Below are 59,434 nucleotides of genomic sequence, written 5' to 3' on the forward strand. Positions count from 1 at the left end.
CACTCATTAACATATCGTTTGGAACATGGGAAGAGATAGATGTGAAATGAATTGGAAAGGAGGGGTTTCAAGAAGATGTGTGAGTGGGTCAGTTCTCTCGTTGAATTAGGTTTTTCAAGTTTTGATGATCCATGTAAAGTTGAAAAATAAAAAGAAAGAAAAGAAATATAAGGAGTGATTGATACGATTCATCTTTAATCAATATATGAGTGGGCCAGTTAGACGACTGGGAGGAAGAGACATAAAATAAAAAAGAGGTGACAGATAATAAGTATTGTGTGTAAAGGAATGTAGGTAGTGGAAGAAATTTTGTCATGAAAAGAAAACATGGCAAGTTCTCTAGAATGTATAAAAGAGTCTGGTAAGGGGATTGCTTAGGGGTGCAAATGGATCGGTATTTGGTCGAATTTGGATCATCTTGTTTGGTTTTTCGGATTTGATTAAAATCGGATCGGATTTGGATTATTCCCTATCCAATCCAATATATATTATATATTTATAAATATAAATATATATATATATAATACGTATATGTGTTATTTATTTATTTATAAATATATTTTTATAAATTTGTTATATTAACATTTTATGATAAACTTGTTTTATATGAAAATGGTTTATTTGGTTAAATTTCATAATTATTTGATTTTTTAATTAAATATATAATATGCATTTGATTTAACGGGCACGCATGATGAAATTAATATTTATTGATACTGGTCCATTTACCATTATAAAATAAGCTGCATCTTTTTTGTTGCTTCATTTTATTATTTTTTAGCATGCATGTATGAATAGAATGCATGTATGACATTTAGTGGCGCTTGTAAATGCCACTAAATCCTAAATGAATAGAATGATTAAGACTTTTAGTGGCAATTATAAATGCCATTATACCGGTTGCTATTTAGTGGCACTACGAATTGCCACTAAATGTGCCAATAAATGTCATTACTAAATTTAAAAATGGCATTTGAAACTGTCACTAAAGCATGAATAAAACGCCACTAAAAATAGTTTTTATGGGTGTTTATATAAGTGCCACTAAAATTTGGATAAACGCCACTGAAAATAAGTTTTATTGATATTTATTTAAGTGTCACTAAAAATTGGATAAACGTCACTAAAACTTTTACCGACTCAGATATCGGTGGTGTAATTTGTAAACGCCGCAATAGCCTTTAGTGGCGTTTTTACCTATCTTTAGCCGCATTTTCAAATGCCTCTAAAAATCATTTTTCTTGTAGTGATTATTTATTTTTTATAAAAAACATATATATATATATATATATATATATATATATATATATACATATGATGAAAATAATTAAAAATGCTTGTATTTTTTGTTTTTACTTTATTTAAATTAGTATATTTTAAAATTTTTTAATAATTTATTAATTTTTAAAGAAAATAAATTAGATTGGATCAGATCCGAAGATCCAACTTACTGATAAGATTTGAATTCAAATTGAATCCTATCAAATCCGATTGAATTTTTTGATCGGATCAGATCCGACATGAAACAATATTAAATTGGATTCGAATATACCCTGATTCGGATCCGATCCAATTCGTTTGCACCCCTAATATTATGGTTGTAGTGGAGAGTTTGGATCAAATTATGTAACCACCAGGGTATTGCAAGGGGATTTATGGGTATAGGGGACGGGCTATCCCCAGTTGTATGAGTTTTTCTTGCCTCCTTTCAGGAAGTAGGTACTCTTTTTTTTCAAATTTCCAGAACACAAGGCGGCGTGCTTTAACCATGAAAAAGTAGTAGCTACTTCCTCGAAAGAGTGAACCATTTTCCCACTGTAGAGCCCCGTGAAGCAAAAGGAAAGGAAGAAAGTTGAGAATAGAAAACTAATACCAATGAGGCATCGTTAATAGGCCCACATATAGCCACATGACATGATAGAAGAGAGATATATGTTGTGTTTGGTTTGATTGATGTTTCTATATGAAATGTTTTGCAGATTCATTACTAAAAAAACAACCGAAGGGAAAACCCAACATACGAAAAAAAAAAAAAACCAGGAGAACGATCTGTTTCGAGTACAAGATGAAGCCACTCAGGATCTGTAACAAACAACACAGCCGAGAGCTTCAGATCTCTTTGGGCTGTAACGTGAGCAGCTCTGTTAGCTTCTCTTCTAACCCAAAGAAAAGACACAAACACATTCCTGCATAAGAAAGCAATATCTATAACCCAAAAGTAAATCTTCTTTGTGCAGCCCGAGGCTTCCAAAGATTGAACTAATTGCTCACAATCACTTTCCAGAACAAAGGATTCAATTTTTAAATTCTTCGCCAATCTTATCGCTTCCAGGTCAAATGGTCCAATCATTCGAATTGAACGAATGGCCTGTTCTGATAAAAGATAATTAAAAAAATAATAAAAAATGATAAAAAATTGTTGGATGGTTTGAATGGTTCGAATAACTGATTTACTAATCAAATCAATGATTTTTGGCCAAAAAAATGGTTCTTGGGTAAAACGGCTGATTCCCAGCTTTTCCGGTCTAGTGTTGAAAACATATTTATTGTCTTGATCAATCCAAAGTATCAAGTACGAACAACAATGGTACCAAATACAATCTTAATTTTTATAATACTCAATTTAGAAGGTAATCCATTGCTCCATTCAATTCACCCCACTCCCACATGTAGTTACTAAATTTATGCATAATATCATATTATATGCATAACTACATTTAAGAAAATGTTATAAATTGTGCATTTTCAAAAATAAGAGATCAAAATTTGGGAAATTTTACAATCGTATACTTATTTACAAATAAAACATGCTTAGTTTTTCACTTCATTTTTTAATGAGAATATATCAATTAATGTTATATATTGTTGATACTTGCCTTGATTTCCATATTGGCCATCAAAATTAAATTAGAGTATTTTAATTGCATATATTATATATGGTCGATACTCACAAATTGTAAGTTGTTCAAATATTATAATCCTTAGGCTTTATCTCTCGCTTTGTACTAAAAAAAATTACAATCATTGAATCCAATCAACAAGTCAAATCATTTAAAGAAATACACTAACAAAAATTTTAAAATCTGAATGTCTTATTGTGTTTTTTTAAGTTTCAAGCTTTTATCTTTAGCGCTGTTTGGCATTGATGCCGTTTTCTGACATCAGGAAACGGTGCTATGTAGGCATCACATAAGAAAAAGCGGTGCTTCAAACAACGCCCTTTGAGATGGGCTTCAGCCAGTGCAATGTCCATTCAAACGGTCTTTATAATCTTGCATTGGGAATATCTCCATACTTGCGTGCTTTATTTTTTGAGGAGATATTCCCAATGCAAGGCTGCAAAAGGGTGTTTGAACGGTGTGAGCATGGACTTGCATTGATTGAATCCGAACTCATGCCCTCTTGTTTGGTACTATTTTTCTAGAAAAAAATGTTGCTCCAGACTACACCTTGGAAATTGGTAAATTGTGGTATTGAGTAATGCCAGATTTAATGTTTTCTAAGAAAACGATGCATTGCTGCCAGCGGTGCAATGATGTGGCATCATCTTGGACATTGGAAAATATAGATCAATGTTGAAAGCATTGCTACTACCACTGGTACCTAACAAAACCAATGTTGTTTTCTCATAAAACATCTATGTGGAAACACTGATTCTAAACAAAAAAATAAGCACCGTTTTCTGAGAAAATGGTACTTACAACTCCACGTGCCCAACACCATTTTATGAGAAAATGGTGTGATGTTCCCAACACCGATGCCAAACACCTATTTTATTTGCACACGACCTTACACTTGTTAAACACAAATGTGTTTGTATACATGTTATTTGTTTGTTGGTTTCACACCCTAGCATTCTGTCATTCTCTTAGGCTGTGTTTGGTTTGAAGAAAAAGGTAAGGAAACCCATATAAGGTTAGTAGAGGTTTGTCTAGCGTTCCTTTAATCTCCCTACCTTTTCCTTCAAACCAAACATAGATTACACGTATTTATTATGGGTTTGACACAATGTTTTCAAAACCGGACTATTTATTATGGGTCTGACATAATGTTTTCAAAACCAGACTGGACTAGACGGGTCAGATTGGAAAAAACAGAAACCGGTCCGTTTTACCCCAAAACCCCTTTTGGCCAAAAACCATTTATTTGGTCAACAAATTGTTAACCCAGGTGGTCGGATTGTCAACCCAAACGATGGTTTTTGGTCATTTTTGTTTTTTATTTTTTTATATTTTGTTAGAGTGGACCGGATGGTCAAACTGTTCGATTCAATAATTGGTCCCCCAAAATGGTTCCCGGTCTGGTTTGATTTTAAAAACCTTGGTCTAATAATGGTCAATGGGCATTGGTGTACCTTAGAAGGCTAAACCAAACTAACAAAGCCCATTTCTGATGACTCCCCAACTAAAAAGATAGGTAAACATATATACCACTAAGCCATTCCACCACGAGTCCGGCTTCGGTCAAGGCAAAGCCCGTTCCGCCATTCCAATAAACTTTACAGCCTTACATTGGAAATATCTCCGTTATAGGTGTAAATCATTGTGTCATGCCGCTCGTGGCCCGCGGGCTAGCATGACCTGACCCATAATGAGCCGCGTTTTGCCCGTCCGAAGAACTAGCCATTGGAGAGCTCCCCCCCCCTCCAACGGCTAGTTCTTTTTTGGGGGGATTACAGAAATACCCCCAACAACTATAAACAACTATATATGGGGGTATTTATGTATTTTGGCTTTGGGGGGAGATAAAATGACAATAATGCCCCCAACAACCATATAACGGATAGTTTAGGGGGTATTTAGGTAAAGTGATAAATGACTTTATAATGACCAAAATACCCCTATCAACAACTAAAAACAACTAGCTTTTAGGGTATTTTTGGGAATTAAATTATTTTCAATTCTTATAAATAACCTTATTACCATTCTCATTACACCAATTATCATACTCTCTTAGTTTCTTAGTCTCATACATCATACTTTCACATATACTCTCATATTCTCTCTACTCTCAAATTTTCAACTTGATTCAAGTTTCAACAAGAAGAAGGCTTGTTCAAATATCTCAAGTCTTCAATTTGGGAGACTTCGAGGCTTCAACCGTTGAAATCAAGTTGAAATTCCAAACCGACAATCCATGTAAGAGCAATTAAATTAATTTTTAGCTTTTTATAATTAAAAAAGGGGTTTTTATAGTTCAGTCCACCCCTAGGGTGGAGCTCGGATGTATAGGGGTGGACTGAATCGTGCCCGTGGATTGCTGCCAAATTCACGGGCATGATGCGGTTTATTGGGGGGAGGGGGTACTAGTAGACTAGGAGGGGGCTGCAATTCAGATTGCTAAGGTGGATTGCAGTCCACTTATCCCTTTAAAAAATGGTCGGCTCCTCCTCTCGCTCTCGACACCAATTCCCCAACGCAGTTAATGTTGATGTTCAATTGCAATATGATAGTGTTAGCGCCAATATGGATGTTGTTGCTAATATTACTGACGTTCCCACCCCTAATATTGCTACTAGAGGTAGGGGAAGAAAAAGGAGAACACTAGGTTGATTAGCCCGGTTTGGACAATATTTAAAATATAGGAGGTTGAGGGGAAGGGAAAGAGATTTGTTTGTAAAAAATGTAAGAGTGACTTTAGCTATAATAGTAGTGGTACTGGCCTCTTGGGCAGACATTTGAATCGCCATTTGATGAAAGAAGAGAAGGGAAAAAAATCACAAGCACAAATAGGAAGTGAGATTTTTGATACTTTTAAATATTCTCAAGACAAAATGAGGCAAAAATTAGCAAAATATATTATGCATGCTGAACATCAATTTTTATTAGCTGAAGATACTAAACTTGAAAAATTTTATGTGGATTTGTAAATCCACAATTTAAAAAAGTTTCCAAAAAAACTATTAGAACATATGCTTTAAAAAAATTTATTCATATAAACAAAACTTAATTTCTATGTTATCAAATCTTAATTTAAAATTTCAATTAATTATGATATTTGGACATTTAGATTTAAAATAAGTTATATTTGTGTTACTAGTCATTTTATTGATGAAAAATGATTTTTACATAAAATAATTTTAAGTTTTACTAGGCTTGAATGGCTACATACTGGCCCAATTATTGCTTCAAGTATTTTAAATACTTTATGTATTTATGAATTTGAAAATAAACTTTTTTCTATTAGTTTTGATAATGCTAGTAATAAAGATTCTGTAATATATATTTTAAAATTCTAATTAAAACCATTTTTAGATGGTAAATTAGTTCATATTAGATGTGCATGTCACATTTTAAATTTATGTATTCAAGATACTTTAAATATTATTTATCATCATATTTCTAAAATTAGAAATTGTATAATATATATTAAAAGTTTTGGAGGAAGAAAACAAGAACTTAAATATTTATGTCAAAACTATGGTTTAAAATATAAACATTTTGTATTAGATGTTAAACATAGACGAAATTCTACCTATTCAATATTAGAAAGTTGTATTGCATACAAACAAATTCTTAGTGATTTTTATAATGCAAAAAATGCCACACGATCCTATACTTGAGGAAGATTGGGAAATGACAATTTGTATACTTTTTTTTTCAAATTTTTTATGATGTAAGTAATGAATTTTCGGGTGTTTATTACTCAACTAGTTGTCTTTTAGTTAATCAATTTTTTATAATTAGTGTATGTTTTGCAAAATATAGGAAAAATCCACAATTTCAAAGTATTATTGAAATAATGGAAAATAAATTTAAAAAATATTGGGAGAAAATTTCTACCCTTTATTACTTAGTTGTAATATTAGATCCTAGGATTAGGAAAGATGGTTTAGAAATTTAAATTGAATCATATTATGAAATTATGAACATTGAAGTTGGAAACAAAACGAAGAAATTAATAATTTATTATTTGAAATGTATAGTTTATATGAATCTCAAGTGAGTGGACATAAGAAATCTTGTATAGGTGCAAGTCCAATTCTGAAACAACTAATTATATTCCCAGTAGGTGGAGACAAAATTCGGTCTCTACTACATAAGAGACAAAAATCTACTACCAATTCATCATCAAATTCATTTACTGAACTTGATTTTTTATTTACAAGCAAGTGTTTCTACTTTAATTGGTTCCTGCCGCCATAGCACATGATCTACTAACCCCTCTAGTGTCTATAGTTTCATCGGAGTCTTGCTTTAGTACAGGTACTAGAGTGCTAGACGACGAGAGAAATTGTATGAACGATGAAAGTATGGAGATGTCCATGTGCCTTAAAGATTGGTTGGATGCTGAAGATTGATTACAAGACAGAGGAGGGCATGGCATTACACATGATGTTTCACCTGAAGCAGACGATGGCAATCAAGGAGGTGATTAGATGAAGATGCATGTGGATGTGGAAATTGAAGAAAAACGATGAGGTCAATATTTTTATTCTTTTGTATAGTCAATATTTCATTATTTTAATTATTGTAACTTTTTTCAATTTTTAAAATTATTGTATTTTTTCAATTTTATTTATATTAGTTCTTATTTTTTTCAAAAATGTAATTTTTATTTTCAATTTATAATTGCATTATATTTTTTATATTTTATTCCATTTTCTATATTTCACTCAATCATTGTCCTTTGTCCATTGTATTATTCAAATTCAAGAAATAAAATTCCTATTTTTTCCAATTTGTTGTCAATTTTGTATTTTGTTAAGTATTTTTTTTTAAATTTTTCCAATTTGTTCCCAAAGCTCAAAAGAATTATTGAATTAAGGAAAATGAAGTATTTTAGCAAAAAAAAAAAAAATCAGTTTGACTTGGTTTGGCCTAGGTCGAAGGCCTGACCCGTAGCCTAGCCTAACACGAGTCAGGTCCATTACACAACCTGCAGCCCGCCCAACCCAAGCCATGGCATGGACCGGCTCGGCACGGGCCCCCACGAGCTCGGGTCAACCCCTCAAAGTATTGTAGGGGAAGGAAACACGACCCGATTCACCCCGTGGGCCAACACGACCCGATACAACCCGATTTACACATCTAATTCTCAGAACTTGTGGCTCAATTTGGAAGGAGTATAAATGCAAATATGTAGAATGCAAAACTATGTATTTTGTATTATTTTGTATGCATTTGTATTGTACATATTTATATTTGTACTCCTTCCAAATCGAGAAAGTACAAATAATATAAATACATACAAAATAATATAAAATACAAGGTTTTATACTCTATAAATTTGTATTTATACTCCTTCCAAAATGTATGCGATTTATTTTATGGGAGATATTCCCAATATAAGGTTGGGAGGGGGTGCTGGAACGGTGCCGGTATCGACTTGCCCTGACAGAAGCCGAACTCTTCCACCACACAAAATCGCAAATGTCTCGGTCGGGGACCGCATCAGAATAAGCTATTACCAAGTCGAAAGGATTCAGCCATTAATCAGGGGTCAGGGCCCTTCTTATCGGAAGACTCCATTGGCCAAGGGCCCTTCAAGTACGTATCCTGTGCTCCCCCACCCCTATTCCCCAATGTACGTGCACATTCTGAGGCCACAGGGTCAGATACGGCCGTCCCTCGTCATCTCCCCGCCAAAACATTACACGAATCGACACTTTCAGCCTTCGCCATTGAAAAGTAAGTATCGTATCTATTAAATCAAAGTTCGGCCAGAGTCCGGACAGCGAAATGAAACCTGACAAAGGAGGCGACCCCAGACACACATGTTGGATCGGTAAGCGATATTGACCCTCCCAGCCCCAGGTCTACTACCTCGAGCACCCTAGCGTTCTGTCAATCTCTTTAATAAATGCATTGAATTTAAGATGAAAAGCATCAGTTCAGTGCAGTCCGGATCTCCTCTACTTAGGCTTTGATTTGTCGAACCGTAAGAGATCCTGACTGGGACTAGGTTTAACGAGAGTGACCTCTCACATGAGTTTCCGCGTTTGAAGGTTGATTAGAGAATCCCACTAAACCAAACTTTGAATGGGAACGACTCTCCCTCCCTCTGACGCCACTCCAATGGTCCAATCAATCAGAATGGATAAGAAGGGGCTCTCACTCTCAGTGTCTCTCACATTTAAGTGAGACAAATATTTGCTGGAAAAAGAAAAGAAAAAAACAACGGAGAAGTAGGACAGGCAGTTATACGTGTCCATACTCCATACTCATGTTGCACTCCAAAATTGTTTCGCCCTAATCCAGTTCCACGGTCTGATTGAATAGATTTGGACTTCCACTTGGGTGTCGTTTGGGAGGGCTGAGTTAAGGATTTACTTTGAAAGAGGCTGACGGGGACAGCCCTTCAAATTATTGACCGACTGTCCATCTGGAGTCTGGACTCTGAATTTTTCACCAAAAATACCTTATGGGCTGTCTGTTTGGCCGTTAAGAGTCCACCTTTGGAAAACCAGAAGCCACTGCGCTCCAGCCCTCCCAAACGGGCTCTAATGCTTTATTGGGCGGGCTATGGAATGGATTGATTCGAACCATTCCTTGTTCTAAAAATATTTGATGTTTTGTTTCGTTGGAAGTAGCCAATTCTTCAAATGTTACAACCATGAACTACCCAAACAATTTAGGCCACGTCACCGATTCTCCCACACTCTATAAATTTGAAGTTTGGCAAAATGGCTAAATAAATCTTATTGGCCAATCGTAGCCTAGCCAGTAGCAACAACTGGGTCATAGCCAGAGTTGCAGCCCACATCCTAACTGAGCCCATAAAAGACGACAAGCTTACGGCATACAAAAGCCAAACAGACGGAACTCCCAAAAGACAAAACAAGCTTTAATTTCCAATTTTCTCGACGTTGGTAATTAACCAGTTGGATAGTCAGATAGAGCCATAGAGGAAACACCCTGTTCTTACACATATACTAAAATCGGAAAGTTACATATAACTGATGGGCAAAAACGGAAAATCACATGAATACAAACAAAACACTAGTTCCTGTCAACACAAAACGGATAATTAGGCCCAGGCCCATTATGGAGGAAAGCTTGAAAGAAAACGGATATGATTACAAGGAGAGACGAACATACGTGGTCCTAACGTATTTGCAGTTTGTACTTGGCCTCTTTATGTCTGCACTCACTGTCCATGTGAGGGTAAAAGGTCAACAAATTTGAAATTCCACCAGCCTTTGGAAAACTCGAAGAACACAGATGTAGTTTCATGAGCTTGGGCTTGGGCTTTCATTTCTTTATATATCTTTACACAAATGAAATGAATAGGATTCCGTCTCGGTTTGTCTTTGGTATCCAAATTCAACATGGGAGGCTGAGAGAGTTGAGAGTTAAATGAATGTTGCTGTCATATGAGGTTGTGGTGTGGTGGTGCTGGATTTTGTGGACCTTGATGGGTAGGCCTTTGGGGAAGTCGACGAATGGGTAGGCCAGTGCATGATCTGATTCGGCTAACTCCCACTGGTAATTCAGGACCAGGTGATGCATGAACACGGCCATCTCCAGCTTGGCAAGTTCGGACCCGGCGCACAGTCGTGGTCCACCCCCAAATGGCATAAAGTTGATGCTCATCGTCGCATTCGAATTAGCACCCACGCTGCTACTATTGCTGCTGTTGCTGCTACTACTACTGCTACTAATGTTCTGCACCAACAAGGAAAGATAAGTAAGCAATGAAATCGAATATAATCTAGCTATTGGGGATTTGGGGTTCGCTTGGCCTCAGCTTGAGTAATGTCCATTTCAGGCCTAAACCAGTTCGAATTCGAAACGTTGTAATTGGGCCCCAGTGGGTAGGCCGGTTGGTCGGGCTAAGAATGGTCACCAAGAGATGCTACATAGTACATACCAGTAAGCACTGGTTATTTAAGATTTTAATAAGCCCAAAGGCCCACTAACCGAGTGAGATAGAGAGGAGAAAGGGAAAGTTATAAAAGAGAAAACGGATGGTGATTTCCACTTTAGATGGTGGGCCTCACATGCTCACCTTACATAGATTTGTCGTTTCCTTTTTGCTTTCTTTTCTCTCAACTTTCCCTCGTTTTCTTGGGAAAATCGGGTCTATAGTATTTAATTTCTAGGTATGTATTGCACGCATGCACGTGCATGTGACAGCCCCACATGAGCTCTAATCATCTCAAAATCTCCATGGCCCCACAGTATAGGGGCAGTCGGAAAATTAATTATTAATTAAAAAGAAAAAAGAAAAAGAAAAAGAAAAAGAAAAAAAAGAGGAGTTGTGTGATACAAGTTAATCACTTCCCAATGGGCCCTACATCCTTACAGCACATGTAACACAAAAGCGAGTAATGAGATCCAGTTCTGCTGTGGTGGACCACAGTTTTTGAATGGCTGACTTCATCCCCGACCCGACCCCCATGCCAAACGTCTATTATTTGGCTTGATTTCTACTTTTCTAGAAGATCTCCCTATCCTAAATGTGGTCCATGCACTGAACGGTCCAGATACGTTGGTTAATGGGCCACACGTTCCATCCATTCTGTACAGCAGATAAGCAACACCACATAACTGATATGGGAACATCTGATTTTCTACAAAATCGTTTTTGCTCTTGGTATGTCCTATAAACCATCTCACACCACACACCCACTGCGATGCGCGGGACCCACCTCTACTTATGCGTGGCTTAAGAAGATTTGTAAGGCAAACAAGAAGAAGAATTGCTGCACCGCTCTATCCCAAACACAGTCTATTTTTCTAAAACCGAGCTAAATGATCTTATTTCACCGGTTCAACCAATGGGTCAATCTGAGTAAGGTCAATCGCAGCTGATTTGGCCCTGTCTGCCCAAGTCAACGGTTCATCCGATGGTTTGGCGGCTCAAAGCCAGTTTGGAGATAGAAAAAGGAGCTGGCTCTGAGGTGAACCACTGAACCGTTTACTGGGCCCGGTGCCCTGTTTAATAGCTATGGACAAGCAAAGCTCTGAACCGGCTTAAGAAAGGGAGCACAATAAATAAGTGAACGTTATGCCTCAAATTTTCAAACGGGGGCTGACCTGCTGCCATCTCCAGGGATTGAAATGTTGAGGGTGATCATAGGTGGATGGATCCAAATGGACCGCTGCAAACACCGGAAGAACTTTCCACCCACTTGGGATATCATAACCTTTCAAGGCACAATTTACAGAAATGAAAAGGTGAGTCAGATTCCGGCAATTTCACCGGCGATAAGAAGACATCATTAATTTCTTGCTTTCCTTGTCTCACCTTTATACCGGACGTCTTTGATAGCCTTCCTGTGTACAAATCTAACGACGTTGCCGAGACGAAGTGTCTCACTAATGACCTACATAAAAGAACATATATAACATCAATTAGCAACTTCTCTCTCTCTCTCTCTCTCACATCATTCTCTCTCTCATAAATACAGCAAGAGAGTAAGAATTTACTTACGCAATGGGTGAATTCCATTTTCTTGTAGTCATCCCAATTCAACTGAGACTCTCCAGCTTGTTTCTTGGCTCGGGCAATTTTAAGATGCTCTTCCTGAAAAGCGAAAAAAGGAAACAGATGAATAAATAAATCAATAAATGGATAACATCTATTCTGGTGAGTTCTTAAATTCTGTATAGGACAAAGCATCATTTATTCGATCTCTTACCCTCAACTGCTGAAGTGCTTTTGGACAGTCTTGCAAGAAGTAAATGGCTAAAGCTATGGCTACTGACGAAGTTTCATGGCCGGCAAAGAGCAAACTCAGTATCAAATCCAGAATTTGCTCCGTCGAAAGGTTTGAATGCTTCAATACCCACCCGAGGAGATCATCTTCTTCCCTTCTCTCGCATTCATCTCTCATGTGCCGGATCCTCTCTTCCATTTTTCGCTCGATTACTTTCAGGATCGTCGACCTCGACTGTTTTATTGAAACAAAATCCAGAGAAGAAATAAAGAAAGAGATTCATTAGACTACAAAAATCAGCAATTACTCGTCGAGAGCACACCTGCAATCAGATGGGTTTCGTTCGTTTCTTTATTTCATGTGAAAATAAAGCTTTAATTTGTACCCGTAAGGCCTTCCAATATGCTGTTCCAGGCAAATTCAACGGCGCCGAGACCACTCCTTTCATGAACGTAATGTACTCTTTCTTCAGCTGCTCGGTCTCGAGCTTTCCGGGATCCATGCTCATGATATGTTTCGCCATCAAATTGAAAGTGAACTGTAAAAATATTTTTTCTTGAAGGATTAGCTTTTCTTGTCCATCTTTGGAACATATCAAAATCAAAAGGTGGAAAAAACTGAAACTAATGGTTTCTATGTATATTTTTTTAAGATTTAAACATGCCTTCTTTGCTTCATCTTGAGCTGAAAGTGTTGAATTTTCTTTCCAAGACCTTAAAACCAGCAAGGTATGCCTCTCGACTTCCGGCAGGAGATGAGTTCGAAGCCTCACATTGCTCATGAAGTTGAGAGAGATCATCCTCATGTCTCTGTGCATGTCTCCAACCAAGACCAACATCGACCATTTCCCAAGAATCCCACCAATACTCCTTGGATAACTGCATTCAAACAGGCGCCCCTCGTTCTGTAATATAAATCGATTTAGTCCCGCATCTGCAGAAACTATGGTTGGCTCACCAAACAAGTTGGACTTGTAGATCTTTCCATACCTATAAATTTACATGGAATATGAGTCCTCAAATGAATCCAGAACTTGGGTTGTGCTTATTTATTTATTTTTCATTCTGGGTTGCAGAGATTACCTCGATATGTGTTGCTCCATGAATTCTCCTACGGAAGTAGCTGAATAAGGCTTCAAATAACTGATCGTTTCACCGAGAAAAGGCCAACCCATGTTTCCAGGTGGAAGCTTTAGTGTTCTTTCCTTCCTTTTGATGAGGAGCCATACGAGAAAAAGAGCTAAAATTGATGGAGAGAGCAGGAGAAGAAGCTCTATTTCAGCAGCCATGGAGACGCAGAAATTTCTACTCTCCTCGTTCTCCTTCTCTCTTTCTGTGTGTAATATCTGGCTTAGTTTTTCTATGAAAAGAGGTTAGAGCTATTATTGGAGTGAAGCTCTCCCTTGGAAAGGGACTTTTAAAGAGTCACTTGAAGACTTGAACAGGTTGTTTTAGAGAACAAAAATGTAATGAAAGATTTCAAGTGAGTAAGCTGCTTTTAAAAGCCTTACTTTTTGGTTGTTTTGCCCCAGGGAAACGACAGAAACTGACCACTGAGGTTGAATTTACAAATTACCCTTATAATTCCGTTGGAACCCTAGAAACTACAAGTCCACACTGTACTAATATTCAGTAACTCTCTTCTCTTCTCTTGTTTTCAGTTTTTCAGTTTTTTTTTTTTTTCTTTTTTTAATCAGTGCCGATATGTTTAGAAGTATTTTGTATGGAGTACTTCTATTATTTCTTTTATGTTTTTTATTTTTTTCCTCTTTGTTTCTCTTCTCTCTTCTTTTTCTATGAAGAGGAATAGAAATTAAGCCCTCTTGAGGAAACACTGACTGCTTTGTGGCAACATCAAACCATTTAACTAGTACCCATTCTGTTTCTCAATTCTCTTCATTTTCTATGAATAGGAATAGAAATTAAGCCCTCATGAGGAAATACTGACCACTTTGTGGCAACATCAAAATATTTAATTAGCACCCATTCTGTTATTTCTTCTATACTTTATTTTTTTCCCCTCTCTTCTTTTTCTTTGAAGAGGAATAGAAATTAAGCCCTCTTGAGGAAACACTGACAACTTTGTGGCAGCATCAAAACATTTAACTAGTGCCCATTCTTTTATTTCTTCTTATTTTTTTTCCTCTTCGTTTCAATCTTCTCTTCTTTTTCTATGAAGAGCAATAGAAATTAAGCCCTTTTGAGGAAACACTGACTGCTACGTGGCACCATCAAACCACTTAACTAATACCCATTATGGAGGTAAAGACAAGAATACAAGATGGATATCACGCCAGGTCTACAGAAGCAACACCCACATACTCTACCAAACTAACAATTGGCAATTTTCAACTCACCAAGTTGAAATCCTCTGTTTTCACTACTTTATCTTGTTAATCCCCTATATGTTTTATTAGAGTTGTTATTAAGAGAAATTGAGAAAAAGACAAATCACAAACCATCCTTAATTGCAGAAGTTATAAAAGACATTCTAATAACTAAAGTCTATTGCCATTGAATCGATTAAAGAATTGGGAGAACTAGTCCAAATGGTTCTGTCCTTTCAAATTTCAATCACTACGGGACAGCGAAGTGTTGAAGACATTGAGAAACTCCACCTTTTGTGCAGTAGTCAAGGAAAGGTAAGAGAGAAGAAAGAATTCAAAGAATTAAAAAACAAGAGGAGAATAGAACAAAGAAAGAAATAAATAAATAAAAGTACGTTTTAAATGATTAAAACTGACAGTGTGACTATATTCCACAGGTAATCAACTTTGTACAAAAAACAATAATAATAATAATAATGAATAGTTTTTAGTTGGTGTTATGCTGACTTAGATAAGGAAGATATTGCCTCTCTACGCTGCGTTTGTAAAGGTTTATAAAGGTTTCTTGACATTTCTCTTCCTTTTCTTATCTTTTCCTTCAAATCAAACATAACCTTAATGCATTTCAATTGAAGCTACTAGTTATGACCGTAAGTCTTCCCCTTTTATACAACATTTCAGTTTAAGCAGAGCATAGTCATAGAGTCTTCTTTGGTTCATGCTACAACTGAAGAAGTTTGATAATTGGACAGATTTATTTCATCTTTCACGGAAAATTAACTTCAAGGACATTTTTGATAATTCAAAGAAAATTCCTATTCCAAAAGTAATTTTGCCATGCAGACAACCATTTCTATGTAGCTTCCTCAACAATTGATTTTCCAAGAAGAGAACCTTTTGTTAGGTAATAAAATTTCTCTTTCACATAAAACATTTCTTTCATCCTTCTTCCCTTTTGTGGTGAGGACCATCCATTATTTTAAACTTTTTATACCCTTTATACTCTAGGGATCTAACTAGGAGGCAAGTTGGGTGGGGTTAGATCAAGTTGCGATCAACCCTAATCCGATCCAAGTGATTGAACCCCTACCTTTGGCCTGATTTGTTCGCTTCCTTTTATTTATTTATTTTTAATGTTCCCATTTTCTAAACTTAAGATTAAGTCGATTGAGTCTAACCATAAAAACATGATACCAGAAGGGTTTTGACCAATCAATGTCCCTGTGAATTTGATAAAAAAATCAAACGATTGGTTACAAGTTTTTTTTTTCCGGGTATCATAGTTAAACCTTATATTATTTATTTAATATTTATATACTTAAATATGGATGAATGCATTCGGCTTCAGTTTTTTAATTTTATTTTTTCTTTCCTTTTTAATTATTACTATTTTTCTTCCTTTTTTTTTTCTATAATTTAAGCCAGCAACTCAAAAGACTATCAGTTGAGGAACTTCTTGATTTTAAAATATCTGTAAGGTATTATTCTTGAAAGTTGAGATTCTTTAACGGATCTGTGGGGGCAAGGAATATAAGATATTTCTCATGTTAATTGAGCTTTCTTTTTTTTTTTTTTAAGAAAAAACCTAAAGGTATATTAACTCAGGGATGTTTTCGTCATTTAAGACGATGTAAAGGGATGGAAAATATGAGACTGAGAAGAGCTGAGAAACGATTCCTTGCCTATCTACACATTGGGTAAGGAATTCAACTTGAAATTCGGTTGACTTGATTCCTCTACACTACCTTAAATTTCTGTGGGTGTTTGGCACCGGTGTGTTTTACAAGTGTACCGTTTTATAATCAAACTCTGATTTATAAGTGTTTCTTTTTACTTAATTTTTGAAAAATACAAAAAAAAATCGGGATACAAGTTCATTGGGTGTTTAAAGTGATTTAATCTAATATTATAATATATTTATAAAGACATTCAAATTTCAATAGACTGTGTCATCAGGGTGATTCAAGGAACATCAATTTGATGTTTCAAGAAATCCGTCTTTTCCTGAATTCTAAAATTAATCATTATAATAATTTTTTCTTTTTTTTGAAAAACAGGATTGCCGAATAGGATTTTCTTGTCGATTCCATTTATTTGCAACATAAATGAAACGCATGTAAAATGCACTGGCGTCAAACATCCACAGATCTGTTTCTCGTTGTTGGTATGATCTGACCCCATGACTTTTCATCTTTCCATTTATGTCCTTACCATACCTTAAAGGTTGTGTTTGGTATCATTAATATTAATATTGTTGTTTCTATCTAAAACGTTTTGAATTGATGGCAAGCAGCTTTTTTTCAAGGCTGTTTGTAACTGAAGACATATCTTAAAATGTTCAAAATGCCCTTTTGAAAATTAAAATTCCAATAATCCGCTGATCTCTGATAATCAAATTTAAAATAATGTGGGACTTTAAATTGTAATAATACCAGAAAATATCAAACTGTGGGTCCAACGATCTGTTGGTCATAGGCCCTTCAAATCAACATCATAATTGCGGTGAAATCTAGCTTATGATCAAAAGATCCACGCTGATCGCCTTCTTTCATCATGAAGAACTGCTGCGGTAGACCCCACCCCCATTTGATTTCCAGTCAAAAAAGATGGCTCACAGTTTTGATGATGGAAACTGAAAAGATCTTTCCAACCCCAATGGTTAAACAATATCCCATATCCGGTCAAACCGGCTTTTCCCCTTAGAAGAAGAAGAAGAAGAGGCCAAGAGGGAAGCGAAGCCGGGGAGGGGCAATGATAAGTGGGCATTGGCACGTGGGACCCACTGAATGATCGGCCACAGCATTACACGTGTGTACTGTTAGGAGACTGTAGACCGTGCATCGGGTCTGCTCGAGCGTCCTTTTTATAATTGGCGGTTTGATTTATTACTCCAAAGTCCTCGAGTCCTTGCGCTGTACTCTGAATTTTGTCCCTCTAAATTCCTTTTTGTCTTCGTAAACGCGTGTGGGCTTTTGTCTTATACCCTCCACGCTCACTGAAATTATTGGCCTTCCCATGTGAGCCAAACGCCGAAACCTTTTCCCACTCCCACTCGATACAAAATTGTATACACAACTCATTTGTACCGACGCTTGATTGCGTCGTTACAAAATGGATGGTCGAAGAAGTGGCACGTGTATTGAAGTGGTTTGGTTTTGCAAACCTAACCACTCGTGCGGAGGAGGAGGAGGAGGAGGAGAGGTTGGGGGGCATCTCATATTCTTATCCTCATCAAAGGGTTTGTTTGGGGAAGCGAGGCATTTGGTCGTACCAATCATTGTTATCATGCGCCTTGGTTCCTTTTCAACGCCCTTAACACCACGTGTACTATGACGAGAGTCCCGACGCGGACGGAGCTGAAATAAATGGAATCGAATTCAGTCAGAGCAAAGTCCATTCGAACAGTCATCATAGTCTTGCATTGGGAATATCTTCCCACGAAATAAAACACAGAAGTACGAAAATATTCCCGATGAAAGGTTGTAAAAGCTGTTAGGGCCTAGCTCTGACTGAACCTCCCACCCGTTGGCGTTCCAATACTCCGCCCTGCCTTTACTTGAAAAATCTTCCGTCTTTAGGCAAACAGTACAGAGAGAAAAAGTCAAATATGGATCTTCAATGAGCCAACGGTGATGATTTTATTCTCCTCACTAGTCTTCTCTCCATTTCATAACAATAAAAAACAAAAATATAATAATAGTAATATTACGATCAAGGCACTGTAGGACCATAGGAGTATTGTAATGTAGGACTAATAGTATGGCCTAGGCCCACCAAAATAATTTACCACGTGTCCCGTTCCTAGAGCATTGGGACCCATAAACTGATGGGCCCGCTCAAAGGGCCAAGTATTGTGCTGAGGCACAGAAACCTGGCTCAGCCGGCCTCGATGGTACTTCGGTACTACTACTACCCCTCCTTTTGCATGTTTCTGGACCTTCGGGCCGGTTTCAAATATTTGAAAACTCGGTAAAGCATTGACCAACTAATCCGTCCGGTTCAGCCATTAACTCATTGAAATTCGGAGGGGTTTTGGTTGACCCAATCGGGTTTGACAAATTTTCAGTATCTCACATTTAGTTATATATTACAAAAATAATGACAATTTTAATTCATTGTTTCTGTACTCACAACATTTTTCAATCACAAGACAACTTTAGAGTTTCGTTATAAAAAGAAAACTTGAGAGCAGTCCTTATACTAGTTTTCTACACTATTTTGTAATTATTAGCTTTTTTTTTTTTGAATTCTTGTGAAATCACGGGCGAGTAAGATTGAGCAGTGGTTGGATCAGTTACCCATGATACAGAGCAAATATGTAAATAAATTCCCAAGGAGTATTCTCATTTGAATTCAACGGAATTGGCTGAAAGCGAAATAAATTCAACCTCCAATTAACCCCGTGAGCCCTATCAATGTCATAGCCAGAAAAATGATCAAGAGAATACTAAGCATAGGCTTAAGCCTAGAAATACCAACGAGGCAGTATGGGAAAATCTATGATGCCATACAGATGTTATCAAATTTTGATAAATACCATATAATTGGTTAACATGTTTATGATGTCGGTTGATTGGTTATATATTTTTCAGATATGATGTCTTTCTAGTATCATGGTTAAGCCCTTTAAGTATAATAATAATAAGGAGCTTGAGGTTGTTCTAATAATGTAGATGATATTAAACTCGAGCTCCACTAGTTTGGGTGTAAAATGGAAGGAAAATTTTTCACTTAGGAATCCTTCAGCCATGTTTTCATACCTCCGATACAAAAAATACAGTATTTTGCACCTTTTCTTTTTCTTTTATTTTATTTTTCTCTCCCAAAGTCTAACGTTAAAGTTTCGTTAGTTTTTTGGTAAGTCATTTACCCATATTCTTTTAATCATAAGTGTTTCCTATGTAAGTGTTATTTTGATATTTTTTATCCATTAAATACAATTATTAGAATGAATGATTTTATCCCATAATACTTTAACAATTCCCCACAGACGGAAAAATTACTTAACCATTTAGGGGATGAATATGTGATATTTGAGTAAGTGATACCTTTAAAAAAAAAACAATCTATTGTGGAACCTACAATTTAGTTCTTTTCTCATCTTTCTCTCAGTAAACTTATCCCATTCAAAATACTAGAATTATGACACTTTAAAATTTCATAATGTTCTCATTTTTATTTTACTTCTAATATATTTAGAGATAGATTAAAGGTGAGATCATTGTGCATACTAAATTTTTCTTTCTAAAATTGGATGATGAAATCTTAACCCTAGAAGTCATCACTTTCACCACCAACCACATTATCTACAAAACAAAAACCAACTTAAACTATTTAATATGTAAATTTCACTGCTTCAGGATTTATTAATAAGGCTTTGTAGGAGTGTGAATGCAAAGAGTGGAAATTCTGGCTCACCTTTGTTTCAGGCTTCACTTCATTTGCTCTCAATTCTTATGAAATTCTGGCTCACCTATAAGAGGTGACCAAACGTTACATCCGTGTTTAATAAGCTATCCATCCTCCTAGAAAATAAAAAATAAATAAGAAATACCAGATTTGAAAAAGGATGCATCACTTTACCTTATTTTAATCCAATTATATGTAATAATATTACTTTTCTCTAATTTCCATATTCAAATAATTTTCATTTTTTGTGATGAATTTTCTGTACTTTTCAATGGGGAAAGAAGTAATAGCTATTTAGTATACCATTTCTTTATCATATCAGACAAATGGAATATACATATTCTTGACCATGACTGCATAATCAATCACAAAGTCCTTTAGGACTAGATAAAATGGGTATCTTAATGAGATGATATTAGAAAAATTATAACATATGTTCACATTCGGTGATCAATGTTTTAAAAATCAACATGCATGGAAATAGAATGGCTTTTTTGTTAGGGTGGTGAACCAGAGGTTCAAGTTTCAACCATTTGAATAAAAATGAGTCAACTCGTAATGTTATACATAAATTAATATACAAAAAATATAGAAAATTATAGAAAAATAGGCATGTTTGATATTTTTATTCATCATATTAATAAAAATAAGTATTATAAATAATAATTATTGTTACTAATTAAGGATGGTGTTAGAATTCACATGAATTATGAGGAGTGAAAGAGTTCCACATTGGTAAAACACAAGAAGTGCAAGGCATTTATATACAAGAGTGGCCCATAAAGATTGTAGGCTTGTGGGTTCGAGCTCGGGCTCTGACCCAAAACACTAAGCCTGATTTTTTGGAGCCGTGCTTAGGCTTTCGAAAAAAATCCTGACCCAAGCCTGACTCTTCTTTTTTAGGCCATTTAATATAAATAAATCACTTTTATTGTTAAATAAAAGAAAATTTTCTTTCCCAATTTCTTGATTGGTCTTTGAACTCGGCTTCAAGATTTAAGTTTGATGGTTGGGCTGGGCTCGGGTTCAAGATCTAGGCCTAATGGTTGGGCTGGGCCTGGGCTTGGGCTTGGGCTTGAACATGTTTTATTATTATAGAGGCAAAGTCCAATTCAAATTTGGCTAGGCTCGATCCATAATCAGGTCTCGCCATAACCCTATAGTTTAGGCTTTTGAGTTATAAGTGATGTCCATCTCTCGTACCTTAGTCCCATGTGCGAGCTCCGAGAATTTTAACCACTCCTCATGGTTCGTGACTCCCTTGGAGGCTCAATAGATAGAAATGACTAAAAATAATTCTATTTGCTCTATGATTCTAAAACTTAATTGTGTATTTTCTTTCCAACCGGACATGGCTGCTCTATGCCAGAGAAAAAAAAAAGAAAGAAAGAAATGGTTGCTAAAAAATAGAAAACTATTACTAGACTGCATAATCATCAGCCGAACTTTCAATTCACAAGAGAGCTCTTCCGCTAAACGAGCTTGAACTAGTGGATGATCTCAACTTTCCCTATACTTTGTGTCTACGACTATCAGAAGAAGATTGAATTGGTTTTTAAATAGTTTTTGATTTCTAAGGAAATTTTCCTTTTCACCTTTAGATTATAATGAAACTGAATTTGGATGGTTTGATAAAATTAGCAGTCAAAGTCGAATTTTTATATCATACTAATTAGTTTATCGAATCAAATACGAATTCATGTTGATTCGATACATGGCAGGGATGTGCTGTGGGGCGCAGATCTGAATTCTTAATTTAAATACATAATTGTTAAATGTCCATCAGAAAAGAAAAAAAAATACATAAAATTATGGACAGGCTCAATACAGTTTTCTAAATTCCCATGTACACCTACAAACATTCAAAATGTCAAACACCCCACTCTATACACTAATGCCCCCCATGAATCGGCATCAATTATGAACTGACACCTACCCCAATTATACTTTGGGCCTAAAAATTCTGACTCTGAACTGAACCTTCATTTTGAACTGGCACCTACCCCAATGATGTCACCTTAAGTACAATAAATGCTAGATAACCCTTTCTCTCTCTCTCTCTCTCCCTCCTTCTGTGGTATTTCCTATTCTTTGCAACTTTTGCAAGTTTACAATATCTCTTGCCATTAATTGGAGTTGCGAGTTGCCTTTCATGTTCAATATTTTCTACGTTATTTCAAGAGGTGATGCATCTATACCCAAACAACAATAGTGATGCGTTCATGCTCAGGTGATCCAACAATAACTCTTAACATATTTTTCTTTCTCTTCTTACAATTCTCCACCTCACCCTAATCATATATTACATTTTTTTATTCTATTTTCCTTTTTTTTTTCCTCTTGTTCAATGTCTTGTTGTAGACGTTGGATATTTCTTGTAAGTTTTATTTGTAGAGGACACGGGGCATGATGCCATGAACAATATCAATGTCGCAGGGTGCTTCTTCCTCATTTCTCAATGAATCTAGTTATGTTAAGGTTTGAAAGGAAAGTAATTGGTCGAATTCAAATCGAATCAAATATTTGATGTTTTAATCAATTTTGATTTTGGTTGATAGTTTTGAATATTCGACAGATATTTAATCGATCGAAATTGAATCACCTACTCTGTAATTGAATTCAAATTCAAAAATAGACTGATTTGATTCGAATATGCTCCGCTTAGAAGCCTAGTTTTAGCTAGACAAGGACACATTTAAGCATAATTCCCTTCACAAGGAGAAGACTGTGAGCAAGGGAATATACCTAGAGCTAGAAGATAGAGTCTGCACATGGCTGCTATCTGCTGATACAAGTGGGTGTTCATGTGTCTCAGTTTTCTTAAGGCCCCATTTGTTTTTTGGGAAATAAGAGGGGGAAGTTCGTCAATGAAAAAATGATTCTTATTGACCAATTTTATAATGTTCTTTTTTTAATAAACTCTGAATCTCATGGTAAAGTTGGTTTTATCGACTCAATAAATAAAACAAAAGCACTAAAATGTCATAAAAACTATTTACAGAAAATAGTTGGTCTATACTCTATTTTGATTAGACCCCAAAATTCTACTGAGTGAAAATTAGACTCAACCGAGTTGAGAATTAACTTTTGACCCACCACCTCAATTTTGTATTATTTGCAGTCATTGTTGAGCGTTGTTCCAAATAGTTTTTTTTTCTTTCATTTTTCTCTATGCATGCATGTTCGAGTGTACTGACATAGAAGGCATTTTACTAATGCATCCCTCTTCAGAAGTACTATATAACGTGCTGTAATTCTCTGGTACACTTGAATAATAGTAGGCTTAGTTAGGACGTACGAGACATAGGCATTGCTAGAGCATAAGCACAAGGAAGAGAATGGTGATGAATTGTCATGGAGCAAAGAAAGCGAATTTGCAAACTTTAGATAGAATCAATTCTCCGCCAAAGATGACTTGAATGCAGATCGAATCAAACTATTACCGTACTTTATCAGCATCCTCATCGCTGTTTTCCAGTAAAGGTGTCAATGGACCGGTTTTGGATTAAACCCCTTAATTCAAAATCAATTTAGACGGACCAACAAGACATATTGAATTGAACCCATCCAGTCTAAAATATTTATTAGACTGAATTGGACCTGGTCCATTATAATATAAGAATATAGGTGTTAAATGGACTGAGTTTGGGTTGAAATTAATTTAAATCAAAATAAATTTGAACAGATTGGACGGTCCAAAATGGTCTAAAATGTTTATTGGATTAGATAAGACCTGGTCCATTTAGAATAGACTCACATTGGACTGGACCGGATTAGACCAAATCCGGTCCAACTGACACCCCTATTTCCTAGTTTGACTCGATATAGTTTCTACCTGCTGGTTGCATGTCTCAATTGGAGTTTTTATGGGTTAATCTTCCTTGGCCCTAGGCTCTTTGCTGTTTACCCCTACCAATAGGCCGTAGCTGTTTGACATGTCTCATATGGAACTTTATTCAAACAACGTTCAATCACAATGTTTACAGGTAAAGGCAGTTTGAAGGAAAGTTCTCAAGGAATTTCACAAAAATTATTAGTTGTTATAACCCTTAGAAAGCTACACTTTTAGATAGGGCCCACGTAATGTATGCCACGTAGTGAAGTAACTCAATTATGCGTGTTCCTACTGTATATGCATGGGCAGAACAGAAGAGAAGAATCTATTATATACAACTTATTGGGTATCTATACCCAAGAAAAAAAAAATTCCTTGGTGGGACCCATTCAGTAATGGTGGGTCATGATCTTCTGGATCTGCAATAACACAAGCTGAGCTGTACAAGCCTACAAAGGGGATTAATCATTAATTGATCCTATTTAAGATAGAGCCTAGACCAAACTTTACCTTATATACAGGTTCATTAGTTTCGATCTTTCCAAGAGTTGTACTAGAATTTTGGGGAAATTACAGATGTTGATCATTTTTCATATGAAATATGGCAACTAAGGGAGCTTGACCTAAACTTTTATTTGTATGAGTTTTCCTCTGAGTGTTGCAATATAATTTTGAGAAAACTTAAGGCTATGTTTGGTGTAAATATAATTTTATTTGCATTAGTATAAATGCATGGGAGTGCAAATGTAAAAAAGCAAATTTCTGTTTAATTTTGTTTTGGATTTTACTTTATTCTGTTTCATGTCTTAATTTATTTCATTTGCATTGCAACTAAATAAAATAAGTTATAAAATTGACACAAAAATAGGTCTGAATTTACACTCAAAACATTTGCACTGTCATAATTTTGCATCAGTACAAATTTATTTGCATTGCAATCAAACACAGCCTAATGATGCCATTGCCATGGTTCTAACTGTCGGCAAATTTTCAGTTTTGGATAGATCAACCGACATTATATATCTTTATATAAAAAATATCTTATGGGTTTATTTCAGCAATAATGTCGCACAAAAGTTGAATAAAAATCAATAATACATACATTCATACATAAGTAGTAGGGGGTGTCAATTCAATTATATCCAATCCAATATGAACCCATTGCAGATGGACCAGGTCCAATCCAATCTGATGAATACTCTAGACTACTTTGGACCAATCCTTTTCAATGTCCAGACTGTTCAATTTATTCAAATTAGTTTCAATTTAGATTGGCTCCAACTCAAACCTGATCTATTGACACTTGTATTCTTATCTTCTATAATGGACTTGATATTAATTCAATCTGACCTAATCCAATATAAGATGGACCATTAAGCCTGGATTGATCCAATTCAATGTTTTAAATCATTAAATTTTATCAGTTTCTTCATCTAAAATTAGAATATTTTCAATTTGGATCAAGGGTCCCGAATGGCCAAAGTTTCATTCAAAACTTGGGTGACACCACTCCAAAACAAGAAACCATCTACCCATGTAGCTACAAGTTAACTTTATGAATTAAAACAAGAACTAACCTTGATAATGCCAGTTGCTATGGGGAATCACTTGAGAACATATCAAAGGGCGAATCCCTTATCCCTATACTTAAAAGCCATATAAGACCTTGTTTGTAATTCCCTATAAACAATTGGAGGCGTGCCCCCTTGTCAAAAATGGAATATGCCCAAACAGCTCCATTTTCTTATGGTTTTTACTCAATTGGGATCGCATCTCCAGCTAATTCTTGGCCTACTTTATATTGGAAAACATGACTAGTTATGGGACCCCCACATCAATCTTTTGGGGCACAAAGCATTCACCAAGCTTTTGCCTAATGCCTATGGCTCCATAGACTGTTAGGACTTGGGGCAATATGCACAGATGAATTTACAATGGTCATCATAGATAAGTTGATCCAAATTTGTTGACTTTTGGAGTCAGCACTCCAGCTAGATCTAGGGCAACAGAAACCCTAAAAAGGCTCTAAAGACTACATATATGATATAACATACCCTTAAATATTGACAACCCAAGAGGTATTTCATCATCTTCCTTTTTGGGTCATCTGCATGCCCAAAAGAACCAAAACAGTTCATATATATCACAATGATTATAAGTTACAAAAGATAATGAAATCCAGGTAGGAACCATTGAAAAATGAGTCTAAGATCCTCTCTTTTCTTGATTTTTCTTCCTTTTTGGGGTAATTGCAGTCAACACTCTTTACAGCACACAATGTGTATATATATACAGTTATACCCTGTACGACCTTTGGTCATAAAATGAAGACTGACCTGGTTGGCCCAACTTTAAGACCAGGCTAGCTTTGAAGCTAGATTTACTTAAAAACCTAAAAACTGGATTAATTGCACTCAACTCTATATCAGTTTTGTGTGCTAGCCTAAATAACCCAATTATCGATCGGGTTAAGCTTGTCAAATATGGTCCCATTCTGATGATGACCATGATTTGGACTGCCTCTCTAAACCCAAGAGACTTTTGTCTTCTGCTTTATTTGCTTTCTTGGCACCTAAAAACTAAGAACGGATGGCCGTATCAGTAAGATAACACACAGCCTCATAATTTTGGGTCTTTTGACAATTAGAGAAGCTTCCAAGAAAAAGTAGATTTACTCTAGTAGATGATAAGGGTTTCCTTGTCTAAAATCTGCAGAGATGGACCGACCCCATTGATTATAATGCTAATGCTGGGGCCAAAGAAAAGGCAATGAATAGAGAGTGGCTTCGTCCATATTTATCATGAATTTATGAATAACAACTCATTACATAAGACAACAACACAGATCGATTTGACCCATGTACTAACATACATGCAATCCTTTTTCTACAAGGATTAATTCTATCTAACAATGAAAACTAATGAAGTTAAGGAGATTGTGCTTTGAAAATAAGTAATAAGACTCTGGGTTAATTTCTTCTTCTGTCTTTCATTGCACTGTGAAATATCACTGCTGTTGCAGTAAAACTTGATTCCCTTACTAATTAATTACCAACATAAGCCACTACTTCTTTTTGTCTCCATTTGAAATCTCTTATTTCTATTCTATTTCCACTTGACTCCTCCTGGTGACTTTAGAGAGTAGAGAAACCAACTGCATGCTCATATATCCTTATTGGTTTGAGTCTGTCTTTATATTGATCAGCAGTTCATTTTCTGTAATGATGAATTCACTATCTCTGAATCTGTATCCTCTTGGACCAATTTAATCCCTTGTTTGAGTGGAATGGAATTATGCACTTTCCACTTCACGTTATCGGTTTCTTTCTGTTTTTCTTTTCTCCTTCCATTCTAAATCGCTTATTCGAATCTTGTAAAAACCACTGAAAGTGATTTAGAACGCATGTTCTCACACACCAATGTGCTCTAAATTATTGGAATGGAATCCGAGGACTAAAATGATTCATACCCAACCCCAACCTGCCCTCATGAGTAGAAACTAATAAATACAACTCTCTCTCTCTCTCTCTCCTTTGTCTTACTTTCTTAGCTTAGAATTCTTCCATGAAAGTACATGGGTACAGATGGTTGGAGGAATGTTGGCATGTAAGGACGTGCTTTTCTGAATAATTTTCAAAAGGATATTCATCATATAAAGCTGAGCATTTCATGGCTTTACGTCATGTCTTGTAGCAATCTAATCGATGGGAAGCAAAAGGTGTTCTCGTTTTTTAATGTATATTGGTTTAAGTTGAATTGCTATTGGTTAGTGAGTGATGAATCATCTGGGTGCCACATGGATCTATTCACCAAACGAATCATCAAGCCCACATTTGGTCTGCACAAGTGAGTGGAACATGATTGCTCACAAAAGGCGAACCGAGTGGGCAAATAATTAAGACTTTGAAAAATGCTATAGTTGTGTCTTCTCCTGTTGAAGAGCTAAAGCCTAAAGGGGTTGAATATTCTTGCCTCCCTGCTTTTATAATTCCTTCTTCCTTGGTGGGGAAAAGAAGTAGATGGCCGGAGAATTGCAGAAGAGAATGGAATTGACCAACCCTTTTAATTATCACCAATAAGCAGTTCCTAGTTTTGGCCATGGCTTGCGCCTGCAGAAGCAGAAAGATGTGTAGATGGGGTGGGACACAGAGAAATTTAACTGTAGGGATGAAAGCAGCATCAGCAGCTTTTATGGTACTTGATCAAATGTCAATACTTAATAATTAAAGATCCCCATGATAGCATTGTTAATGGAGTACTGATAGCCTCAATGGGAACTAGAACTAAAAGGATCCCATTTACTAGTTGTTAATTGATTTAATTCTTTGGTGGGAGCACATCGACCTATTGGTTGGTGTCCCAGGCATTGAATTCTATATATCAACTAAAGAAACATGCTGTAACAATCATGTCTGGCTAGCAATTCTTTCTAGGTATAGGATCAAAGATGTGACCTTGCTCCTAAACCACCGTTTTGGATATAATCACCCAAGAAGACAAATGTGGCTTCCCAACTCCCAAGCATGGAGCATCTGGATATTACCAGAGATGGAATTCCTTGTACAGCCTGCAAACTCTCTTTTCCTTTTGCTTTAGTCGAAGGGTTTATTGATCAAATAAAGGGTAAAGCAGGACTCCCCTTTAACATGTAGACCTTCTAACTGGCAATGGCATAACTCGTTAGAGAAACATTAATGGTTAAATTAAACCCATTGTTTACATGAGAAGAAAGCACTTATCAAAGGCTGAGTTTTTTTTTTTTTTTTTTTGGTGGTGGGGGGTGCTTGGGGAGAGGGAGAAGCCTGGCATTTGGGGTTGGAATTAGCAGATTCTGGGTCAGGGTCGACCTTTCTCAACCCCAGAAGGACAAAAAACCCTATCAGCTAGGAGCCTAGGAAAAGGATTGCACATTCATTCTCAAACCTGATAGATCAAGTAACAAGATTCGCCTGGTAGGCCCCATATAGTCGGGCTAAGGTGAATGATGATGATGATGACGACAATGATGGCCCAACCAATTGCCGCCCTTATTTTTAGGCTTTTTGCCATTTCAACATACACCCAGTGCAGCTTAAAAATATTCCAATTTTGAAAAGCAAGATGTTTTCTTTATTCTCCCTTTCTCTTGTTCTTCACTGTTTCAGACCAAATAGTATGATAAATTAATGATTATACTGTGAAGGATCTCAAACTATTCTCTTAACAGTTTAGAGGATCTTAATGCTTAATGATAACTGTAATTTGTGGCAGCTCTCCAACCGTTTCCAAACCAATTAAATTAGAAAACCAAGAGAAGAGTTGGAAGAAAGAATAGCCGGAAAAGCAGCATCGAGCCCCAATCATCCACAACTTGTACCCAACCATTCCAATCTTTAAGCACCAAATCAAAGGAGATGCAGTTATGGAGAAATGATTTGTGGGTTGTTCCATTCTCATCTCATATAACCATCAAATGGAAATATAGAATAGAGAAAAAAGGCCCTTTGCTTTCTTTTCGGGCATGCGATGGGGGCTATCAATTACCATTCTTTTGATTACTTTTTTCAAAGCATATGCTACCCAATAGACTATAACTTCTGTTTTTCTTTTTCTTTCTTTTCACCTTGTTGTCCGGTGGTAAGTCTAGCCACGGTTAAGGAAACCAAAATAGCATGGACCTCAGAGGGGCCCATCACATTGCAATTCTCAACCATCTTCATTATGAACTTGACTCGAAGGGAGATGTCGGTGGAGAAAGAATACAAGAGCAACTTATAGGAAATCTCCTTATCTTCTTTAATATTAAAATGTTTTGCCAAAAAAAATTGAAGCCCACCACCCTCCCACCCACAAGTCCATGACTGAAAGTCTCAACTCAGGAATAAACAGAAGATGAAAAACTTGTGAGAAATATTGTCCTTGTTTGCTTTATATAAAACACGGATTCCTGCACACCCACAAGCCTGGGCTGTTGATTTTATCAGTTTCAGACTTTCGGGTCAGAGGCTTGTCAGTTTGACCCAACCCAGCCCATTGCCACCACTTTGTTTTTCAGTCGCAGAATCTAATGAATACCTGACACATTATGCCTCTTTTTCTTTCGGGTTCAGGATGAGTTCGAATCCAATCCTCCACAGTTTGACTGTTCTACATCTCATGATACTTGGCCAATTAGGGGTGCAACTTGGGCGGGCTCAGGTTGGAATTTGTTAAAGATAGGGTACCTATTAGGCCATTACCCAACTTACGCCCCTTATGGCCAATCACGAGACACCACGTCAGCTCTATATACATGGGTGATGGGGCCCATATATTAGGTTCATAGGCCCAGTAGTAAGTATCCTTCAGTGTGGTTGGAAAATTTTGCAATCCCGCTCTTCCGAACAAGTGACAACACAAATGGATTTGCGATTTTCTGTTTCCAGTTTGAAGTCAAGAAAGTGGCTTGGCTTTTAGATTCCCTTAATAATATCCACCTGTTCAAATTGGGACGTTCAACACAAGGAGTCCAGGTTTGCACATGCGAACGCATGCTTGAAAGCAGTGTTTCCGATTACCCATATCTTAGTAGCCAATCATGTCAAATTCTGTCCCTTTGACAAGCTTATAGGACTGGGTCTCTGTTTGTTAGATTTGTCATCTACAGAGCATTTGTGGAATATCTGCACATGGCAGCTTAGAAGCAGCCAAAATGGATCTCTGACATTTCACATCAACCCTCTTTCTATGTGGCAAGTTTCCGTCCAATCCCTCGTGAACAAATAAGGAACAGACTTGGTTCTTTTTTTATTTGAAATTAAACACAAAGGAAACTCAAGGCCTATCATTCATGGGGGAAGATGTATGTTGGCATGAGGCTGCAGTGGACAAGTAAACTATGAAAAAAGACTGTCAGATGGATATTCTGGGTCTACAACAATACCATTTCAGTACTCTACATCTTAGAAAGCCATTGTATGTGAAATATTGAGACCATCAAGATTCAAAACCATGTATTTTTTTGTTAGACTATGAATTTCCCTGATTTTAAAGGATGATTCCATTTTGGGCCGATTTCATGTAGTCATGTAATCACAGAGGAACTCATCCTCTTTGATCCATTATATGTTTAGACCATGGCATTGATTTGGTCCAGTTTGGAGGAAAATGCATGTGGTAAACTTAAGGGGGCACATTTCAGTGTGCTGTTCTCAACCCATTAGTATGGCGTAATATGAGAAGCGGCCTTCTGGCAGATTCATGCAGCTTTCAAATCTCCACCATGAAAACAGATTGATAAGAGAGAAAGAAATCATACCACTACTCCCAGAGGAAGGCTGTGATTCTAATGGCTGACTAATCTAAAGTGCCTGAACTGAATGACTTGTTGCTTTGTCTATTGGAGAATAAGTTATTAAGAGGGTCATGAGCTCATTAATGGATGAAGCTGAAGTTGGGTTAACATTTTACTATTTAACTATTTTATCAATTAAGGACAAAACAACAAGTCATTTGGTTCAGCTACTTTAGCTGTTAGCAAAGAGCCAGCCCCTAATAGGCTAATACTAGTTTCCAACCTTCTAGGTGCTCTGATACAATCAACAAGAATAGAAGGAAGCAGCAAAACATGAACTTGTAGGAATTGTCACATAGAAAGTGGTAATAACATCCTTCTCTCCTTTTTCGTTCTAAGTGAACTTCTATGTCTAGAAACCTTCAGAGATAAGGGAAGAAGAATACAAAGAAATATAATAAAAACCCCAAGATTGAAGTGTCTGAAGTAAAGTGTCAAATAGGATGATATTAGAAGCACAAAAAACAGCATGGCAAAGAAGGCAGCCACAATTTCATCAGCCCTGCATGAAAACAACACAAATTCTCACACCAATGAACAACGATTAAAAGCACTTCTTGAACTGAAAAGATATACATAAACAACCACCAAGGTTAGAATATATAAGGTACTGAAAAGCTGTGCTGAACTAATGTTGCTTAAAGGTGACAAGAAGATATAGCAAGAAAGAGAGTACAGTGACAAGGAACTTGATACATTGAGTGATGATGTAAATAGATTTTAATTTCAATTGACTTTGTCTTAGAGGAACATAATTTCAGATACTTAGGTGGCTTTTAGAATTTAACCACAACCACTATTTCAAATGACACTTTATTGTTCAAGCACAACAAACAGCTTGGTGATTATAGAAGCAAGCACCACAAAGGCACATAAGAACAGATAGAAAGCTATAATTACTGGATAGAACTTAGAACACTCGCTGGAAGTTTTTGTGCCTCAACTTTGCCTCAAGAAAATGATAGGACTCATTCTTTATCTGACAAAAAATAAGTACTATACTTTCTTTTATGTATTAACTTTAGCCAAATTACCAAATCCTCTCTTCAACTAGAAAAGAACCACTGAACCATGAGAACGAAGTCAGGAAGTAGTCTGTTACTCCAACAAAACTTAGTTACCAACTCAGAGTGCTTGACTGATCCACCAATCCTCAGATGACTCAGATTGCTAAAAAGGTCTAAACCAAAAACGAACAAGTGCACAATTCCAATGGAAGTTCCTCTATCAATCAATAGGAACATGTGTTTTTCTCCCAAGTTATCAAAAAAAAAAAAAAAAAATAGTGTATTTATCAATCAAAGGGAACAAAGAAAAGGAATTGGACTACTTAGAGACAACTGAGTTACTGGGCATTTCAATAAAAACCAACCAAATCCTGTAAGCCAATGAAGACAATTTTGTGTACTCTCTCGTATATCCCAATAAGAAACCATAAGAAAACTGAGTTACTGGGCATTTCACTGCATAATACAGAATAAACCATATTTGAAAGATGTCCTATTAATTATCTGCCTTATAAAGTCCCAAACTCCTTGGAGCTGGAGCTTCCCGTATCTTTTACAGAGCCTATATGCCATTTACCCCTGAAAAGCGCAGTTAAACAATAGAACAGAAGAGGTAAGATACAATAGCTTCCTGACCTTGCACCTACCAGATTGCTAATTTTAGGAAGAGATGATATGCATATGAATTAGCATAAACAAGTAAAGAAAATCACACAAATTTTCTCAGGATGAGTAGACCAAAGCAGGTGTATAGACAGAAAAGTCTCACATCCTCATTCCTTGATTTAAATATGGATTCCTACCAAAACATCACTTTTTAACAATCCAACCCATAGATCTGAACCCCAAAACCCTTTACTACTATTAGCTCCTTCTGGAGACTGAAACTGGTAATTTTCCCAAAAGAGAATCCTCTTCAGAGAATGGAGTAGCTGAATTTCATATCTGTTTTACTGGCTGTGGAACCAATCATTTTGTTCCACTGAAGCCATAAATTGCATGTGGCCCATAACCATTCAATCTCTCACTTGCATTTACTGGCTGGTGTGGAACAAAATGATTGGTTCAACAGCCATAAAACAGCTATCAAATTCAGCTAATCCGAAATCTCCTCTTCATTCATCCTGCCATGCCTATGAGGCAAAATTAGAGATGGCAACTGAACAGGTTAAATGGGCAATCCACACAAATTCAATTGGTCTGACAGATGCCACAATAGGTAGGATGGATTTGGTTCAGGAAAATGCAGTTCTTGTCATGTTCAGGTCAGGCCTGTATGATCCCTTCCCTCCACGACTCCAACACCATTGATTGAGCATTTCTGAGTTTCAACATCAATTATTACATTGAAAATGTTGAAGATTAATCAGTTTTATGATGTTTTTTATGATTAGATGTTTTATGTTAGTTGTTAGATAGGAGGTGGGGACCACAGTAGTTATGTGAGTCCAAATTTTATTATGTTTTTGTGTCTTATATATGCTGTTTTATGTCTTGCCGCCCTATAAGGGCATAGTTGTCTTTGCACTGCTCTATTATATTTAGTATAAATAATAAGTGAAGGGAGCGGCCAGATTATTGCTCTCCTTTCTTTTCAACTTCTCTTCTTCTCCTTCTCTCTTCCTTTTTTCTTCAAGAAACTCCTTTTATTTCATATTTTTAATTCAGCAAGCTTTCTACTTGGTATCAGAGCGGTGGCTAGGGTTTCTAGAAGCATTCTCATGCAGCCCTAGATCAACCAACTGCATGAAGTAATAAAGGGCTGATCGATCTACTGTAGATTGCCCAGTTCTTGGATTTTTTTGTGGGATCTAGTCGTCAGGAAGGTGATCTACTGTTCAGCATCAAAATCAAGAAGAATTGGAGTACGGGGAAGAGTCCCAGAAAAGTTGGACTCTTTGTTTTTTATCTGATCTTGGGCGGCTAGGTATTGTTAGCTTTCTTTTGATTTCCTGAAGAGTGCGGTTTGGTTTCTGGATTTTTCTGAGCCTCCTGGAGTGATCGATTCACTCTTCTCTCTGTTGGGAGGCATGGGGAGGAGAGAGAGTTCTCTCCAACTAGGGTTTTCTTCTTCCAGAAAGGTTTGTTTCTGTTTGTGTGATATTAAATTGCTTTTGGAAGGTTTCCAATCTATTTTTTCTTACTGTTGAACTGTTTGAAGTAAGATGGAGAGTTGGAATACCAAGATGAAATCTATCGGTACTGTGGGACTGGGTGTTGGAGGTAGTAGTGATATTTTTAGGTCTGGGATCATTACTACAATAAAACTTGATGGTACAAATTATTTGGAGTGGGCACAATCAGCTAAGGTGGCTATTAGTGCCCGTGGAAAATTAGGGTATCTCATTGGGGAGGAGAAGAAACCGGATACAGACTCTTCCCGATGGGTGCAAGAGAATTACATGGTAATGTCCTGGCTATATAGTTCTATGTAATCTTATATTGCAAAAAAATTCCTATGGGCTAATATTGCTAAGGAGATTTGGGATGGAGTGACTGAAACCTACTCTCAGAAACAAAATGAAGCCAGAGCCTATCAGTTAAGGAATCGGGTGATAAGTATGAAACAGGAAGAAAAACCTCTTGCTGTGTATTTCCCCATGCTGAAAACCCTGTGGCAGGAAATAGATCACTTAGAAACTGTGGTATGGGAAAGTGTAAATGATGCAACAACCTATCATAGACTGGTAGAGAGGAATAGGGTTTTTGAGTTCTTGGCAGGGCTGAACCCTGAATTCGACATTGCTACGCAGCATATTCTTTTTAGGGAGGGTGTGACACTCTCTCAAGCCTATGCCTTTGTCTCTGGAGAGGAGAGTAGGAGGAATGTAATGCTGAAACAGCCTGGGATTAACTAGTCGGCTATGGTTGGTACAACAAAACCTAAGCCGAATGGAGACGGGGGGAGTAGTGAGACTAGAAGGGAAGATAAGAAGGACTTGGTGTGTGATTATTGCAAGAGCCTAAGCATACTAGGGACACTTGCTGGAAGCTTCATCCAAATCTTATGCCTGGCAGGATAAGGAACAAGAAGGAAAATGCAAATGTAGCCACTACAGGAGACTCTTCGGTCCCTCTTTCCCAAACTGATTGGGAATCCATTGCAGTAGCAGCAGTGAGGACAGAATTGGAGAGGTTTGGACAGCTTATGAGTAAGAAAGATTCACCTAGCACTAGCCTTCCAAATGGACAACAGAATGCAGGAGCCAGCTACACCTCTTCCTTTGCACATACAGGTAGTTCATATGCAACTGCAAATCTTGCATCCACTTCAGGTAAGGAGGGACCTCCCTAGATTATAGACTCAGAAGCATCTGAGCACATGACTAATTGCCCATACCCTTTTCAGTTCCTATTAGTTGTGTTCTGGTAGAGACAGAGTCTCTATAGCAGATGGTTCGCATATTCCCATTGCTGGGAAAGGGACAGTTAGAGTGACCAATGATATAACTCTGCCTTCTGTTTTACATGTCCCTAGACTTCATGCCAACCTACTATCTGTTAGCTCTTTGACAAAGAATTTGAATTGTTTTGTGACATTTCTTCTTGATAATTGTGTTTTACAGGATCTAGAGTCAAAGAAGATGATTGGGAGTGGTCGTGAGGTGAATGGAGTCTACTTTTTGGATGAGATTCCGAGACATCAGGGCCATCATGTTAGCAGCAGTAGTAGTAGTGGGCCAAAGTCAGTGAACCAGATTATGCTCTGGCACGATCGCTTGGGACACCTTTCTTTTAGTTCTTTGAAATGTCTTTTCCCAAAGTTGTTTTGAGTCTGTTCAATTATCTACTTTGAAGTGTGAGAGTTGTTAGTTAGGAAAGCATTGTAGACAGTCTTTTAAACCAAGTAATAAAAGAAGTACTTTTGCTTTTAATAATGTTCACACTGATGTATGGGGACCATATCATATCCCTTCCATGGGTAGATTCCTTTACTTTCTTTTGTTTGTAAATGATTATACACGACATTCTTGGATATATTTGATGAGATCATGTGATGAAGTTCCTAACTTGATACGATAGTTCCACCAGATGGTTCTCACACAATTTGGAGTGAGAACTAAGGTTTTTAGATCAGATAATGCCAGAGAGTACTTTGAGAAGGACCTGACCACGTATCTCCTAGAACATGGGGTAATTCATCAGAATAGTTGTGCATATACACCACAACAAAATAGAGTTGCTGAGAGAAAAAACAGACACATTGTGGAGGTAGCAAGGAGTCTTATGGTGTGTGCTTCAGTTCCTGTGCAGTTCTGGGGAAAAGCAGTTCTTACTACCGTGCATTTGATTAACCGTGTTCCTTCACGAACTTTGGAGTTTAAGGTGCCATTTAGTCTGTTTTTTCCAGATTGGGAGATATTTCATATATCTCTAAGGGTTTTTGGATGTGATTCCTTTGTTCACATTCTTGGCCCTCATCGCAAGAAATTGGATCCTAAGGCCAAGAAATGTGTTTTTTTTTTTTGTATGCTCAGAACCAAAAGGGGTATTGCTATTATGACCCAGTGTCGAGGAGTAGATTTGTCACAATGGATGTTACCTTCTTTTAATCCACCTTCTTCTTCTCGAGTGGTTCTCCTCAAGGGGAGAGTTTTGGGGAGGAGAACTCACAATCTGTTCCTCTTCCTATTTCTTTGGTGCCTTCATTAGTTCAACCAGCACCTTCATCAGTTCAGCCTACAGTTTCATTACCTGAGCCACTACGGGCAACCTCAAGAAATACCAGCGCCGGCAGATGATGGTTGACTCCACACATCCTCAACCCACACCACTTTCTATTAGTCCTTCTGAAACTCCAGATTCGGCAGATACAGTTCTAGGTATTTCTCTTGAGCCTGAGCCTGTTATATTTTCGGATGATAATGTTCCTGTCCCTAACACCATTGTTGCAGTTGATCCCACTGACCTTGATCTTCCCATTGCACTTCATAAGGGGAAGAGAAAGTGTACAACCCATTGCATTTCACACCATCTTTCCTACAGTGCCTTATCACCCTCCTACCGTGCTTTTCTTTCTTCCCTGGATTCTGTGTTTATACCCAGGAATGTTACTGAGGCTTTCTCCAAACTTGAGTGGAAAACAGCCATACAAGATGAGATGGATGCTTTGGTTAAAAACCAAACTTGGGAAATAATTGATCTCCCCCCAGACAAGGAGACAGTCAGATGTAGATGGGTATTCATAGTGAAGTATAGGGTTGATGACAAGATAGAGAGATACAAGGCAAGGTTGGTAGCAAAAGGGTATACTCAGACCTATGGTGTTGATTATCTAGAAACCTTTGCACCAGTAGCTAAGATGAGTTCAGTTCATATCCTTTTATCTCTAGCAGCCACCTATTCATGGCCTTTGTTCCAGCTTGATGTCAAAAATGCCTTCCTCAATGGTGATTTATAGGAGGAAATATATATGGACATTCCAACAGGCTTTTATGAGAATGTTGGTAAGGGAAAGGAGTGCAGACTCAGAAAATCTATCTATGGACTGAAACAATCACCTAGGGCTTGGTCTGACAGGTCCAGAGGGGCATTCATCCGTTTTGGATACACACAGACACAGTCTGATCACACTCTCTTTGTGAAGAGGAGAGATGCTCTGGTGTCAATTCTGATTGTGTATGTGGATGATATAGTGGTGACAGGAAATGATTTGGAGGAGATTGATGATCTCAAAAAATCATTGTAGCGAGAATTTGAGATCAAAGATCTTGGTGAGCTCAAATACTTCTTGGGGATTGAAGTTGCAAGACCCAAGCATGGGATCTTCATTTCGCAGAGGAAGTATGTACTTGACCTATTGCGGGAGACTGGGAAGCTGGGGACCAAACCAGCAGACACTCCTATTGATCCAAATCACAGAATTAATGGTGTGGATGGTGAGTTGGTAAAGGATGCAGGAAGATATCAAAGAATGGTGGGCCGACTGCTGTATTTGTGTATGACACGGCCGGATATTTCTTATGTTGTCAGTGTTGTGAGTAAGGGTGGATTCGAGCTGAGCCAAGCTGAATAGTACCAGGCTCGAACTTGGCTCGAGACTATTCTATAAGGTTCGAGCTAGAACCTTGAGCTCGAGTTCGGCTCGACTCGGCTCATTTTATATTTTATAGAAATATTTTATAAAAATAAAAATTATATATAAAAAGTTTTTTATTCTATATTTAAAAATTTAAGAATTATAATAATTAATAATTATAATATTTTTATTATATATATATATATATTCGAGCCGGCTGGCGAGCCTCACAAGCCGAGCTCTAGTAGGCTCGAGTTCGGCTCGTTTAATAATCAAGCCACTGAATTGCCACCCCTAGTTGTAAGTCAGTACATGCATGCACCTCGGGTTTAGCACTGGGATGCTATTGAGAGGATACTTGCATATCTGAAGAAGCACCCTAGCGGAGGCATTCTTTTCTCAAATCATGAGAATTTGAAGCTAGAGTCCTATACGGATGCAGACTGGGCAGGATGCTTAGATAACAAGAGGTCTACATCAGGAGTGTGTACCTTTGTAAGTGGAAACTTGATCTCCTTGAAGAGTAAGAAGCAAGCGGTTGTGGCAAGGTCAAGTGCAAAGACTAAGTATAGATCCATGGCTCATGGTGTCTCAAAACTTCTTTGGGTTAGATCTCTCTTGAGTGAGATTGGGGTGAAAACAGAGGAACCTATGATGTTATACTGTGACAATCAGGCTGCAATCAATATTGCCTACAATCCAATTCAGCATGATAGGACAAAACACATTGAAGTTGATAGACACTTTATAAGAAAAAGGGTAATAACCAGAGAAGTTTGTTTGCCTTATGTCTCTTCAGAGTTGTAGCTGGTTGATGTTCTCACTAAAGGGGTGGCAAAGAACAAGCTTGAACATGATCTACGCAAGTTGGGAATGTGTGACATTTACTCTTAACTTGAGGGGGAGTGTTGAAGATTGATCAGTTTTATGATTTTTTTTTATGAGTGGATGTTTTATGTTAGTTGTTAGATAGGAGGTGGGGACCACAGTAGTTATGTGAGTCCAATTTTATTATGTTTTTGTGTCTTATATATGCTGTTTTATGTCTTGCCACCCTATAAGGGCATAGTTGTCTTTGGATTGCTCTATTATTTTTAGTATAAATAATAAGTGAAGGGGGCGGCCAGATTATTGCTCTCCTTTCTTTTCAACTTCTCTCCTTCTCTTCTTCTCCTTATCTCTTCCTTCTTTCTTCAAGAAACTCCTTTTATTTCATATTTCTTAATTCAGCAAGCTTTCTACTGAAAGATCTCCCTCTACTGCAACTCCATAAAAAAAGAGAGGAATACTAAACACCTATTGGTAGGGATGGAAACTGATGATGCGCGATCTGGCCGGTCTTAGCTGTCGATGATCTTGCCTCTGAACTGAGTAACAGGGACCTGAAACGGAAGGAGAAGAGAAGCTCCGGGGAGAACCCGGCGTAAGGGCTCCGAAGCTCAAGTTAGAATCCTTCAGAGGCAAGAATAACCACCTCGTTCCTGGGGGGTAGAAGCCTTTTATAACCACCTCGCGCACTCACTTCCAGGCCTCCGTCAGGTCAGGCATGATTACTTCTGAACTCCTGCCATTTCGGGTGTCATTTCCTCTGGCCGGACAGAACCGCCACTGCTCCTTTTGTTGGAGCCGTCTCTGCGGCTAGTGACGACGGTTGCAGGTGGCGGTGGCAGGAAGCCGTTTGAAATGCGGCTGTCAGACGTCAGATCCCAAATCAGTCAGGTGCATCGCCCTTGGATACGGACGTCCTTGGTGTCGGATACGTTTGGCTGGCCTGGTGCTTTGGAAGTGAAGTGTTGGAGTGGCGAGCGAGGTGCCTTGAGTTCGGTTTGGAGTGTTCCGAGCTGCCATGGGCCAGCTCGGATCAGCTTTGTGAGGCTTGGGGCCCAGTATAGTTCGTGCTCCTTGCAGGGAGCTCGGGTTCTCGGTAGGGAGCTCGCTCTTAACAGGGAGCTCGGGCTCCTAGTAGGGAGCTCGGATTTTAGGGAGCTCGGGTTCTTACTTAGGGAGCTCGGACCCTTAACAGGGAGCTCGGGCTCCTAGTAGGGAGCTCGGGTTCTTAGGGAGCTCGGGCTCCTAGTACCGAGCTCGGACTTAGGGAGCTCGGACCCTTAACAGGGAGCTCGCTCTTAACAAGGAGCTCTGACTAAGTACAGCGGTCTGGAGTTCGGGCTCGGTAGTGAGTTTGGACTTGCTTCCGATGTTCGCTTTGGGTGCTCTACTGCCCCGAGCTGCTTGCCTTTGCCACGTGTCGGGCGATCGCGAGGTCGGGCCAAATTTCCCTTCATCAATTGCCCCCCACTCCCTGCGACAACGGTCCCGTCTTGGCGCGAGGGGTTTGCAAGGTAGCAGGAGGGATTTGGTCCGTGCTGAGCGCGCTTGCTCTAATTTGATTTTCAAAAAAAAAGGGGCGCGCGTTTGGGAGTCGTGACAGCAGTTGTTCGGGAGTCGCGCTGCAGACGCTTTTATTGCGAGGAGACGTGCGCCGTTACCCCGTTAGTTTCGGGAAGATGCGTGCCGACACCTATCCTTTGACAAGACGTGTGCGACGTTCCGTCAGTTTCGGAAAGACGTGCGCTGATTGGTCTTGGAAGACGTGCGGCTTAGCGCGGCTGTGGGTCGTTGGATTGGCTTCGATCTGGGCCGTCGCTTTCCGTACGCTGTGGATATAAATAGTGCGCGGGGGGGGGGGGCGTCCTTGCTACTGTTGTACATCTTGAGCTCGCGCCTTAAGTTTCAGCTCGCGTCCAGGCTTTTCAGCTCGCGTCCCAGGTTTTCTTGCTTGTTCGAGTTCTCGCGGTCTGCTTCAGTCTTCTTCCCGGGTGAGTATTTTTGGAATCCCATTCCGTTTCACGATGTCTGGTTTGGAGGGTTCAGACTGTTCAAGCGGGTCTGATGTGGGTTCTACGAACCAGTTTGCGTCCCACGGTAGTTCAAGTGAGCCCGAAGTAGGTCCTGAGGAAGGGGTCGGGCCTACCACCCGAGGTGCTTCGGGTAGGTCGGCATCCACCTCCCGTCGTGGCCGGGTTGTAGATCAGTTCGGCCCTTCGACTATGACGCTTGAGGAACTTCAAACCCTCGTAGACTACTACAACTTGCCCAATGAGTACGGTTACTTTATCCCTACGGGCAGCTTTCCTTGGGAACACGGTCCTGATGAGATGGTGATTTTCCGAGAACAGCTCGCCGCGGGGCTGCGACTGCCCTTCCACCCTCTTCTTGTCGAGGTCCTAAACCACTTCGGTGTGACGGTTGGCCAGCTTCACCCGAACTCTATTAGGAACTTAGTGGGAACGATCTCTTTATTTTGCGACGAGAACTTCCCTTTGGATCTGGAGATTTTTTCTTCTATCTTAATGCTGAAAAAGCAAGTGGGTCCCCTTCCTGGGCGTAGGCGGGCATACTACCTGTCCCCTCGCCCGGGCTTCAAGCTCTTACACGGACTCCCCAATAAGGTCCCGGCGTGGAAGCGGGACTATTTCGGGGTGCGAAGTGCGATGGAGTGGCCGTTTCAGACCGGCTGGGGGGTGGCCGCTCCTGATTCCGGCATTACACTTGATGAGGAGACGGCGAAGGGCCTCCGGCAATGGGCGCGGCTTGGGCTGGATTGCCAATGGTATCTGACGGAGGCCAAGCTTATTGTTGTGGGCTTGAGTTCGGGTAGGTTCTTTCCCTAGTGATCCTGTCTTGCTCTTCTTTTACGTGTCTTACTGACGCCGAACTCCTTTTCGCAGGTACAATGGATTCTCGAGGGACCCGAGGTGGGCACTTGTTCGAGGGTATGAAGAGGAGAAAGCGGGTGGCTAAGCGAGCTCGCGCCGAGCCATCCCGAGCTGCGGAGCCCGAGGTGCCGGATTATCCGGCAGAGGAGCCCAAGATGGTTCCTCCTACGCAAGAGCCGGCGGGGCCTCCTTATGCCGAAACCACACACACGGGGGCTCCCGCCTATTCCGAGTCCGCTCATATGCGAGCTGGGCCGTCGGGCTCGGAGGCCCCGGGGGATTTCAGGAGCATGCTGTCGCCTGTTCATGCTCTTCAACGGAGTAAGGAGGCGATGTTTCCCGAGGAAGTTGCGGCGTGGACCGAGCTCCCTCTGCACCAAGTGGCCTGCCGTGCCGTTACTCATGCCATGGTGGTAAGTGATCCTTTCTTTAGAGCTCGGCTTTTATTCTTTTATTCGTTTCTCTGATCCCGTTTTCCTTTGATAGGTGAACTCCTCCATTCATGCCTTGGCGAACCAAGTGGAGAAATGCTCGAGGCAGGCGCGAGCTGCCGAGGAGAATGCTCGTGCTGCTGATGCTGCTGCTCGCCGTGCGCGGTCTAGGCAGGCGAGGTCTCATAGGGATGCCGAGGCTATGGGAGTGGTGGTGCAGCGTATGGCGGAAATGAAGCTGGACCTGGAGCACCAGGTCGAGTATCTTCAGGAGGATATCAGGGAGAGGACTCAGATCTTCTCTCAAGGCATCGAAGACGCGAAGAAGAAGGCTGTCAGCGATTACATTGCTTCGCCGGATTTCGATGACCTGATGGTAGACTCCTACAGGAGGGGTTTCAAGCTAAGTCGGTGGATGATCCGGAATACGTACCCCGACCTCGATACCAGCGCCATATCCACTTCGCGCATCACTCCGGAGATGGCTAATGCTGCGGATGCCGAACCGGACTCCGAGGGGGAGGCAGGTCCTTCGGGCGTTGTCGAAGAGGCTTCTGATAATGATGAAGTGGCCCCTGGCTTGTGAAATGAAATGTATATATATATATATTTTTTTTTTGAATGTACACATCTATTTTGAAATGAAATGTCTTTTTTGTTCATGTACTGGTGTCTTCGAGCTATATTTTTTGCCGAACTGACCATTTTGGTCCTTCAGTTCGTTTTATGAAATGACTTCGGCGTACTTGCCTTGGTGGCCTATAGATAGTACCTTCTCAAGTTGACAACGTTCCATGCTCGAGGTACTTGTTTCCCTTCTAGGGTTCCGAGCTCGTATGCTCCCCCACCAAGTGTTTTCATTATTCTGTAGGGTCCTTCCCAGTTTGGTCCAAGTTTCCCTACGCCGGGTTCGGGCACCATGACCTTACGGAGAACCAGGTCGCTGACGCGGAAGTTCCTCTTCTTTACTCGTGCGTTGTAGTACCGAGCTACCTTTTGTTGGTAAGCCGCAGTTCGGATGTGCGCGAGGTCTCTCACTTCGTCCAGTAGGTCGAGGTTGGTGCGTAACTCGCCCTCGTTTGTCCGTTCGTCGTACGCTTCTAGTCGCAACGTAGGCACTTCGATTTCCGCCGGGATCACTGCTTCGGTGCCGTAGGTGAGGTTAAAGGGGGTCTCACCTGTGGCGGTTTTTTCCGTGGTTCGGTGTGCCCATAAAACACTCGGTAGTTCGTCTGTCCACAAACCTTTGGCTCGGTCCAATCGCGCTTTCAGTCCGCGGAGGATGGCTCTGTTCATTACTTCTGTTTGGCCATTTGCCTGCGGGTGTGCGACCGATGTGAAGTTCTGACTAATTCCCATACTTCGGCACCATTCTTGGAACTTGATATCTTCGAACTGTTTGCTATTGTCGGAGATCAGTACCCGAGGTAGCCCGAAGCGACATACGATGTTCTTCCAAAAGAAGTTTTGTATGTTTCGGGCTGTAACTGTTGCCAGGGGTTCGGCTTCTATCCACTTTGTGAAATAATCTACTGCCACCACTAGGAATTTTCTTCCGCCTGTCGCTGGTGGGAATGGCCCCAGGAGGTCAATGCCCCATTGGGCGAAGGGCCATGGACTGGTGAGGTATTTGAGGTCGGCAGCGGGCTGATGGTGGATGCTGGCATGCTTCTGACACTTGCCGCATTTTCTGACGAGCTCAATTGCCTCTGTCTTCATCGTTGGCCAGTAGTATCCTTGTCGAAGTGCCTTTTGGGCGAGGGCTCTGCCCCCCAGGTGTCCGCCGCACAAGCCTTCATGGATGTCGCGGAGTACCAGCTCGGCTTCGGCTGGGCGCAAGCATCGCAGATAGGGGAGCGTGTAGGATCGTCAGTACAACCGTTCGTCTATCATGACGTATTTGGCTGCCTGGCGCTGCACCCTCTTGGCTGTGTTGCGGTCCGCGGGGAGGGTTCCGTCTAACAGGAAGCTTGTGAGTGGGTCGATCCAGCTCGGCTCTACTTCGGTGACGGGAGCGACCTCTTCTGCCCCACCGAGAATGCTGGGCCGAGGCAAGTCCTCTACGTACACGGTTCTCCTGGCGTTGTGGCTCGTGCTAGCCAGTCGGGACAGGGCGTCGGCCTCAGCGTTCTCTGACCTTGGGATCTGCTTGATGAAGTGTGATCGGAAGTTGAGCAGAGCTTCCTTTACTTTTGCTAAGTACGCAATCATAGTGAGTTCGCGTGCTTCGTACTCGCCTGTAACTTGGTTGACCACGAGCTGGGAATCATTGCAGATAACCATGTGCTTTGCTAGTCTCTGGGGCGTCTTTTAAGTGTTCGCCCGGCTGATCTGCTTTATTGCTATTATTGTTGTGTTGTACAAAGTTTCTTAAGTATCCGCGACGGATGAGCCCCTCTATCTCGTCTCGGAGGTTATTACATTGCTCGGTACTGTGACCGTGGTCCCTATGGAAACTACAATACAAATTCTTGTTTCTTTCGTTCGGATTTCCCTTTAGGCGAGGTGGCCATTTCACGAAGGGGGCGTCCTTGATCGTCATTAGGATCTCAGTCCGCCTCGTGTTCAGTGGCGTGTAATCCGTCCGAGTTGGCAGGGGAGCTCGGAACGACTGGTTCGGTTTTGGGTCCCGGGCCGGGTTTTTCCGGTCAGCCGAGCTAGAGGGCTCGCCGTCCCTCTTTCTTTTCTCGTTTCCGCCCTCGGTTCTTTGGTTGATTTCCTCCTCCGTCCTCGTGAACTTGTCCGCGAGCTTGAGGAACTCGGCCACGGTCGCGGGCTGGTTAGCTACCATGTGCCATTTGAATTCCTTGTGCGTCACCCCTCTTTTTGCTGCGGCGAGCTGCACCGCAGGGTCTAACCGAGGTATCTGTAAGCATGCCTCATTGAATCGTTTGATGTAGCCCCGTATGGGTTCTCCTTCCCTTTGGACTACTCCGAAGATGCTTTCCTCTGCTCTGGGGCACCGTTTGCTGGTGACAAAGTGTGCAGTGAAGACCTGCACGAACTGAGCCCAACACTTTATCGATCCGGGGGCCAGGTTCCTGTACCAAGTGCGGGCTACCCCCTTGAGGGTGGTGGTGAAGGCCACGCACATGCATGATTCGCTGGCTCTGGCGAGGTGCATTTGGGACTGGAAAGCGTCCACGTGGTCGTTGGGGTCGAAGGAGCCGTCATACTTGTCCAGGGGCGGGAGCTTGAAATCCCTGGGCAAGGGGACTGCCAGGAGTTCTGAGGCGAGGGGGGAGGGAACTGAGAGAATTGGGGCGACTCCTACCTCGTCCGAGCTCATCTCGCCTTTGCCTCTGAGCTCGGATAGGACGCGGGTGGCAGTTCGTCGACTTCGACGGCGCCTTCGCTGCTGAGTGGGCCTTGTACTGGCGCTGCTGGCCTCCGTGTTGCCGAGCTCGATGGGCTCGGAGTGCTGGTAGTCCGCTGCTACCAGTGCACCGAATCGGTTTCCCACCAGTGGGGACTCCGGTTTGGAGACCCGAGGTGCTGACCTCGCGGGCGAGGTTCCTGATCTGCCTGCGAGCCGTGAGGCGGGGATGACTTTTCTTTCTCTCCGGCCTGGGGACGAGGCCTGGCTGTTTGGGGGGTTCTGGGGCCTGGAGGCCTTTCCTTGGTGGAGGCGCCCATCCTGCGGAGAGGCCTTTACTGGCTTCGGGGCAGGGTGGCGAGGTGGAAGTAGTGGTTGGTTCGGTGTCAGTTGGAGGAACTGCTGTTGATAGTGGTATTGGGAGAGGTTGTGCAACACTTGGTGCTGGTGAAGCTGGTGTTGCTGGAACTGCTACATCTGGGCTTGCATTGCCCGCATGCATTGCATTAAGTCGTCCAACCGATTTTGGCTAGCTGCCAGGGGGACGGCGGTTGGTTCAGTGAAGGTAGTCTCGATGGGAAGAGGGAAGGGGATGTTTGCGGAAGGTAGGCTTACAGGTGCCACTGCTTGTGGCGTAGTCAGATTGGGGATTCCATCCACCGTGAGGGGGATGGTGAATTGCCCAACACACACCACGGGAACTTGGAGCTGTTCCTCGGTGGTGTTTGTCTCTGTGCCGCGTCCGGCGTTGCTGGATGAGGCCATGAGTAATGAGTTTTTCAGAGAAGAAGGAAAGGGTATGAAAGTTTTGGAGGGAGGCTTTTTGAAGCGTTTCCCACAGACGGCGCCAATTGATGATGCGCGATCTGGCCTGTCTTAGCTGTCGATGATCTTGCCTCTGAACTGAGTAACAGGGACCTGAAACGGAAGGAGAAGAGAAGCTCCGGGGAGAACCCGGCGTAAGGGCTCCGAAGCTCAAGTTAGAATCCTTCAAAGGCAAGAATAACCAGATAGCGCGAAAGTTAGCATACCTCGTTCCTCGGGGGTAGAAGCCTTTTATAACCACCTCGCGCACTCACTTCCAGGCCTCCGTTAGGTCGGACATGATTACTTCTGAACTCCTGCCAGTTCGGGTGTCATTTCCTCTGGCCGGACAGAACCGCCACTGCTCCTTTTGTTGGAGCCGTCTCTGCGGCTAGTGACGACGGTTGCAGGTGGCGGTGGCAAGAAGCCGTTTGAAATGCGGCTGTCAGGCGTCAGATCCCAAATCAGTCAGGTGCGTCGCCCTTGGATACGGACGTCCTTGGTGTCGGGTACGTTTGGCTGGCCTGGTGCTTTGGAAGTGAAATGTTGGAGTGGCGAGCGAGGTGCCTTGAGTTCGGTTTGGAGTGTTCCGAGCTGCCATGGGCCAGCTCGGATCAGCTTTGTGAGGCTTGGGGCCCAGTATAGTTCGTGCTCCTTGCAGGGAGCTCGGGTTCTCGGTAGGGAGCTCGCTCTTAACAGGGAGCTCGGGCTCCTAGTAGGGAGCTCGGATTTTAGGGAGCTCGGGTTCTTACTTAGGGAGCTCGGACCCTTAACAGGGAGCTCGCTTTTAACAGGGAGCTCGGGCTCCTAGTAGGGAGCTCGGGTTCTTAGGGAGCTCGGGCTCCTAGTACCGAGCTCGGACTTAGGGAGCTTGGGTTCTTACTTAGGGAGCTCGGACCCTTAACAGGGAGCTCGCTCTTAACAAGGAGCTCTGACTAAGTACAGCGGTCTGGAGTTCGGGCTCGGTAATGAGTTTGGACTTGCTTCCGATGTTCGCTTTGGGTGCTCTACTGCCCCGAGCTGCTTGCCTTTGCCACGTGTCGGGCGATCGCGAGGTCGGGCCAAATTTCCCTTCATCAGAAACGAATCGAGATTTTCACGAGATATTTGAGCTTGGCTCGTGAAAAGTTAGATTCAGCTTAGTTTAAACTGAGCTTTGAGCCGAGCTCAAGCCCAACGAAGTTCGATTCGTAAGGTTCGCGATCCTAATCGAGCCTAATAAATAATTTTTATATATGTAAATAATATTTTTTATATATAATATTTTTACTTTTTATGTATAATAATAAATATTTTTTATGATTCTTATTTTTTGTATGTCAAATAAAAATAATATTTTATACTATAATAATAAATATTATGTATATAATATTTTTATTTTTTAATGTACGTCAATAAATAATTTTTATAATTCTTAGTTTTTGTATGTAAAATAAAAAATATTTTATATGTATAATTTTTATTTTTTATAGGAAGCTTGGCTCACAATCGAGCTTGAGCTCAAGATGAGTTGGAATGTACGAGCTTTTGAGTCACGCCGAATTCAAGCTCAAGTCTCTAGCTCAAATCGAGCTCAAGCCTAACATTTTCTGGCGAGTCGAGCTCAAATAGCCAAATATTCGACTCAGCTTGGCTCAAATCCACCCCCACCTATTGGAATATAATCAAGAAGATAGAAAAAACACACCACTATACAACCTTAGAATATCAAGCATTCCAAGCTCCTTAACCAATCATCCCATGATGAGATATGCTTAGTTCACATCTAGCCTTTTGGTTTGCCTATGGTTCAGACACCATTTAGGGACTATGGCTGCACTTGGCATTCCTTATTTTAAGAACTTATCTCCTTTTTGCTATTAAAATGCCCCTATGAACACTCAGTTTTTATCTGCAAAAAGGAGATAAGTCCTTAAAATAAGGAATGCCAAATGCAGCCTATATCAATTAGCTTCACTTACCAATCACTATTTATTTTCATCTTGTTTCAAAAATAAGAATATTTTCCATCTACACTCTATTGCCTACTTTGCAATTGCTCTCTCTCCTCCCCACCCCCCTCAAGTTTAAAGGTTTTACCATTTTACCTCATTCAATTTGCAATTGATCTGCAATTTATGTTAGATGCCCCTTGTTTCACAGGTACAGCTTTCATAGCCACAATGGATATATTATCCATATTGATTCATGAAGGAGCTAAGGAATCTCCCCTCTCTGCTTTCTTTCTCAAATTAGTTAGCACCTCACTTTTTCATAGGGTGAACCAGGTGTTGTTTTGGGGTTCAGCTCTATGGGTCAGAGTTGGTATGTTCGCAACCTAGACCAAACCCAACCTGTTGCCATCCATAGATTGAATTAGTCAATAAAACTAACTTTCCACTTAAACATTTTCTACTTGTCTCTCCCTTTCTTTTCAGTCTGCACATCTATCCAACATAAATGTAATTAATAACCCTAACTCTGCAGCTCGTCTTAAGGTACCACTTTCCAATCTTTCAACTTGTTCACAAGTGCCTCCAGCATACTGCAAGGTGGTAACTAATCAGTAGAAAGCACAAGGAGATGGCCATAACAAACAAATCAATTTTGGACTATTCTTTCTTTTCTTATTTTCTTGTTTTTCTTTTCGATGAGAAGCAATACTGCCACCTTATAGATAAGTTACAGGTATTGCTTAAGCATACGCTAAGTTGAAACTAAAAGTAGCTGAAGATGCTATTTTTCCTTTGATAAAGTAATAATTTTGCATTGATGTATCATGAAGTAGAAACAAATAGGTACTGCACATCTAGTTCGCAAGATAACCTATGGCAAGCTGGGGTAGGAGGGGTTCTTGGACCTAAAAGGCAACTATATTTGGTTTTTTAGTGGTCCAATAGGGATGAAGATGTTGTTAAAGCTGAGGATATGACATTGCTAGCTGGGATAAGAATTGCCAAGAGAATGTGTCCTACTTCACTTTTAGTTTGCAAAGATTCAGCAAATGCTATAAGATGGGCTCTATGAGAAGTCTCTTTTTCATGAAGATTAGCACTTTTTCATGGAGATTAGCAAATTCCCTTCCTACTTTAGTTAAATGGATTTCTAGGAATCAAATTTTGGTTGCCAATGATTTAACTAGGAGGGAAGTGGGACAAGTCTTAGTAGAACAACAGCTCTAACTTTCACTAATTTTTCTGATCAAGGAAGGGACTTCATTAGTATACTTCGTACTTTCTATACATCATCTCATATACATTGTTTGCATATTTTACTAATAGAAATATTACTTTCCAATATGTGTCGACAGCCAATACATCATCTCTTGATTGAAAGATAATAGTTTGCCAATCACTACAAAATTATGTCAGAGATGGATCATCAAATCCCAATAAAATAAAAAGACCTGAAAAGATCTCTTCCCATGTTTTCTACAAATTCTTCCACCAAGTTGCACTTATTTTTAAATATTCTTTCATTTAAACTCCTATAAACTCCAATAAATGGAAAAGAAGATAGATCAATGTTGTTAGAAACAGATAGGACATAAAACTAGAAAGCTGATTGATTCATGGGTTGACCAGTTTAACTGGTGGTTCAGTCATTGAGCCCATGAAACTGTAAAGAAACATGGACCTGTAAAGCTCATTGGTTCAGTGATTCAACTATTTGGTTTGATTATTCCTTAGTATGCTCCTTCTCTTTGCAGGGAGGAGGAATTGACAACCATAACCAAATAAGATACCTCATATCAGCAAGGATGGACCATACACTTCCAAAGAAGTTTGTAAAATGACACCATATCTTACAAAAGAATGTGCAATTGAGTAGTAACTAGTAAATGAGAGACCAATTCCTTGCAGACATGGCAAAAAGAATATGCATTTTATATGTACCACACTCTCACCCCTAGTAATGGTCAATGGTGAGGATCTTATTTAACAACACCATTGGCATGAGGAAGAATGGAATGGTGAAACAGGATTCATGTAGCTGACTCCATATAGATTTGGACAAGGCTTAGATGATGATAATTGGCATAAAGATGAACAATTTTTGGGTATTTTTAGACCCCAAATCCATGGCCTAGGTGCATTCTCCCACCAATCAAAAAAAAAAAAAAGATAGCACATCTTAACCATGAAATTGCTATTTTTTTATGAATAACCATGAAATTGCTATTTTTTTTATGAATAACCATGAAACTGCTATTTGGCCCAAGTCACATGGTTTTTCTCTACTGCTGCTTTATCTTTTTGGATAGTTTAGGTTAGATTTGATCAGAAGAGATGAGTTATTTGATTGTTCTTGGGTCTAGTCCCAGTAGTAGTTGGATTGAAGTGGAATATCTTGTAGAGCTTCTACCACATCACCATGGAAAGCAATTCACAAACTCCTTCCACTGCTGCTCAGTCATGTCAGGTTTGACCTCAATTCAGGTAACAAAATTAACTTTTGGGAAGATGTGTGGGTGGGCAACTCTCCTTTGAAGACACTGTTCCCCTCAATATGCCCTTTCCTCTCTTAAGAACAGACCAGTTGCTGATTTCTTAACCCCTTCTCCCTCCTAGTCTGGTTTTGCTTGGAATTTGGGGCTTTGTAGAAATGTGAGAGATTCTGAGATGGGCTTGGTGTCCTCTCTCCTTCAGCTGCTAGATGGGGTGTTTATTGATATCCCCAAACAAGATACTAGGCTTTGGACCCATCACCCCTCTGGAGCCTTCAGTTGTGCTTCCTTCTTCAAAACCTTGTCTACTTCTGCTCAACCTGGGGTATTGTTTCCAGTCCAAGAAGTTTGGTGTCGCCCCATTCCCTGAAAGTGAGGTGCTTTTTTGTGGGAGGTCTACCATGGTGCAATTAACACCTATGATCTGATGCAGAGGAAGAGGCCTGACTGGTGCCTTTCTCCTAATTGGTGTTGTTTGTGTGAGTCAAGTGGCGAAACTGCTTTTCCTATTTTTGTCTCCTCTCCTGTTGCTAGCTGTATTTGGGACTGGTTTTTCTCTCTCTTTGGATGCAGGTGAGATATCCCAATGAGTTTGGAAAGGCTATTTGACTCCTCCACTTTCAGATGAACAAAAAGAAGAGGTAGAATGCTATGGAGATGCACTCTGGCAGCAGTGCTTTGGGTGATATGGAAGGAAAGAAATCTGAGAATCTTTGAAGAAAACAAAAGATGCAAGGAAATGCTGATAGAAGGGATCATGATAAAGGTGATTTCGTGGGTAAAATCTGTGGGATTGTTCTCAGATTTTACTGTTGATGATATCTTCAGAAATTGGAGGACAGTAGCTTCCTCTTCATCAACTAAAAAGGTCTTAAGAGAGTGGGATCCCCCTGATTCTGGCTTCCTCAAATTAAACTTTGATGGAAGTAGTTTTGGCAACCCAGGAATATCTGGAATTGGAGAGGTGATAAGAAATGACAAAGGGGCTGTGGTGGGGTTGTTCTCAGGCCCTATTGGAAAGGGAGACTCCACTACAGCTAAACTAAAGGCAGTGGTTTTTGGGATACAAAAAGCTATGGAGTTGGGAGTGAGAAAACTGATTGTGGAAAGCAATTCCAAAGTGGTCATAAGCTGGTTAAAGCAAAATGAAAAGACTCCCTGGCTCTATAGAAATGAAATTAAGAAGTTTAAATGCTTTTCCAAGGACATGCAGTTGTTAATACAGTGGACTCCAAGAGCAGCAAATGGCTTTGCAGATCAGCTAGCAAAACAGGGGTTAACAGGGAACATTGTTTCTGGGCTCAGTTGTAAGGCTGGATAATTAAAAGTTGATAGTTGGCAAACTCTAAATTCTAGTGGGGTAGCCGAGGCTACTCATTTCTGTAATCTTTCTAAATTTATAATGAAATCTTTTTTACTGATAAAAAATAAAGTTGGATTGAAGTATGAAAACTCAGAGAAAGTTGAAACATGTATAGGTTTTTAATTATCTGATGGCCTTAATGAGATCTAGAAGCCTCTAGGAGTTGTAATCTTGTTGTAATTTGTTTTGCCTAGCCAGGAGCTTGTTGTATCATGCTCTTGCTAGTTCTTAAATAAAATTTACCCTTTTCCCAAAAAAAGTCTAGCTTCAATCTCTACCAAATCCACAGGCAGAGTAACTTTTTTTCGTTGTAAATATTTTCCTTTCATTTGGTTTCTCTGATTTAGTTTTATTTGTTTGGGTGGTTTAAGTTAGTTTTGGCTACAGGAGTTGGGATATTTGAACTTATTTGAGGGAAGTTAAACAAGCACCGGGTCCATATATAGATTAGGACTTTAGAGTAGGTTTATTCATTTGTATGTGTATATGTATAGTTGTATACCAAATGCTCTCTTTTTTCTATTCTTTTTCATTGATTCTAATAAAAATGGTTGAATAAAAGTAAAGCAATTATTGCTTATTGGACAATTCCACATAGGGACATACATTGTACAGTCCAAACCGTAACTGAACTAAACCAAATTTGCAGTTTGGTTTACTATATTTTATAAACCAACCAAACCGTAAACCTAACATATGATATAAATATGTAATCTAAATGTATAATATTATATTATATATAATATATCTAAATATAATATAATTTATATGTATTAATATGTAATATAATAATAAACTCTTATTTTATAATACTGGTACGAAAATACATGCACATAAAAAATTAAAAAAAAAAAGACTTGGGGAGGGCAGGGGTGTTATTTGGGCTTTCTAATTGGGTTAAGCCCAATAGAATCATAGAATGGCCCAAACTGTATTAGAAACCGCACCAAACCACAATAAAATAGTTTGGTCTGGCTTGATTTGGTCGGGGAATTTCTCAGACCGTATTATACTGGTTTGGTCTGAGATCATCTGCAAACTACACCGAACCGGACAGTGAACACCCCTAATTCCATAGCTAGAAGTGCAATCCCTTCAAGCCTATGTGCTGATTAAAAAAAAAAAAAAAAAAAAGAAAAAAAAAAGAAAAACTGTTTGTTTCTCAGAACATAGTCCTAAGAAATTCTAGGTGACCACCCACAAATAATTCCTTAATCCCTAACCTATACCCTTTTGATGGCCTTTTTACACTGCCAGTTTGTTGTATTTTAAGTAATAATTTAGAACAATATCCTGTTGTTCCAATTTTATTCCTTAAAATCCACCGTTTATTTCCTCTAGATTGAACCCAACAATAAATTTTATATAAACAAGCACCCTAAAAAACACTTAATCTCACCATACAACCACTCTAAACATTCCCCACTAGTGTGGTTCTTGAACAGCCTTAGATGTGATGCATCAATTTGATAGAAAAGGAGTGCAAAACAAAGAGCAAGTTACTAATAAATTTAATAGGGGCCTCTTAGGGGCTGTTTGATAACAGCTGAAGTTGCTGAACTGAATGACTTGTTGTTTCGTCTTTTCGTGGATAAAATAATTAAACAATAAAATACTCAACGGTATAGTAACCTACCCAATTTCAGCTTCAGCCATTAAGGAGCCTTAACCTCCTTAAGATCATATTCACTAAAAGACAAAGCAATAAATTTCAGTTCAGTCACTTCAGCTGTTATCAAACGGCTCCTTAGTCCCACCTCTTCTGAGAGACAGGTGATCAATTATTCAGTTAGGCCCAATGCTCTACTAAGGTTGGATAGCCTTATTCAGCAGATCATGGGTGGCCCCTGCAGACCTACTTATGCTCCTCTCATCTTGGTCTATGTAAGAAATTTTCTCTGAGATCACCTTTCTTTTGCATTATTCTGGAGTTTGTGGGGGGAGAAATAATCATATAGAAACACATACACGCATCTAAGGAGGCTCTAATTGAATGGATTGAGAGGCTTTTAATTTTTCGGTGTCTTGTGCTGAAAGAATTTCACAGATGCTCAGGCCCAATGCTCAAATAAGGTTGGATAGCCTTATTAGCAGATCATGGATGACCCTTCAGACCTACTTATGCTCCTCTCATCTTGGTCTGTGTAAGGAATTTTCTCTGAAATCTCCTTTCCTTTGCAATATTCTGGAGTTTGTGGGGGAAGAAACAATCATATAGAAACACGCTCACACACACACGCGGACTGAGAGGCTTTTAATTTTCTGGTGTCTTGTGCTGAGAGAATTTCACAGATGCTCTTTCAATCACTTCAGGAATCAGTTGGGATATCTAATCTTTTATGAGGGCTTTACTACTAGGTGATACATTGTATCTCTGTTTCTGATCATCTTTTTGTTTTACTTGTTGTATTTATCTTAGGGTGATTCCCTCGTCACTCTTACTGTTTTCCTTCCTGAATAATGTTTTCACCTTTTATCATAAAGGAAAAGGTTGGATGAGATTGCACAGGTGAACAACAACCACGGAGGTTTTCTCAAAGCCAGTTTGGCATACTATCACCTCCAATAAAATGCTGGTATTTTTGCTATGTGTTTGGTATTTTCAAGAGAATCAAAGACAGGGATTGGAGCTGTGGTTAGAGGTCCCTCTGAAAGGAATGGTCAGAGGAACTGAAAGGTTCCAGTTCTACTGAAACTGTGGTGGCTGATCGGTGGTAATTATTGGGTAAAGCAACACAGTAGGAGATAATTTATGGTAATATACACAAGAAAATTTTGAAGGAAAGATATAGAAAGATAATTCTATGATTAAGGTAGCAATAAAAGTTAAAATGCAAATTTTAGTTACGAAATTCTACTGCATTCAAGAATTGTCTCTTCTCACTCTCTCTGGACAACTTAAAGGTACCCCCCCCCAAAAAAAAAAATAATAATAATAATAAATAAATAAATAAAACTGCACCTTGCCGTTGTATTATAATGGCCACTATGAGTCTTCCATATTTTACTATTTTATGGGCAAGCTAGGATCACTTACAAATCAGGGTAGAGGTGCATTAACCCACGCAAGACGAAGATACTAGTTAGCGCCTTCAAAATTCTTGGGATTGCTACCAGGTGACTCGAAGGCAATAACTCGTTTATTGAACCTGGGATCTATTATCATTGGATAATACTTCTTTACCAGTCCAGGAGGCAGGAGCTATCTTTAAATATTTATATAAGCCATCTTGTTGCGTATGATTCATAGAGCATATGAGTTCGACCTCGGAACTTCTACATGTTATCAGTGTACATTAATCTATTTGATCCATGGCACAAGTAGACCAACTTCTGATCAGGAAAACAAATTAAAAAAAAAAAAATCAAACTTTCCGACCCAGTGAAAGACAAACATATAGTCCAAATGGGAGGAAAGTACCTGGTAGTGATCTGGTGTTTGGGGGAGAATATTGAGAGGGCGTTCCGCTTTTGCCGTGAACGAATGTCATAATCTCTGAGTTGCTCGACGAGCTTAGAACGAGTGATCATTTCTCAGATCGGAGCTTTCCCCCGACCTTCTGGAAAAAAGGAACAATTTCCCTATCAGAATTCTCGAGTCGATCAGACTGCGAATTAGAATTCTAGATCGAACGAGCCCAATAGTAAGATAATGTATGAATCGCACAATTAGATTTCAAGATCGAGTGAGTCGAAATTTCTGCAGTGGCAGTTGTTAGGAACGAGTGAACTGGGGATGTTTGGTAAGAGGAAACGATTCCTCGAAATCCATTCCCGATGATTCACCCAAATCTGAGGCGTTTGGATTTTGCAAACTCCGAATTCCAAAAAATAAAAAACACTTCTTTACCCAAAAGAAATATATATCCAATAAACGTGTTTATAATATAATTTCTTAACTATGTGTTTGGTTCGTTTACTTTTTTTTCATTCAATATTTGTACTTTATTTGCTTGCAAAATGGTAACAATTAGGTGCCCGTAGAGTCCATATCAGCATAATAGTGAAAAAACACCAGACCTTTTGTAGAACCTTTAGATGGTGTTCATTTTGTAGAACCTTTAGATGGTGTTTGGAAGTGTGGGCATTTTTTGTGATCGATTTTCAAATAAAAATGCCCATGCTTGCTGGACCAGTTTTTCACCAAAAAAAAAAAAAAAATGCCTTGATGGGAGTGTTTCTGCCTTTGAACAACACTATGTTGTTTGGTAGGCCAATTCATGTATGTGCACATTGGCAAGGTGATTTTCTGCCATGCACTCGTCATATCAGTGAACTGTTGGGGGCAACGGCTCACCGATGCATGAAACGCCAAATGCAACGGTTCAACATCGGTGGGGTCCCGATTTACAAGGCGCTTGAACCAAACAATCATGTATATGGGCGTTTATTGAAATGCCTATATGAATCTGACATGGCACCGTTTTTTTCATAAAAACGGCCTCGCTTCCAAACATCCCCTTAAAAAATAACTTCCTCAAACGTTGAAATGCACAAAAACAAAGTCCATTTTTGCCATTTTCTATGCATAAATAAGAGCAATAGAGCAAAAATCATTTATTGAAGGGTAAAATACAAAAACCTCCCTAAAATTTTTGACAATCATAAAAAGCTCTCTTATGGTTTCATTTTAACAAATGTCTCCCCTTAACTTTTGAAAAACTCAACAAAAACCTCCCTTCTATCATCATCCCAAACGGAAAATGTTAGGTTGATGCATCAGTTTTTTTCCAAATACCCATTTTACCCTTTTTATTAGTTATTTTACATACAAAATTATTGAAATAATCCCATTTTAACTCAACAAAAATCTTATTTAATGATCATCTCGGTAATTTTACATACAAAATTATTGAAACATGTATTTTTATTGAGTTAAATGGAATTATTTCAATAATTTTGTATATAAAATAATTTATAAAAGGGTAGAATGGATATTTGGAAAAAAACTGATACATTAGTCTAACATCGATGGGGTCCTGATTTACAAGGCGCTTGAACCAAACAATCATGTATATGGACGTTTGTTGAAACGCCTATGTGAATCCGACATGACACTGTTTTCTATAAAAAAACGGCCACATTTCCAAACATCCCCTTAAAAAATAACATCCCCAAACGGTAAGCATGCACAAAAACAAAGTCCACTTTTGCCATCTTCTATGCGTATAGAAGAGCAATAGAGCAAAATTGATGAAGTGGCACCTATGTAACAGCATTTATTGAAGGGTAAAAAACAAAAAACCTCCCTACATTTTTTGACAATCATAAGAAGCTTTCTTATAGTTTCATTTTAACAAATTCCTCCCCTGAACTTTTGAGAAACTCAACAAAAACCTCCCTTTTGTCATTGTCCTAGACGGAAAACGTTAGACTGATGCATCAGTTTTTTTTTTCAAATACTCATTCTACCCTTTTTATAAATTATTTTACATACAAAATTATTGAAATAATCCTGTTTTAACTCAACAAAAACCTTAATTAATGATCATCTCAGTAATTTTACATGCAAAATTATTGAAACATGTATTTTTATTGAGTTAAAATGGAATTGTTTCAATAATTTTATATATAAAATAATTTATAAAAGGGTAGAATGGATATTTGGAAAAAACTGGTACATTAGTCTAACGTTTTCCATATGGGACAATGACAGAAATGAAAGTTTTTGTTGAATTTCTGAAAAGTTAAAGGGATATATTTATTAAAATGAAACTATATAGGAGGTTTTTATAATTGTCAAAAACTTTGAGGGAGGCTTTTGATGGAGGTAGATTTGGCCCAACCCCTTGGCTGTGCGACACGTGGAAGCAATCGGGTATAACCTGGCAGGAGCGTCAGCTCGGCACAACGACATAGCCGTATCCAAAAAAGAAGCCCGAGCTCCCCAAGGAGAGACCCCGAGCTCCCCGAAAGGAACCCGCGCTTCCCAAGAGGTGGAACCCGAGCTCTCCCTAGAATCCCGAGCCTTGCAAGGAACCCTGCAAAGGACGAAGCCCGGACTAACCCACCTCGGGTCAGTCCAGGCCACACCCCGGCACCTCGGGACGGTCCGGGCCGTACTCCTATCCGGACTCAATTCACCTCGTGCACCACTCCGGCACCTCGGCTCTAGATTGCGTGGTTGAATAACCGTACCTGACAAGGAAGCCCGTACTCTGAGGTGGCACGCCTAACTAATCAGGGATTTGACAAATGACAACTGCACTCCAGCGACCACCTGCTACCGCCATCTCAGTTATTGCAGAGACGGCCCTGACAGAGAAGGCAGTGACGGTTATGCCTGCCCCCCACAGAGGCGGTTATACCTGATATGGCAAAAGCTTGGAAGTGAGTGCACCAGGGTGGTTATAAAAGGCCCTCTTCCCCCAGAGTAAAGATAGGTGATATTTTGTGCCTTATGGTCTTAGAATCTCTTATTCTCCTTGCCTTTTCAAGAGCACTAACTTGAGCATCGAAGCATTCCCACCAGGTTTCTCCCCTGGAATCTTTTGTTTCCTCCTTGTTTCAGTCATCTTCTGCTCCCTCAGAGGCAAGGTTACCGACAGCTAGGACCGACCAGATTGTGCATCATCAGCTTTCTTTATATTTTACCCTTTATTGAATAAACACCTAGCAAACACCCTGTAATATAGCGGATTATCTGAACTTGTGGTTGTTTGTTGTGGATTAACCATTTTGAATTTTTTATCTAGGCTGACATAAAAGCGTATATGACCACGCAAAGAAACCTCTTACCCGTAATGGTTCCACATCCATGCTCAAAAACACTGTTGTTGTGTATTAGGAACATCTCCCAACAAAGGAGATATCCCCAATAAGCGCATGTAGTGCTGCTCTTTGGTCATGAATGTGGAAAAACT

General features: G+C 39.6%; 2 protein-coding genes and 1 long non-coding RNA gene across 4 annotated transcripts; 1 reads left to right on the forward strand and 2 right to left on the reverse strand.

Moving 5' to 3' along the window:
* Positions 1-9,844: 9,844 nt before the first annotated feature.
* LOC104595706 (cholesterol 22-monohydroxylase CYP90B51-like) lies at positions 9,845-14,074 on the reverse strand. The gene is made up of 8 exons (XM_010256565.3): positions 13,687-14,074; positions 13,269-13,593; positions 12,990-13,142; positions 12,587-12,838; positions 12,379-12,471; positions 12,193-12,271; positions 11,982-12,091; positions 9,845-10,607 (listed from the first exon to the last, which is right to left on the reverse strand). The coding sequence occupies exons 1-8, from the start codon at positions 13,890-13,892 to the stop codon at positions 10,266-10,268; spliced, it is 1,560 nt and encodes a 519-aa protein (XP_010254867.1). The 5' UTR covers positions 13,893-14,074; the 3' UTR covers positions 9,845-10,265.
* A 17,597-nt stretch (positions 14,075-31,671) lies between these two features.
* On the reverse strand, positions 31,672-56,426 carry LOC104595707 (uncharacterized). Of its 2 annotated transcripts, none has more exons than XR_734933.3 (3): positions 55,993-56,426; positions 55,609-55,901; positions 31,672-31,988 (listed from the first exon to the last, which is right to left on the reverse strand). It is a non-coding gene; the product is annotated as an uncharacterized LOC104595707 (long non-coding RNA). The 2 variants fall into 2 exon arrangements; XR_734932.3 differs by having other exon boundaries at positions 55,609-55,904.
* On the forward strand, positions 38,673-48,060 carry LOC148791279 (uncharacterized). The gene is made up of 2 exons (XM_088888966.1): positions 38,673-42,644; positions 42,718-48,060. Exons 1-2 carry the CDS (start codon positions 42,249-42,251, stop codon positions 43,246-43,248), a joined length of 927 nt encoding a protein of 308 aa, XP_088745092.1. The 5' UTR covers positions 38,673-42,248; the 3' UTR covers positions 43,249-48,060.
* Positions 56,427-59,434: the final 3,008 nt, after the last annotated feature.

The sequence above is a fragment of the Nelumbo nucifera genome, chromosome 5 (assembly GCF_055504915.1).
Source record: "Nelumbo nucifera cultivar China Antique chromosome 5, China Antique-T2T, whole genome shotgun sequence".
NCBI classification, from domain to species: domain Eukaryota; kingdom Viridiplantae; phylum Streptophyta; class Magnoliopsida; order Proteales; family Nelumbonaceae; genus Nelumbo; species Nelumbo nucifera.

What these genes read in the sequence shown, in the direction of transcription:
- LOC104595706 (XM_010256565.3), bottom strand. Translation starts at nt 13,892, where the DNA reads ATGGCTGCTGAAATAGAGCTTCTTCTCCTGCTCTCTCCATCAATTTTA. An exon ending in CATATTGGAAGGCCTTACGG is followed by an intron (nt 12,839 to 12,989) that starts GTACAAATTAAA and finishes TCAATAAAACAG; the next exon opens with TCGAGGTCGACGATCCTGAA. An exon ending in CAAAGACGTCCGGTATAAAG is followed by an intron (nt 12,092 to 12,192) that starts GTGAGACAAGGA and finishes GTGCCTTGAAAG; the next exon opens with GTTATGATATCCCAAGTGGG.
- LOC148791279 (XM_088888966.1), top strand. Translation starts at nt 42,249, where the DNA reads ATGGATTCTCGAGGGACCCGAGGTGGGCACTTGTTCGAGGGTATGAAG. An exon ending in CCGTTACTCATGCCATGGTG is followed by an intron (nt 42,645 to 42,717) that starts GTAAGTGATCCT and finishes TTCCTTTGATAG; the next exon opens with GTGAACTCCTCCATTCATGC.